This window comes from Lactuca saligna, chromosome 2, assembly GCF_052625555.1.
Source record: "Lactuca saligna cultivar CGN05327 chromosome 2, ASM5262555v1, whole genome shotgun sequence".
NCBI classification, from domain to species: Eukaryota; Viridiplantae; Streptophyta; class Magnoliopsida; order Asterales; family Asteraceae; genus Lactuca; species Lactuca saligna.
The window spans coordinates 90,998,866-91,070,954 of NC_136418.1; the positions used below are offsets into that span (position 1 = coordinate 90,998,866).

The following is a 72,089-nucleotide window of genomic DNA, read 5'->3' on the forward strand; positions in this document are numbered from 1 at the left end:
ATGATTCAGTGAGTCAGAAGGGAGTTAGAGGACTGGAGTTCAAGGCGGTACTCACCGAGTTGTTCTTGAGACACAACGAGTTGAGTCATGGTGGCCCCGCGATTCATGCCTAGTATGACTTGTCAAGCATAGGGAGGGACTCGGCGTGCCAATCGAGACAAAGTGTTAGAGAACATGTGTGAACTCGCCGAGTCACCAGGGTGCACTCGGCGAGTAGGGTCAAAGTGTGACCATTAACTTTTAGGGTTTGGTCAATGGAGTACTTGTGTCGAGAGGGGGGTAAAATAGCCTTTTACTCTCCAGAGGGTGCCAATGGCAGGACGATTCTAGTTTCGAGAGTTATATTTATAAGAGTATTTACTTTATGTGAATAGGCGGAGACTAGGCAATATTTCTAACGAGTCAGAGATTTACCGAGACGCCTGAGGTGAGTCTTATCACTATACTTTACCTAGTGTGGTAACAGAGTTATGTGATAGAGTATTTTAGAGTTATATGCCAGTGTAATTGCATGTTATTTATGTGCTATGATTTATTGTGATATTTGCTATGTATGATTCAGATTTAGGACCTTCGGGTCCACAAAGTTAGGACCTTCGGGTTCACAGAGTTAGGGCAAGAGGGCCCATAGAGAGTTAGGGCTGGAGGGCCCCACATAGACACATATACCTGAGGGTCAACAGAGTTACAGCCTCGAGTGGCTATTATGTGTTAGAGTGGTATTTTGGGGAACTCACTAAGCATTTATGCTTACAGTGTTATGTGTTATGTGTTTCAGGTACTAGTGATGATCGCGGGAGGGCACCGACATGATTCGTACACACGCACACAGGAGTTTATATATATATATATATATATTGATCTTGGGTTTTGTACTGATACGATGTTGATACAATGTTTTATTTATGATTACAAATGATATTTTATGGGTTAGAAAAGTAAAAAATTGTTCAAATTTTTACGGTGTTACACACCAACTCTCCCCCACTAGGGGTCCTAATCCGCACTGACTGTTGCGTGCAGTCGATCACTGTCCATTAGGGCTTAGCCAATCCATACCAATAATAACCTTGTTCCCCCGCAAAGGTATGAGAACCAAGTCCACCAGGTAACGTTCCTCGAACAGCCTCAAAACACAATCCCAGTAGACCTCTGATGCTCGTACCGACCGGCTGTCCGCAATCTCGACCTCTAGAGGGCAATCCAACATCCCCGAAGACTCCAGAAACTTCTTGATAAGCGCAAGAGAGACAGATGATCGAGTGACACCCAAATCAAACAACACCTAAACTGGGATACCGTTCACATGGAACGATCCCATCACTACATCGGGTGTAGCGTGTGCCTCCTCAGATGTCAGCTGAAATGCTCGGCTCCAAACCACTGGAGCCTCCAACTTGGCCTTCCGGCCATCCACAACCCGTGTTGTTGCTGGAGTCGGCGCCACTACCGGCGCCACTGCTGCTGTCAATCTAGGGCAATTGGCCTTTTTATGGCCCCTCATATTTAAATGAAAGGAAATTAGGTCTGATGTCTAAATCGCAGGAGTAGGGGCAGTACAATCTCTGCCAAAATGCCCAACCTTGCCACACTTATAACAGCCTGAACCCGCCCCAGTGCGACAAGCTCCCTCATGTGACCGACCACATTTCCCACAGTAGTCCTGTTCTGACTGGCCTTTCGGCCTACCATTGGATCCCTTGGGCTTCTTCCCCAAAGCCCCCGTTGTCAGCCCCTCCTCTGCCTTCCTCTTCCGGTTGTGCTCCAGATCAATCTCCCTCTCCCTATCCCTGGTAATCATGCAATCCAGGGTAGGGCAAGCTGAAAAACTGACATGCTTCCGGATGTCAGCTCGTAGCATGTCATGGTAGTGGGTCCTCTTCATGTCCTCATCACCCGCATACCGGGGCACCAACAATGTGCTCTCCCAGAAGTCTCCATAGTCTGTCTCATGTCCAAGAACTCCCTAGCCAGCTGGTGAAGCTCCACAGCTGGCGCAAACTCCGCCCTGAATCTGGTCACAAAGTCTGACCAGGTCATAGCCCCAACAGTCGAGGTTCCCAGAGAGTCACCAACCGACTCCCACCAATCTCTGGCCCTGTCTCTCAAACACCCTACAACGAAACAGACCTTTGAACATTCCGGGAAGAAGCTCGTCAGCTGCACAGACTCGATGTCTGCGATCCATCTCCTAGCAGCAATGGCATCTTTCACCCCATGGAAATCCGGTGCACCACTCCCTCTGAAGTCCTTAAAGGACAGTGTGCATGATCCTGACTGGCTGGTCGCCAAGTCACTCCTGAACGCGTTGAGGCGATCCTCCATCAGCTCAATGATCCCATCCATGATCGACCCGAAAATAACCGGCGTCGCATCAAGGATACCTCTTGTGATCTCGGACGTGATGAACTCGCGTAACCCATCATCCACATGCTCGGATCCTGCACCTGAGCCCGATCCTAACCTAGATCCTGAACCTCCTGCTCCATGTCGCGTGACCACCATTCTGAAAATAAACAAACAATTTTCAGGGTCACATATACTTTCTAGAGGTCTCACACACTTTCCAAGTTTCCAGGTTCCATCTAGGCCCTCCTTGATTTGAGTACGGATCCTCTGCTTTCAGTAGTACAGGCCCATACTACCTTCCACATCTACCCGTACTTTCCTCAAGGATTGCTTCGACTTCACCAAGTCCCTTTTACCGATACCCTTTCCACTGACCTCATCCTAGGCTTCCCTAGGGCACTCTCCGACCTACCCTCCGCTAGGGATGTCAACGGGACCAAACAGGATCGGAAATAGTTGCCCCCACCCCCGAAATCAGTTGGTTCCTCCTCTCCCGATCCCGCCCCCGACTCCCCCTCTTACATAGCCCCCAGTCCTGCCCCCGTTTAGCTCCATCACTCCCGGTCCCTCCCCCATTCCCCCAGTTCCCCCGATTTATAGGCTTAAAATTCAATTTTTTTTTTGCTAAACAACTACTTTGGTTTAGGTTAAAAAGACTATTTTTAACAACTTTAAAACCTTAAAACCTAATCTTTTAGAAACTAAAAAATTAAAAATCTAACATTACGAATCCAACATTACAAAATGACAATTCTAACAATCCTATAAATATAAAATACGACAAATCCAATATTACAAATATAAATTACTTACATGTCCAAAATGAGAAAATCTATTTTGTATATGTATATATTTTACATAAATGTACAACCGGGGCCCCTGCGGGAGTACGGGACAGAAATACCAACTCCCGACTCCGGTCCCGAAAATAAGCGGGGTTTAATTTTGTCCCCGCTCCCGCTCCCGGTTTTTTTACAATTTAGTCCCATACGAGATCAGGATCCCACGGGATCGGGGTCCCATGGGGGGTTTTTGACATCCCTACCCTCCGCCATCAGTTGCACTAGGAGTCCCCACCACCTCACCTAACTAGCTTGCGGATACTGTTACATATCCGTTCCTTAGCTAGTTGAAGTTGACCAGGACCCCCATAGCATATAGCAAGCATTATTCGTGCATTGAGTAACCAAACTAGGCATAACCTACACATGCCATCCTACTGCTGACTAAACAGTCCTGGCATACAGCTTATACAACATGCATATAAGGCATCCTCCCTAGACCCTTAGCCCTAACTAGCATGCATTTCTTAGAATCATATATCAGGCACACAAGGCATCCTCTTAGATCCTTAGTTCTATTCTAGCATGCAGTTCTCTAAATCAAAACCATATAACATAACATAGCAAGTATGGGTATCTTGGGGAAAACTTACTTGAGCTTGTTTGGTCGCATGCATCACACACCTTGTCATTCTTAAAATCCCTCCATTTAGATTTTAGAAAACTATTTTCCTTGTAAAAATCTTTTAGTCCCTCAGTTTGAGTCCACACACCCCCGAGTGTGCGTCCGAATCCCTCAAACCATGGCTCTAATACCAACTTATAACATCCCAAAATTCAAGCCCGAAAATTTCATTTTAAATTAAGTATAACATAAGTCATAACACCAGAACATTGCCAATAAATGAAATCGTAAAGTCATGTCTCAAAAATCCATATCATCAGTACAATAAAAATCATAGTACAATCCCAGAAAGTCCGATGCGGAATCATGTGTGTGTGTGTGTGATGCGATGCTACGCCGCCAGCTCCTTCCCCTTAGACGAAGAGGTACCTAAAACCAAAACTGAAACCTTAAGCACGAAGCTTAGTGAGTTCCCTCATCATACCACATACCATACAATATCGTCGGTATCTTTCAACCGATAACTTCCATCGGTATCTTTCAACCGGTAATCATCATCGGTATCTTTCAACCGGTAATCATCATCGGTATCTTTCAACCGGAAATCATCACCAGTAGCTTGCAACTGGTCATCATCATCAGTATCTTTCAACCGATAATCATCATCGGTATCGTTCAACCTATAATCATCATCAGTATCTTCCAACCGGTAACTGGGGACTATTCCACCTCTACCACTAGCATACAACAACAAGATATAAACATACAATCAGGCATATCCGGGTACTGACCTACCCTTCGGTCCTAAGGACCGCTGTCAGGGAAACTGATCCTTACTATACACATAACATATCATACAGATAAATCTCATGACCAAAACACATAACCAGACCAATATAATTATCACAAAGACAATCATCTTCTAAATACCCCTCTTTGGTGGGCTGACATTGTGGCCTTAGACCCACCCCTACTGGAAGGTAACTCACCTCAATGTCGTGCATTGTTTGAACTATCCTCGGCGTACAAGTTGACTCCCTTCGACTCCTTGATCCCTACACGACAACCTTCAAGTCAGCATACAGAACGTGCAACCCTAAACAGGGTTAGTTGAAGTCCAGTGAAAGTCAACTTCAAGTTGACCCGACTCGCTGAGTTGGGCCATCAATTCGTCGAGTCCCTAACCTTTTACCCGTCCTTATCCACGATTCGACTCGTCAAGCTTGGCAATGACTCGACGAGTTCCTCTTCTTTACGAACATCGAATGAACCTTCATCCGACTCGCCGAGTTGTATGAACAACTCGTCGAGTTCACCTTCATCTGATGAACAAGTCCTGACCCTGACTCGCCGAGTTGTATGAACAACTCATCAAGTTCATATTCAATCATAAGGAGATTGCCTTGGACTCACCGAGTTTGTTCTAGCACTCGTCGAGTCCCATGAACTCTAGGTTTAAAACTAAGTCCAATGCATTGGGTCACTCCTTTTGACATGCTACAACTCTTCTAACACCCAACTAAGTTCTTTTGACCCTCAACAGATATGGGACTTTATGATGTGGACTCGTCGAGCCCCAAGAGTGGACTCGCCGAGTCGATAACGTCCACACCCTAAATCCTCGATTTCTGATGTACAACACTTGTCCAAATGATAGATCCAAGCTCCTAAGCTTGATCTAGCACGTAAAGTTACGAACTTTACATGCATGCATGGGAATTTTGAGCCGAAAAGGCCCTAAAATGGTTCTTAAAATGCATGGGACCTTCTTTGAGTGCAAAAGCAACTCCAATCTGCCTTGTGACTCTTCCCAAGTGCTAGATCTAAAGTCTTGACCCCCAACCATGTTTGCAAATCATGGTTGGTCACGTCATATGGCTTAAAATCACTAAATCTTCCCCAAAAAGGGATCTAACGATTAAGCAAGCAAGGTATAGGCTTTATACCTTTCAAAGACTGCAAATGATGTCCCAAACACGAATCCTTCAGTCTCCTCTTGGTCCTTTTATGCTCTTCGTTCTTCCTTGTGAACAAAACCACCAAAATCACCACAAATGCATTTAGATCTTCACACACTCGGCTAGGATTTGCTATGGAGGGTCTTTAGGAGCAATAGGGATGAGTGGAGGCTGAAAGAGATGATTAAATAGGGTGCAAACCCTCAAATTAGGGTTTTTGTCTAGTCAGAGCCTACTCGTCGAGTCTGGCCGCCGACTCGACGAGTTCGCCACTTAAGTCCCGTGTCCAAACCCGATCCTACTCGATGAATTGGGCCTTCAACTCTTCGAGTCCCATGCCAAAAATGCAAAATACTTTAAATAAAATACATACCAGGAACTGGGTGCTACAGAATACCTTCAACATAACCAACACAATTCACTATAAACTCCTCCATTCGTTAAACTTCGAAAATCTCGTAAATTCTCCTTCATCCCAGTCATGTGACGAGAACAACCACTATCAATGTACCATTTTTTTATCATATTATTCGTCACATAGTACCTGCAATCAATGAAAAAATTTAGGTACCCAAGGCTTTTTGGGTCCTTGGAAATCAGATTTAAACTTCAAATGTAATGAAGAACTTTTAACCCAATCACCAACTTTGGTTTTGAGACTATCAATTAAGTCTACTTCATCATTTAAAGGGTTCAAAACATAAAATTTTGATGGTTTCGAATGTTCACTAACATTACCCTTCGTATTCCGAGTTTGTGATTGAACAACCTTTGTTTTCATGACTGGTTTCCATGCTTTGATTGATATGTTCGAAACCTTAGAAGTTGAACTTCCGTTTGATGAAGTATTCACATACTTCTCATAGGCTTCGTGAATTTGCTCCTTTGAGAATTTACTTGACTGTACATTTTTCCTCTTCCTTCTAGCCAATGATCAACATTCTTTCTTGAAGTCAAACCTTTTTCATGCGAAGTTTTCAAAATCTGTTTCTTCGTGTGATTAGGAATTTTTTTGGATTTTGAGGAACAAAATCAATATTTGGTTTTGTAAGAAAAGATTGAGCATACGTTGTAGTAGCAGTCGATTTGAAATGTTCACGTTGAGAAAACTTTTATGTTGAATTTAAAGAAAAGTTCTTTTCAGTGGGCTTATTTAAATATTTCCTTGGAAGTGTGGTTTTTGAAATTTTCGAAAACTTTGTTTGTTGATTCACTTCAGATTTCGAATAATTTGATTTCGAAAATGTATGATTATTTGTTAAAAAAGACGAATGTTTAGCCTTGAAAATATTTTTATGTGAATTTGATTCAGACAAAGATTTATTTGTTATTGTGAGATTTTTCTTCTTGTCTGAAAAAGTTGTTGAATTCTTTGACTTAACATGTTTATTCATTTCAGTTGTCTTCTTTTGAGACTCAACAGTTTGCCAAAAAAAAAATCTTTCTTGCTTGTCTTTTTGAAACTTTATTGTCTTTCGAAAATTTTTCAATTTGTTCTTTGAATTCTTTGGAGTCTAATTTGACAACATTTTCATTTTTCATTTCAACTGGCTTCAAAATTTCTTTCTCAACTTCTGATTTTTCAATCCATTTTCTTTGTGGTTTTTGTCGTTGAAAAACATACGAATTCTTTGTTAGATTGTTTTCAACTGTGCTTTGATTTGCAAAGAAACCTTCGTCTAATGTTTTCTTGTTATCTTCCTTTACTAACTTTTTAAATTCAGGTTTGACATTTTCAACATTCCCTGTAGTAACGAATACTTGATTTGGGAAAATAATATCATCCGAACACTTGAAATTCGGATAAACCACACTATTCGTTTCCAAAAAGTGAGCACCATGTTCATTCATCGCTTTTTCAAATTCTTGTGTATCACCATACACTTGATCAACCACAACTCGAGGAATTTCGTCTTCTTTTGCGGATTTCTTTTTCTTAGGAATTTTCTCTTCATTTTCAACATCACTATCATCAGTTTGACTATCTCTGATGTCCACGAAGTCCAAATCACAAACTTTTGCACATGAGGGTTTGTCAGTTTCAATCTTAACCATCAATTACTTAACTTTTTCTTTCCCTTTAGATGTTGATGCAACATTAACAATAGACAACTGAGATCAATCAAATTCCTTTAGATCACTAATTTCACTAATATTATCAGAATTATCTTCAATATCATCAAAATTAGATTGAGAATCAGATGCTGATTTTTCAGTCTTTTTCAAAATTTTAAATTGTTCAGATTTAGTCAAAGTATCATTCACAATGTTAACTAAATCATTCGTATCTAGACATTCATCAATTTTGACAAATCCATATTTATATATATCATCAGGAACTTTGTCAAATTCAACAATTATCTTTTCACAATCGTACGAAATGTTATCAACCTTCTCTCTTTCGAAAGTAAGAAAAGGAAACAATTTTCGATCTTGTTCTTTGCTAATGTCACACGAATGATGCAAATCAGTTAATTTTCCATACAATCTCTTAGCTAAATTACAATATATATTTCTTTGTGCTAACAAAAGTTTAACTTCACTTGACATATCATCCCTATCACACATAATGTTTGTAATTTGTAACTCTAAACACTCAACTTTACTTATTTTCAAATCTAAACACTTTTTGGTCTCTAACAACTCCATAGACAGTTTCTTAGCCTCATTGCTAGCAAATACAACAATTGTATCGAAATAAGTAGCAGTCTCATCAAAAGATATTAACTCAGAGTCATAAGCATTTACTGGAATATTAAAAGATTCAAGGATAGAACGTACCTTTGTCTTCATTGGAGATTTGTCAGTTGTCTTTGATACGAAGCACCTTCCTTCACTTCGAACTCGTCCTCATCCGAATCCTCTTCCATCTTTGCATACAATGCACCATGAGTTCGATTCCTCATCTCCTCATCATTTGATCCAGATGACCAGATTTGATACATTCCATATCCATCCTTTTCTCCTGTTGCAATCAATGAAAAATTATTTGCCTTAGCACGAAGTTCGTCTAGCTTCTTAGCATAATAAGCTTCATCCTTAATTTTATTATTCCTTGCATCATTCTTTCTCAGCATGCGGTCATTTGCAAGGTGATTAGCTCCATTGCAGTAGTGACAATCTACTCCAGAATCACCTTTCAGCTTCTTCTCAATCTTTCCCTCAGACACCTTCGTATCTTTCTTCTCAGCCTTCTTCTTCTCCTCATCAACAACTTTACTCACAACACTTCCTTTTACCTCAGTTTGCTTACCCTTCGAATTAAATGGCTTTTTGAAAAATTTATTGACACGATTATTCGAGTAAAATGCTATTGCCTCATCATCTGAATTCAATATGAATCCTTCTTCCTCCTCTGAATCACCTTTTTTGAATGTTTCTTTCTCAAACACCTTTGAAACTAAAGCTAACGGACCTCCCATACTTAGTTTCGATTCCTCAACCATTTCATTTACTTCAGTTTCATGTGTCTTCAACTAATTGTACAAATCATTGAGAGTTGATGTATTAAAACTTTGTTGATTCTTAACCATCATACTCACACTTCTCCATTCCTTTCGAAGACCCATTACAAAAATGAAATTGAATTCCATTGAAGTCCTAGTAATTCCATAGCGATGACGACGATTGATTAACTCGTTCAGATGATCATAATATGCTTCAATTGTTTCACCTTCCTTTTGTCTGAAGTATTTTAGCTCAACCAAGCACTGTTTGATTGAATTAATCTTTGTCTTGTCGCTTTCTTGAAACTTTTCTTTCAAATTGTTCCAGATCTCTTTAGCAGTTGTACAACTCCTTACGTAATTGTACACAACTAGAGGTAAAGCTCCTCGTAATTCTCTCATATACCTATTCTCTAGTTTCATCATACGATCAGATTGATTTTCAACAACAGGACTTGCAGTAGATGCTCCAATTGGTTGAACATTCGCCGGAGGATTGCCATTTTCAAAGATACATGACCACAATTCTTCATCTAGACCGTTCAAGTAATCATGCATTCGATCAGCCCACTGATCATAGTATTCAGGAATTAGCATTGGAATTTTGGTCGATGATCCTAACAAATGAGAAAACGAGGTCATCGAATTGAGATTGAAGCTCGCCATTGATGTACGGATGAAGTTTGTTTTTTAAAATTGAGAATTAGAAAACAAGCTAACTGAATTGCTCAGAAATGAAAAGAAGAACACTCAATTCAACAGTTCTGATGCAGAATCGAATCACAACCCAAAATCAAAGAGGATTTTTCACTTTCAAAAAGTGTGGAAACTTTTGAACCAAAAAATCAATTCAAAACTTTTTGAAACACGTGAAAATCAGATAAATGAATAATATTCCTGCTCTGATACCAATTGAAGAATCAAAGAATCGAGTATGTAACAAATCAGAGTAAGTAAGAAAGGAAGATTGAACACCAGATGTAAATATAATCTTGTTTCAGCTTTATTATGCTTTCATGTGTTTACAAAGTACAAAGACAAGTTCTGTAAAACTCTCTTTCTTCTAACTCAAGTAAATGTCCCTATTTATAGGAAACAGAAAGCGTACAAAAATTACTAAGGCATTAACACTAAGCTTCGAATAAAAGCACCTTAGTAAATATATTAAAAAACATACGAAGGGGAATATAATAGACTTCGACTAATTGCAACATACATTGACTCTTACATTTTCACATCTAGCTTTCTATACTCTGAATTTCTAAAATAATATGGATATTTAATGGGATTTTTGTACTTCCTATGGATGATGATATGAAATTAAAAGTTTAAAATTTTTCTAAAAATTAGACTGTTACATTGTGTGTAACTCAACAGGTTAGAGGCATACCAACCTGATGGTTGAATGGGCACGAGAATATTCTATCCCAATGATGACAGGACCCATTGTGTATTGGCTTTCCAACCCGATGGTTGATGGGCATGGGGTATTCCAACCCAATGATTGACTGAACCCATAGTATATTGGTGCTCCAACCCGATGGTTGATGGGCTAGGTTATTCCAACCCGATGGTTGATTGGACCTCACATTATGTTATTCTATTTGTTTTCTATTTATGTGTTGGTACTTTGGGGGATCTCACTAAGTATTGGCTTATAGTTTTGGGTTATGTTTCAGGTACTTTAGATGACTACGGAAAGGCGAAGGCGTAACCGGACACATCCTCATGTATTTGACTTATGATTTTAGGAGACTCTGATGTTGAAAATGTTTTGAAAATATTATTGTAAACAATTTGTGATTTTGGTTGGTTTTAAAAAGTTTAAATTTCTTGTGATTTTTATGTGTGTTACAACGTTTTCTACATTTGCATCCTATTACAGTAAGGGTACCTCTCAACAAGAATGCTACCACAACAACAACCCTGTTACCTACAACCTTTCAACATCTATGTTTCCTAGCTCTCAACAACAGACTTGCTATACATTCCCTACCTTTAGCCTCATTGATTATCCATCAACACCTATGTTGCCTGAATCTCGGCAACAATCTCACTGCGCATTCCCTATGTATAGCTTCACTGCTTATCCCTCAACATTGTTGTTGTCTGGCTCTCGACAACAGTCTTGTTGTATATCCCTTAGCCTCGTCTCTTATCCCTTAGCGTCTCTAGGGCCTGGAGTTTAGCAATAGCCTCGCTACGTAACCCCTACTAGCTGCTTAACCGCCCAGCTCCCAGAATCTCTTCCACTTATAGTATAGTCAACAACCTTACAGCTTATAGGTTTGACAACATCCATCTCAGACAAGAGTCTTGTTACCTTCGTTGTGTATTGTTACAACAACCCTTCCTTATACACCATAGTCTGATCTGGCTACCTACGCTACCCATATCAGACTGTGGGGAATCCAACTAGGTATAGCCCAAGCAGAAAACACCTTCAGGACGGTTATTAATGCTCATGCAAAGCAGACTATGTAGATGGTTATCGATGACATTCCATCTGCAGGAATAACATCTGCTTCGGATAATAGTCTCAGGGACTGAATGCCGAGCTTACGCTTTTTAGCTACCTTGTCATTGTTGTGTAGTAGCCCCGCTCTGCATAACATCATCAACAACCTTGTTCTACATAATGGCGGTAACTGCTACATTGCATCTCACTGATTGGATCGTACTCTAAACAAGGAACGATCATTTAGCCAGCCCATGCTTGGCTCATTGCGCATCACCATAGCTCTTGTAGGCGAGGTTTGGTCATTCTATTTATTATTTGATGCATTGGTTCTTTATCTAGTCCGATCTGATTGTCACCAATCCAATCACATTAGACTAAGGAAACTTGATGCCACACGGTTTATATGACTGACTCTAGTCCAATGTCATTAGTGACGTACCAATAACAACGAACTAGGGGGACTTGATGATATTAGGCCCATTAGCATGGTCCAGACAACTCTGACACACCAGATTTGCCTGGCGCTCTCTTGCCAGCCATGCCTAGTGCTCCGTTGCCAGCCTTTCTTGGTGCACACCCGCCAGGCTTGCCTGGTGTGTGGCCGAGCCTGGTGCGTGGCCGCTAGCCTCACCTGGTGCATGCCCGCCAGCCTCGCCTGACACTCCTAGGCGTCCTTGTCCACCTCCTTGCTAGTTGGGCTTGAATTGGGTTGGCCTAAGGCCTATCGTAATTACCCTTGACCTATTTGTCCCCTTTAAAGTTAATAATATTTCCTCCATGGAGGAGGATCCTCCCCTTTGGCTCAACTGTCACCCTCAACTCCAGCCGAGTGGCTCACTCGCCACCCTCCGCCTTCAACTAACATACATCACCCCCAACACCAAGATGGTCCTCTCCATCTGAGGAAAACCATCTCACCTCTACCAACCAATCTAACTTGATCGTCGGAGCCTGCTCCCGGGGCACCGTCCCTAGGGTGGTTCTAATGGTCTTGTCTGTTGTGCCCTTGCAGATTCCTTCCGGCGTAGGAGCACATCCTTAGAGCAGGTGGTCGGAGCCGATGTCACATTAACCTATGTTTTATACAAGTCAATTATACATAAGTAACTTGTGCGTTTCCATCTATACATAAACCTGTGAATATACAAGTCACTTATGCATGATTACAACGAATGTACAAGTCCCTAATACACACACAACTTATACATCAGGCCCTTCATATGCGCTTTTGTACCCTCCAGACGTGATTTCCTCTCGTTCAAACTATTTAGATCCAATTTCCTCTCCAAAAGTCAGAGTTTCGTTTTTTGAGAAGAAAAATCATACATAAACCTATCATGCATGTATAAAACCTAATAAAAGAGGATTAAAACATGAAATATGTAGAAAACATACCAAATTTTTGGAAGAATATTTATCTTCACCCATTAGAATTAGAAATAGTTAAGAGGATTTCTTGAAATTGAAAGTGTGAAAATGAAGATTATTTCCAAAATTTAGGGTTTATACTTTTGGCACATGAGCCTATTTTATTTCCCAACAAGGCAAAATCACAATTGGAGAGAACCGATTTTAATTTCATAGCTGACGGTAATCACTTATGAAATGAATGGCTATTTTTGGAAAAACGTTAACTTTTTGCTATTACTTCCTTCGTTCCAAAATTATAGTTTATCTTTCCTTTTTGGTTTGTCCCAAAATAATAGTTCACTTCTAAAAATAAATAATATTTTTACCAAAATACCCCCTTATTATTACTTAACCAATTAAGCTTTTAATGAACATTAAATGCAAAGTAAGGTCACAACTGTAATTTTATTATATAAAGTTAGTGGTAATTAATATTTTTTTCTTAATCTATGTGTTTTTTATCTATAGACAATAATAATGGAACGGAAGGAGTAGTTAAAAATTCATTAAGGTATTTGATAAAATTTTAATTTTCTCTAAATAAAAGAGAGCCTTGATAGGTCATTTACACATCGTCCAATAATCCACCACACTTACCGACCATCAACACGTAAGGAAGTAGGAAAGAAGTTTGTTTGGTTAGATGTTTAGCAACTCATGTTTCTTACATTTTATGGATTAATGATTGAAGATTACATATTTAATACTGTCTCCAACACTGAGGTAGTATTCTAATTACACTATGATTGATTGTTTGTTGATTTATTACGTTCTAATAAGATCCATGATCCATATTATTTACAAATTTTAAATTGTTATTGCTCTCTGTTGTTTGTAATAGTTCTAATAACAGCTACCCGGGAAATTTTAAATACACCCACAAAAAAAAAAAGTCAAAACCACCTCATTAAAACCATTAATAGTAAATTTAGTTAAAAAATATTAAAATGTAATGATAGTCCATTCAAATGACAGATTACCGGTGACGACTATTTAAATGTTTTTGTTTAGAGTAAAATAAATAAATAATCCTTTTGCTTTAGTTTGAATTTCTGTTTTGTTTCCTAATAATTTATTACTTTTAGTTCTTGTTTCCTATAAAAGCATTAACTTATTTTTTCTTCTTTTTTATGTTCTTTTAACAATTTATTATTATTATTATTATTATTATTATTATTATATAACAATTTTATTTGTTCTTTATTTTAATAGAGTTTGTTTCATATAAATTTTTTTATTTTTTCAAATTATATATATATATATATATATATATATATATATATATATATATATATATATATAATTTTCATTCGTTAACCTAAAAAAAAACTATTTTTACGTGTTTAGTTTTATATATTTGTTGGTATAATTTAAGGTGGTTACTATTTTCTTTTGTTATTTTTTTTTAAATTACATGGTTTTTTTATAAACTTTTCGGTTTAAATTCGAGTTTGTTTATATTTCGAACAATATAAAATAACAATCACAAACAATTAAACGAATAATAAAAAATATAATATGATATTTTTCACAACTATAACAAATAATATAACATCAATTACATGAATATCACAATTATTACGTGGTGCATTCAGTGAAATATATGCATTAAGTCGAGCATTATACAATATTTCTCATCAACATCATCATCTTCTAATTGGATGCATGGATCTAAATTGATTTTTTTTCCAAAAATTATGAATGGAATCAAGTGGTATTGAATTTTTATTTTTTAAATATACCGCTTGTTTGTGCGCACTTGGTAGCTCATGACTAGTACACAAGTGACATCCACAAATTTCAAGGAATTTGATTTGTTCAAATGCCTTGAAAATTATTTCAAGTGCATAAATTGAAACACTACCAACCAAATAACTGAAAATTGGATGGACGAAACGATGCCGGACAATAATCATGCTTTGCCCTAACCTTGCTTTGATAGCATAGTCTTGTGACTGAACACCATCATGAATTCTTGGTAATATCGTCGCTAAATATGATTGTGATGAGTCCAAGTATAATTTTACTTTGGCATGCTGACTCTCAACTCTATTGGTTGTGTAATTCCCAAAATGGAGAAATACATCGATCCAAACAGATACAAACTTTTCTTTATATTGTGTCAATCGTGTTTTCTTCAAATAAGTAATAACTTCTGAAACATAATACACTTACATATTGATGTTTTTTTATCGAGTGAAACATTTTGAACCTATTTGAAAAAATAAATTACAAAATTAATAGATAATTATAGATATATATTATAAATAAATAAATAATAAATGTGTATTCGGCTTTTTAGGACTATTCGGTTCTTATTTGATAAACCAAAACCAATCTGTAATCCAAAATAATAATTTGGTTTTGTGGAAAACCAATCCAAATATTCAAATATCCGAACCAAATAGTCATATCCAAATTGTCCAACTGAACAATTCAGTTTTATCCAAATAGCAAACAATCCTATCAATCAGTTAATCGCAACTAACTCAATAATCTTGAAAATTAGTAAAAATTATAATATTAGTCATCTTGACCGGAGATTTTAATTTACTGCCAAGTATTATTATAATATTATTTTAATCAATCTGATGGGAAATTATAGGTTAAATGGATAACTATCGAAACTAATAAACATGCCTTATATTGGTATTATAGCCCCCATAGGTTCCGCCAATGCGGGTAGCAGAGAGATCGAAAAAAGAAAGAAAGTCTAGGAGACGGGAAGAGGCTCAAAAATATAATTTTTTTTTTTTTAATTTTAAATTTTAAATTTTTTTAATTTATTTTTTAATTTTATTCTTTTATCATCAACAATGTCAATGTATATACAATACAATAACCTCATATATGGAAAGGAAATCGTTATATTCAAATACTATAAGATAAGTATAATGATCAAATCCTGAGAAATACTAATACCGGACACATTCAATAAGAACTTCACTGCACACAATTCGTCTTCCTCCCTCCATAACGAGAGACAATTAATGGCTGCAGACATCATCTGCGAAAACCTACCCAATCTTGTATCATCATTCGTGGATACCTTCGTTGACTTCTGCGTAACCGGAACCTTTTTACCCGATCCTCCATCTCCTCCCTTTACTCAAACCTTCTTCCCTTCTCCTAAGCGTCTAACAGCCATAGGCGATCTCCACGGCGACCTTCGTAAATCCAAACAAGCACTCCGCCTCGCTAGTCTCATCGACTCCGAGGACCAGTGGTCTGGTGGCAACACCACTCTTGTACAAGTCGGCGACGTCCTCGATCGTGGTGGACATGAACTCAAAATCCTTTACTTTCTCGAGAAACTAAAACGACAGGCTGCTAAAGTCGGCGGCAATGTCATCACCTTGAATGGCAATCACGAAATCATGAATATTAATGGTAATTTTCGGTATACTCATCGATCTTATGTTGATGAATTCCAAAACTGGGCAGATTGGTTTACTACAGGCAACAACATGAAGCGATTATGCGATGGATTAAAGAAACCTAAAGATTTATACGATGGGATTCCTTCAAGTTTTCCTGGCATTAAAGAAGAATATGTAAATGGGTTTAGAGCCAGGATTGCTGCATTGAGACGTCAGGGTCCTATAGCAAGTAGGTTTTTATCAAAAAACATGACTGTGCTTGTTGTAGGGGAATCCGTGTTTGTTCATGGAGGGATATTACCCCACCATGTATCTTATGGATTGGAACGGATTAACGAAGAGGTGAGGGATTGGATTACTGGTTTGAGAGAGACTGTATCATCGGATATAGTTAATACCGAGAATTCAGTTCTTTGGTTACGAAAATTTTCTAACAAAGTGGTTAATGATTGCGACAGGAGTATGCTGGAACATACACTTGCGACAATTCCAGGTGCAAGGAGGATGATCATGGGTCATACTATTCAAAAGGGTGGCATAAACGCAGCTTGCAATAACAAAGCGATAAGGATTGATGTTGGTATGTCTAATGGGTGCATTAACGGGCTGCCTGAGGTTCTGGATATTAGTGAGGATTCTGGTCTGCGAATCTTAACATCAAATCCAGTTAAGAAGAGGCGTGATTTGAAGGTCCCTGTGCAGCAAGAAACACGAGTACCGGGGAAATGCAAGTTGTGGCTTAAGCCTATTTCTATTTGATTACAATTGAATTTTTGGACTAAAGATGTACATAGTGGTAGTTGTTAACTAAATGGCTTCTAACCCAACAATATTAGATGTTGTCCTCTCTTCTTGAGGTTGAGGATTCAAGTCTTGTTGGAGATATATATATGAACTTAGGAGTAATATAATAGGAGTAGGTTAGATTTGCTTTTAAAAAAAAATAATAAAAAACTAGAAAAACCAAACCACTTGGATTGTGCTGACTTGGTAAGACATGAGGAAGATATGATGAATAACCTATTGACATATGTTCAAATCCTGACACTACTCAACCTCTATGGTCATCGAGGTTCGTCTGCAGTGACTCCAGGATATGAGACATAGTCTCATGTTTGCAGCGGGAGATTAGTCGGTGCGCGAAGGCTGGCCCGGAAACCCTCGTCAGGGTAGTTCCCTTTGAAAAAAAAAAACTAAGAAACCATTGAGATTAAAAGTATAGTTAACCACTTGGGTTGTGGTGACTTGGTAAGGCATGTGGAAGATATGGTGGATAACATATTGACTCATGTTCAAATCCTGGCATCACTCAGTCCTTGTGGCCATGGAGGTTCGCCTGCAGTGGCTCCAGGGCATGAGGCAAAGCTTTATGTTTGCAGCGGGGGATTAGTCGGTGCGCGAAAGCTGGCCCGGAAACCCTCGTTAGGGAAGTTCCCTTTAAAAAAAAAAGTATAGTTAAGAAAGTTCAGATTTTAATTTGATTTAAATTGAGTTTCTAATTTATTATCATGACACTATGGCTGATGACTTCAAGAACGATTGTTAGTTCATATTTACACATTGACACAGAATTAGAGTACACAAAGGAAAGTATTATAAGATTTACAAAAGGGGAATTTGATTGATCTAAAGTTACTTTGTGTTAATAAAATATTTTCCCATGAACTTAATGCATTATCACATAGATGGGCTATACAAGACATAGGGGCTTCTACATAAGATACAACAAATGCATATATATTCGCCTAACATTTCCCAGCAATCGTAATGGAAGATCTCGAACGAACTCTGAAGTCAAGAAATAGAGATGACGAAAGCCTTTTGGTGAAAATATTTGCGTAGAGATGAAGGAAGCGAGGAAGGAACATGAAGCACACAAATATGACCCATATCAACCTTGTCTCGGACGAAATTATGTCAATCTCGATGTGTTTAGTGTGACGTAGATCAAGATTTGTGGATAAGTAAACCACACTAATATTATCACAGTACACTAGAGTAGAGGAAATTGATGGATAGTAGAGCTCAAGAAGTAAATTGCAAAGCCAACATGTCTCTGTTACAATATTCACAACACCACAATACTCGGCTTTAACATTGGACCGGGGAAATTGTGCCTTGGCACTTAGAGGACCATGAAAGAAGGTTTTTACCCAAAAAGATACAATAATTGGAGTTTGATTTTTTAGTGGTTGGGCAACCTGCCCAGTCAAGTCAACGTCAGAGTATGCCATCAGACCATGAGAGGGAGTGACATATAATTGTAAACCATGATCAAGTGTACCACAGAATTATCATCAAATGCTCTTGAGAACCGTCAAGTGAGGCTCTCAGGGATCATGCATGAATAAACACACTTGCTGAACAACCTAAGTAATGTTTGGTCTGGTGAAAGTCATATAATGAAGAGAACATGCAAGACTTCGATAAAGAGTCGGATCAGAGATACGAGCTCCAGTGACATCAAACTTGCTTGACGTGTCAGCTGGCATGCAATTATATTTATAGTTAAGCATCTTAGCCCGCTCAAGAATCTATGTGGCATATTTTGCTGAGATGAAAATATGCCATAACAATCACTATTGACTGCAATATCAAGGAAATTGTTCAAAGAGCCGAGATCGGATACGGTAAAATATGAATGAAGAGTAGTAATAACCTACTGAAGGAGGCTCGTGGAACATCGAGTCAACACAATATCATTAACATAGAATAAAAAAAATAAGCAATCTAGTTACCTTGCCTATATATGAAGGGAGAGGAATCTGATTAGTTTTTGATGAAGCTATAACTAGTGATGAAGTTAGCAAATCTAAGGTACAATGCCTGAGTATCTTAATTGAGGCCAAAGAGAGACCATTGAAAAATGCATACATGATTTGGAAAGGTACGGTCACAAAATGCAGGAGGCTGATGCATGTAGACAGTCTCATGGAGATGGTCGTGAAGAAACACGTTCTTTACATCTAATTGATGAACGAGCTAATTGTAATATGTAGCCTGGCTGAGGACAATCTGAATGGTTATAAGTTTGACAACCAAACTAAAGGTCTCGTCACAATCAATACCAGGTTGTTGGCTATGTCGGAATGCAACAAGGTACACCTTCTACCGAGCTAAGGACCCATCTGCATTATATTTAATTTTAAACAACCAAATATTGTTAACAATTTTAACATAGAGGGCCGAGACATATATATATATATATATATATATATATATATATATATATATATATATATATATATATATATATATATATATTTATAAGTTCTGTTAGATATAAGTGCATTGTATTCTTCGGTCATAACATTAAACCAATTGAGATCTTGGAAGGCGTGGGAGTAGAATCGGGTCGAGTCAATGTGAATGTTTAGTTTTTGTACTGGTTTGGAGATGTCGTGTCTAGCACGGGTGACCATGGGGTGAGAATTTATAGGAAGGATCTTGGGAGATGGTTTTGTCAAGGTGGTGCTTTGGTTACCAAGGGGTTGATAGAGGTTGATGTAGGTGGTGATGGGGAGTGGAGATGGGGTCATCGATAGGAAGTTATCGCCATAATTAGGTTCGACGGATATGGGTGTGACATTAATAGGTTGAGATGAGCGGTTTGTTAAAGAATTTTTAGAATGGTGTATCATGTTGAAGATTGGTAGATGGAAACATATTTAATAAGTGCGGAGCCATATGAAGAGCTTCCACCCAATATGTGGGAGGAACATAGGCTTGAAACAAAAGGGTGCAAACAACATTATTAAATGTTTGAAGCATGCGTTCAGATTTTCCGTTTTGTTAGGATATGTATCTACAAAATACACATGTAAATAACAATACAAATGTGTTAATGTGAATAAAGAGAGAATAATTGTATGAAAAATTAGACGGTTTTCAGTGATATTTATATCGGTAAAAATTAAATAAAAAAATGAAAAATCAAAATTAGTTGTTACAATGGTCAACCATCAAGTCAAAGCAAAGAGTTTTCACTAGTTGTGGTCTCTCGTTGTCTACACCATATTGGACAACGATCACGAGCCAAAACGAAAGACCTCGATGGTGTTTTTAGCCGTGGTCCGTTGCCGCATAGACCGCTGCAAGACAGATTTAAGAAGGGAGTAAAGGGGTCTATGCCCACAATGGTTTAAATTTTTTTATATAGATATATGTATTTTCCCCATTTTTGTACATAGGTATATATATATTTTCCCCGTTTAAAATTGTTTCTTTGACATAGAGTGCCGTTTTGAAATTCTAGATCCGCCCTTGGAACACGGAAACCTCTATGATACCGAATGGTCTAATCACAATTTCTTGAATTTCATTATAATAATATATGGCTACTTTCGGAGAAAGTCACGCTACCTTCGGAGAAAGTTCGTGACTTTACAGTCAATATTGGAGATCGATAAACAAATGCCCGACACATACAAAAACAACTCCACTACACCCATTTCTTCTTCCTTTCTTCATAACAAGAGACAATGGATGCAGACAACACCTGCAAAAACCTGCCCAATCTCTATTCATCATTTGTCGACACTTTCATCGACTTTTCGGTCAGCGAGATCTTCCTACCCGACCCACCATCTCCTCCCATTTTTCAAACCTCCTACCCTCCCCCTAATCGTCTAATAGCCATAGGTGATCTTCATGGTGACCTTCACAAATCCAAACAAGCCCTCCGTCTTTCTGGTCTCATCGACTCCCAAGACCAGTGGTCCGGTGGCTCCTCCACTCTCGTACAAGTCGGAGATGTCCTCGATCGTGGTGGACAAGAACTCAAAATCCTCTACTTCCTCGAGAAACTAAAACGACAGGCTGCGAAGGTCGGCGGTAATGTCATCACCATGAACGGCAATCACGAAATCATGAATGTTTATGGTGATTTTTGGTGTACTCATCAATCTGGGCTTGATGAATTTCAAAATTGGGCTGATTGGTTTACTATAGGCAACAACATGAAGCGATTATGCGATGGACTAGAGAAACCTAAAGATATATACGATGGGATACCTACAAGTTTTCCTGGCGTTAAACAAGAATATGTAAACGGGTTTAGAGCAAGGATTGCTGCATTGAGACCTCAGGGTCCTATAGCAAGTAGGTTTTTGTCTAAAAACATGACTGTGCTTGTTGTTGGGGAGTCCGTGTTTGTTCATGGAGGGATTTTACCTCACCATATTGATTATGGAATGGATAGGATTAACGAAGAGGTGAGGGATTGGATTACTGGATTGAAAGAGACTGTATCTTCGGATTTAGTCATGTCCCGAAGCTCAGTTGTTTGGCTAAGAAAATTTTCTAACGAAGTGGCTGAAGATTGCGATTGTAGTATGCTGGAACATGTTCTTGCGACTATTCCGGGTGCAAGGAGGATGATCATGGGTCATACAATTCAAAAGGGTGGTATAAACGCAGCTTGCAATAACAAAGCGATAAGGATTGATGTTGGTATGTCTAAGGGGTGTATTGACGGGTTGCCTGAGGTTCTGGAGATCAGTGAGGATTCTGGTCTGCGAATCTTGACATCAAATCCGGTGTATGATCAGAATAGGGGGGATTTGATGATGCCTAAGCAGCATGAAACACGAGCAATGCAGGTTGAGGCTTAATCATAATATTCTCTTTTATTACAATTGAATTTAGCGCTCAAGATGTACACATTACTGAGTCTTGTTAATCAATTAGAGAAGTATTTAGATTGTAAGCATAGTTAAGAAAGTTCTGATTTTTATTTGATTTAAGTTGTGTTTGATGTTTGATATCATGACACCGGCACTTGAAGAACGATTGATGGTTTTATGATTTACAAACGAATTTCGTTACTCCAAAGTTGAAATCAAAGACATACATTCAATAATGTTTCATAGAGAGGTTCTAAATTGGAAAGTTAAAACTGGAGGAAAATTATAACTTGAGTTTTTGGTTTAATTATGTTAATCATTTTACTGTTACAATCTCTTGGCTGAAGGACTAAAATAGGTTTAAGTGATTATTATTGTTGACGTGCATCTAAACTAAAAATGAAGTTAACATGATGGTCCACTTTGGGAGGTCATAAGAGATTGTCTTTCATTCGTGAGGTGATAATGTTGGTATTTATAGGGGTAGTATGGAATTTCTGAAACCTCAAGGTTCATTCCTCAAGCTCAAAATCATAAAGGGTGATGGCAAATGAAGTACAAACTTTGTCATATTTATGGATCAATGCAAGTAAATCCAAAAGGGGAATCCTTAAGGTGGGACCCATCCTTGAATGCTATATATTCTATCTAGACTTTTCTAGTCTTATGTTTGTTTTCTGTTGGTTTTGTTTCTTCCCCTTTCTTTCTTTGTACTTTCTAGCCTCTTATGTTTGTGAGCTTGCCTTTCAAATAAAAAAAAGAATTTAACATGATGTGTTCTAGTCTCTTATGTTTGTCCACTTGCCCTTAAAAAAAAAAAAGTTAACATGATGAAGGCCACGTTGCATAAGATGTTGACTACCATCCAAGGTGTATAAACTTTTCAGATTATCTATAATGGTGCAATGATATTGCTTTTTTAATTGAGTCGATCAGCTTTTAGAATTAAAATTCAGACGAATATAATGTTAAGATTGTTTCAAAAGTGCACCTGCGACACATCAACAAATATATTATATTGTTGGCCTAATAATTTTAGTTATTTACAAATCAATTAAAAGAAGCGTTAGTGAATTTTTTGACACACCTGCAGGATGGAAGATCCACACTTAGATCGGCTGATATTTTGGTCTTTGGATGGATAGGAGGGAAGCATGGGTGCGTAGATCTTACCGGGGTCTCTCCTCTCGTTGGTTTGGGGAGCAAGGGTTTCACAGCTGGGCATGCCGCTTTGAAAGCTGCTACGTGCAAAGTGGTAAAACACGAAAATGCATGTATAGAAAATTAACATGTGTTTGTAACTTTTGCATTCGATACATTTGGTTTTCTCGCACCAAAAGCGGTGGAGCTCCTAAATAGAGTCCAACGAGTCATGCATTCTAATGTCATATCTCCTAGATCCACAAATGTTGTTTTCAAGAGAATTGGTTTTGCCATCCAGAAAGAGCTAGCGGTGCAGCTTGTTACCCGTTTGCCTTCAATCGATATGTATTGAAGTATATTAGTTTTTTTAGATAAATATTAAAATTAAAAGATATCAAAAGGTTTATCGAATACTTGGTAGAGATCAACCTACTTCAAATAATAACATATTGACAAGTTGTTAAGCGATGGTGAAATATGCTTTAAGATCATGTGTAATGGGAATTGGAGTTCTTGGCTTGGAAGTAGAGGGTGTGGTGTTTTGGATTGGTTGTGCGGTGTTGAAAGCGTTTTTTTCTTATCTTTGTGTTAGAGTGGGAGGGGCTACGTCCAAATTTGAATCTTGGTATAGGATTATTGATAAAGGTGGTTCTAGACTTTCTATGTGGAATATCAAAATGCTTTTGATTGGTGGGCATTTGACTGATCTCTTGGTTCTTGGATATATTGCCACTTATTTCATGTCCTTGTATAAGGCTCCAAATGGTGTTTTGTCTAAACTGGAGCCCTTGAAGAATAATTGTTTGTAGGGGTTGACATAGAAGAAAAAAAGACTACATGGGTAAGTTGGGAGAAAATGATTTCTCAAAAGAAGACTAGAGGTCTTGGAGTTAGTAGTCTTTTCATTCTAAATAAAGCTCTTTTGAAATGGATTTAACGATTTCATACACAATAGAAGGCTCTTTGGATTCTTATGGTAAAGTGATTCACGGTGACCATGCTTATTTGGATCGTGATATCTTGGGTAAGACGTCTAGATGGTTGGATATTATTCTTGGTCCCTAAGAAGTTGTGAATTAAAGGGGGTGGATCTCTTTTATCTTTGTAGAATGTAGTCGGGAGATTGATTTGTTTTATTTATGTACTAAATTTTAAATTTGTAAACCTAAATAATTTAACAAAAATAAACAATCTACCTAGTCAAGTAATAGAATAGTAAGTAGGGTGTCGAATTCAGACAACAAAAATTTTAATATGAAAATATTGCTATTAATTAAACTAAATAAAAAGACGGTAAATTGGGGGTTTTACTGATCTTCCAAGATCAGCAACTTGAATCAAGGAATTGGCACATAATAACTATGAATACTTTAAACTAAAGTAAGCAAACAGAAACGATTTTAAAATCAAGATTAAAAAGCACTTTCATTTAGTTGTGAAACACCTTACCTAATGGTTGATTTCTAATAAATGGATTAATTATGTTGGTTACCAATTCTTAATGTTACTAGTATTCTTGGTCTAATTTGCTAGTATTTACCAATTTATGAACTATTATTACATTGATCATGCAACGAATGGACACTACATTGATTTAAAGGTAAATTGGACTATGAATGATAAGATCTAGTGATTACTATTTGTGATCAAGACAAGCAATTCCAACATAAAATATGGATGGTTCATAATCTCTAACATAGTTGCAATTACTAACTATTATCACGTAATCTTTGGATATGTTCTATCTCTAAATCTAGTAATTCAATGATCACAAAAAACTAGATATCAAGTTCATGCAACTAAAATGATCTTCTAACTACACAAAACTTGCATATAAGTGATAAAAATTAGAACTTTAATAGCTAGGATATTGATCTATCAAACAAGTGAAAACCAACACATTAATCCATAAAAGTCAAAATCAACATGTAGTCTTAGGTTTCATCTACACTAAACAAAAGTTAGGATATTTAGCCCATCACTAAATCTGAAACACGCATAAACATCGAATAAACTAGAATAGACATGATGTAGAATAGCAAACTGAATAAATAATGAAATTCTTCACTCTAGATCTCTACAATACTGATGTATGTGAAGTTAGCGTAAGGGTGCCTTGCTTCTTTTCATTGGCATCCTATGGGTGGTTTTGAAAGTGAGCAATAGGTTGATATCGATATCTTGTTATCTAGAGTTACCTTATCTCATTTATATGATCATTGGTGTGCTCCTTATTTGGTTGAAGGGTTTTTATGGTCTCTTTTGCTCCTTATTTTATCGATGATTTGTTGCTTACTTCTGTTTCTATTAAGACTTAGTAGATTCATCTTATCCCTATTAAAGTCAATATGTTTCTTGGATAAAATTCTCTTTGGAAAGGATCAACTAAAGAAGGCTCTTTTTTATGACATTGTCATGAAGGCATTTTTTGGTGTAATGATAGGAGTAGGTGGGTTGTTTAACTTGGTGGGATGGCTTTAAAATCTCATTTCGACCATTTCATGATGTTTTCCTTTTTTGAGTTTTGGTTATATACTTCTTTCGTTAGTGAATTCCTAACTTTTTTCCTTAATATATGGTCGTCTAAAAATAATTACCAAATGAAAGTGAGAATTTGGCTTAGACAAACCACAAGATATCATAGAATGATGACCATGTGAAATCAAAGCAAAAATGAAAGAAAGTAAAAATATAGGAAATATAAAGTAATTGCTTATGTACAAAAGATGACAAAATGGAATAATTGTACGTTGAATACTATAAATGAAACAACTTATGTAATTCACTTATATCTTTCAAATACGTGTAGTAAGAATATTAGAAACTTAATGTTTCAAGGATATGGGAATATGTTGGTTATACGCAATAATTTTGAAAATGTAGAAAAATAAGAATAACCATGATAGATGGTACAAAACATGCTTAGTATGTAATCATATTGTATAAATTGTACTTATCATGTTGTGACGTAGAGCAAAATGAAAAGTATATAAAAAATAATTATGTATAAAAAATGCAAAAACTGTCAACTATATTGCTATTATGCAATAAAGTGGGATAAAGGTAGACTCGTTAATATATTAGCCTTTATTATAATTTATATGTTTAGAAAATATGAAAATTATGTTTATGCATGGCATAATTGGTATTTTGATGGTACTGGTACAAGAATACATGTTATGGTACAAATATTTTACAATAATCATAATACATTGATATTTATTTAACTTATGGGACAAAACTAGATGTGGTTGAAAAACACATGGACCAGAGGATGGTACTTAAACAATGATCTAAAGTATCATATAAGTATGGTTTAAAGTAGACAAAAGCTTATGGAAACCAAAGATATCAATCGTGGTTGGTATATACTTGTACAAGTTCAAATATACCCTACTATAACACACACAACCAACGAATGAGATAGGTGGTTGTACTCTTTCTCTAAATCAAAGGCTACTAACCAAATAAGATCCATACCAATAAATTCAGACGAAGTGTTCTCATGATATCTTACTTGGTGCATATATACCCCCAAGGAAAACACATAACTAACCCAAGATATACTACACTCCTCCTTCCTCATAACCTTACCCAAAGAGTGAGGTACTAATAGATCTAACCGAAATTACAAACCTCAACTGCTAACTGAAACATCCTCATGAATGGCCCAAACAAAGATCATACACATTGTTTGAAACTGAACAAATCCTACCAATACATCACTAACTCGATAAAGCTTCCCAAGTTATCCATAAATGCTATTAAAACCCTGGTTAGATCAATCCAAAATACCAACCTTGCCGACACAACATGCCAAAATTGCATCTGCACACTTGAAAAAAAAAAAACTAAACAACACCGCTTCAATATCCAATCTCCTAATAACCAGGGTCAGCTGCCAAACTCGAGCCTGACATGAACAATACTTCCATAACCAACAATTGAGGGTAGCTATACCCCAAAACTAAAATGTACTGTTTACAGATTTTAACGATATGTTATTGCATCCATTGAACTTCAACTAATAAAGCTAGAAACTATCGATGAACGTTAGCTATTAATGGTGAACGAAAAGACCAATGATTGAGAATGCGTTGAAAACTAATCCAATGATCCAATACACGAAGAAACCAGGCCCACGTGGAACTAAACATACCAAACTCTGAAACCGATTGACCAATCAACAGATGTCCATCCTATACTATGGATAACCATCTATACAACGAGTTGACAAATCCCTCAATAAGTGATACTCAACCTGAGCAACCCAATGCTTCTTGACCTATTCAATGTCATTCCAAAATGGAACCACTGTTTACAATGAGCTCCTTATCCAACATCTTCTTGCCATGAAGAGAACTCATGTATTCCTTGAGCACATACATCTGATGGAAACTTGTTCTTTACCCCTACTTGACCAATCTTGAACCAAAGTCTTGCATACTTGGATGGCCAATCCCTATGACCTATTCTTCTAAAACCATAAAATCTAATAGATCGATGATCCCCTAGAAGAATAACCATTTCTCCCCCACTTAGGGTTCGGATTACCACCAACTAACATTGCAAACAGACCAGAACTCAACTGGATCAACCAAATACATAGTATCCCTGACCCTTGAAATGTATAATACAATGCCAGATGGTCTTCCAGATAAAAACTAAGCAAAATCAAATGGATTTCGAATCACAAATGGAGATATCGTAAAATTCCCAATCATAACTCCCTGCACCCTCAAGAATCTAATGTAGATGCACAAGCAATAATTCTAATTGTCCATTCTTAGCACCGATACTCTATCTAGAAAAAATTGGACTACCTTGCACCTTGTCTACAAATCCCCAACCATCAGTTCATCGCGAGAACCATTCATAAATACAAGAGACATCATTATTATAGTTGGGATATACTAGAGACAACAAAAGTTGTCATTCCTAATTCACTTTGTAACGACCTGAATTTCATTCCTTTAACAATGTTAGTGTTCTGTTAGAAGATTTTTACGTGATGTGAAGTAATTTTGATTCAATGAAATTAAAATGAAGTAAATTAAATAAAAATGGTTTTAATTAACAACTAAAAGAGGTAATCAATAATGAAAAGGCGGATAATTTATTTAAATCGATGTTATGAAAAAATAAGGTAAATATATTTCATTGAAAGGTATAAACAAATTACAGGGGTAGAAATGGTGGTAAAAGAAACTCAAGTTGTGAAGAAACCTAGAGTTGGGGTAAAAGAGTAAAAAGTCAAAATATGAGGGACCAATTGGAGAAATTCACCTATGAAACTCCCCAGCCATGTCGATCAACATGATTGTTGGATTTCTATTCGTTTTTTTGGCGTTTGGGCTACTAGGTGCGACTTGAAGACCTCTTTTTCATTTCATGTTGGGCTGGTACATATATTGATGAGGGAGAGGGATACCGAGTGAGTGAAGGAAACCAAGGCAATCGAGCGTGAGGTAAGAGATGGAAGGGTTTGACAATTTTTTATGGTGGAATCAGGATATCCCCTACTATCGTTGATTGTGTATTAGTGAAAAAAGGAGACGAATGAGAGGGAGAGTTTGAGAATGTGTCAGGCTGGGTGGGGGAAAGAATTAGCAATAGAAAGGGAAGGAACCGAGCATGGAGATTGTTTGACCTCTAGTTATCAAATTTTCCTTATATCGTCTAAAACGTTTTGAGATGGGGTATCACATTCTAATTCATGTTTCTTCTTACGTGTCTTGCATAAAATTGAAATTCAAACTCTTTTTCCCATGGTTGAATGTCTTCATGTATATCTGGGGTCTTAATTGGGGAAAGGCAACCATGTTTGGCCTTTGAATCTATAAAATCTGCCTCAAGAATTAGGATGTTCTTGATTCTTTCTTTCTCATGCATTAGGGTTTAAATGTTATAGTTTTTTTCTTGTTGGTTGTTTGAATCCATGTTGTATCTTGGTGCATTTTGACATCCTACTTTCCATCTTCAACTCTTATGACTTCTTATAGGTTTAACTGTGGTTGGAAATTGATTAACCTATATTGGTTAGTCCGTTATTCTTCATTCTCATGTAGGGTTGTAAACAAACTGAACGAACACGAATGGGTGCTTGTTCAAGTTCATTCGTTTAAGTTAGTCGAACAAATGAATGAACATGAATAGATAAACAAATGAGTTTTTGTTTTCATGTTTGTTCGTTTAATATATTACATTGTTCATGTTTGTTCGTTTATGTTCTTGAACATGCTAAATGAACATAAACAAACAAAGATAAACAAAAATAATTGAACATATATTAACATAAATGAACATATAATACAGTAATATAAACAAATACAATTAAATATATATGAACATAAAAGGAATTCATATGAACGAACATAAACGAGCAACATAAACGGATGTTCATGAACATAATTGAATGAACGAGTACACTATTCATGTTCATTCATTTAACTAAACGAATAAGAATTTGTGTTCATGTTCATTAATTTATTAATTAACAAACATAAAAGAACATCATGTCGAATGGTTCATTAACAGTTCGTTGAACGTTCAGTTTGTTCACAACCCTATTCTCATGTGTTCATGTTGAAATTTCTAGTGTTGTGGTTAAAGTCATGATATCAAATTGCTTTTTTTTTTTTGGTGTGATAGGTCTTGCTTTCTTTCTCACCAGATCATGTGATTTCATGAGTGTAATTTTCTACACAAAAATCATGTTTTGAACTCTCTATAAGAGTCTCCAAATAGCGCCTAAAAGTCTTCCTATATGTTGAATTATGTGGGAATTTTTCTTGCAAGAAGATGTCATCTTTTAGCTTGAAAGTTCTTGCAATATTTAGTTGATTTGCTTTGTATTTTTCTACCCTAAAACCATATGATAGGGGCCAAAATAATAACCATGAAATTCATTCAAATCATGTCAAAAAGTCTATCCAAGTTCCATCCCTACATGTGTCTTGATATGGAACTTGAAGAAGCCTTTATTGGTGAATGTAGATTTTTGTGTTTGGTGTATAATGACATCTTACTTTCAATCATCTTCTAGTTAACTCTTTGGTCTTTTCATAAACCACTCAATTGATGTATTAATTCCTTCATTCAATCCTATTATGTGCAAAATTTGTTAGCTTTAATCCCTTGTCAAAAGTCTCAAAGCATATGGTGATTTTTGGTTTAAATTGGAAATCTACACAACAACTTTACCCCCATTTTGCGAGGGCTGTAGCTGCTAATCATGGAAGAATTGGCCGATGCCCCTATTTGATAAAATTGTAGGAAATCGAGTCTAGTTTTCAGAAAGTATGGCATCAGCTCAAGCGGAGTTACAATATCTTTTTTATGGTCTAAAATACTAAATAGTGGTCGGGCACTAAAACTTTAAAAAAATACATATAACCCATTAAAAATTTAAGTGTTTTATTGAAACTTGGACCCCATTTTGATAATTATTTGGTATGTGTGGATAATAGGTTAAATCATGACCCCTTCAAGAAGGTCCAAGACTTGAAGTAAAAGCATAATTTTCATCAAAACAAAAGGTGAGTCAATAATTTTCTTAACTATGGTGCATAACCGAAAACTACATCTCAAAAGTGGGTTATTGGTGTAAATTAGGATTATGCTAGTATTGCTAATTTTTTTTGGTAAATCCTTTTGTTTCCCATTGTCTATGATTATGCCTTGGTATTTGTTTATATGGTCCTATGATTGTTATCTGCTAATTGAATTTTCAGGCGGTGATTATGCCTAATAAGTTGATAGTAATATGTTATGCTTGTTTGATGGTATGTGATTTTTGTTACATGTTATATTGCTTGTATTTGTTGATTATAAAGGATGCTTATGTTGATATGATTAATTTTGCAAGCTATATGGGTAGTGTGGGTAGAACCTTGCAAGTCTAATCATGTGACAACCCGTAAATTTCGTTCCGTTATTTTAACCGATTCGTCAGTAAAATTTGTCGTATTTGAATTGTTTCCGCTTCGTTATTAAATTAAGTCATTAAAATTGAGTCAATTATTATGACTTAATGGGTACTCAAACACGTTAATAACTCAAGAAAATATTGCAAATTAACAATTAGAAAAATTTTAGTTTCGACCATATCGGGTAACAGCAACTTAATAAGGTACGACCAAAAGCCTCGGTAAACGTCAGTATCGGGTAGAATTCCACCGTGTCCCAAACTCGAACCATATATAAAGTTGATTAAGCTTCATTTTAAAGCTTTTTCACTCTGTCACTACTCTCTCTCTCTAACCTCTCTCCTCAAATCCAAGTTTTAGGTCCAAAATCATCAAATTAAGCCTCCAAATCATCAAGGTAACTACCCTAACTCATAGATTAGCATCCTTAGCCTTCAATTTCGAGTTCAAATCATAGAATAGGACCATAAACATGTGTTTACGGCTCTGGAATAGCCTTAGGCTGTGAACACATGAAAATGGGGTTTTTGAGCCTTAAAACCCTTCCAAACCATCATTAGAACTTAGATATGGCATAAGGACTTATTGGATTGGACTTAGAACACCTTAAAGTCAAATTTTGGGGAGTAAACATGAGTTTACTGCCCAAGAACATGCTTGGGCCGTAAACTCCATATCATGGGTAGTAAACTCAATGTAAAGTGTTAAAATGCCATTTAAACACACTAATAGCCTTGGATTAAAGTCTAAAAGCAACCACAATCAAATTAGAAGCCTTAATATTGATGAAAACAACTCCCTTAGGAGTTCACGACTGTAGACCCCCCAAGGATGGGTTCCTAGGCCATAAACTCTTAAAACATGGTCAAATGATGCCCTAAATTCCATCCAAGGCTTGTAAAATGAGTTTAAATCACATGTGATTGTCCTAATACCACCTAAAAACATAAGGAATGGGTATGAGGGAGCTTACGGCCATAAACTCCTTTAAGTGGTCCATGTGTTGGTTTAATTCCTTCCTATGCCTTAGATTAAATCCTAGCAACATTTCCCAAGTGATATTTGACCCTTAAGCACCTTAAAACCCATCATCCATGAGTTCACGGACGTGAACTCATGTGGACATGGTCTTAGGGCTGTAAACTCCCTTAGGAGTTTACTCTTGAAGGGTAAACTCCATATCCAAGGCATATACATCCGTAGGTGTCACCAAGCTCACTCCAAACACTTGATTTGAAGTGTTTTCGCGTCTTGGAGTGTATAATCATATCTAATTAGTGATTTAAAGTCTAATTAGATACGATTATGTTTCATTTCATATTACATAGGAACCACACGCGTTTTCAAGCCTTGAATTGACATTTAGCATCCAAACCGACACATTCCGCGATTAGTGAGTTCATACCCCTATGCCTTTTTCCGTGTTTTCAATGTTTTCAGGGGGGAATACAAGCAAAAACTACAAATGTTTTCAAAACCTAAAACTGATCTATTTCTATAAATATCTGGCTAACCTTTAGATAACTTTACCCCTTATGTATTATGTTGAGCATAAGGGATGTTTTCTCGACTATAACTATGCAGATTTCAGTAAAGGAAACAATCAAATCAATTAAATTATTATGGGAATAATTTGGGATCTTTAGTTCCTGTTTTACGAACATAGATTTACGTAAATTTAATAGATAAACTATGTCTGATTCAGTTTATCTCTATTTAATTTAGAATATATTGCCAGATATTTTCATTGTATTTAACTATTCTACTGTATTATGTTTCAATACGATTTGTATGTCTGATAACGTCTGAGAATCCCCGTGAATAACATGATACTATGTTGTGAGATTCGTCATTATTATCAGTAAATCCTCCCCGGAAGTGTAACCAGAGTCTCCTGGAGGGAGAGCGTGGAATTTGTGGATAGATCTATTCGGGACTGACAGTCCCACACCTAAACTGCTAGCTACAGTTAGGCGGGCACGCCTGGGGTGACAAATTCTCGAAATCGTCCGCGTCTGACAAACGTCAAAGAGGTCTTGGTGTCGCATTAGCATGGTTACCCAACTCACAATATGTATTAATATAGATTTATTCACGGATTGAATTTTATATATACTTTCTATCTATAGTTCTTATATCTAGTACGGGATGGTAATCCCATGGTTTTGTATCTTATATCTAGTACGGGATGGTAGTCCCATGGTTTTCAACTATATCTAGTACGGGATGGTAATCCCATGGTGTTTTATCTTATATCTAGTACGAGATGGTAGTCCCATGGTTTTCAACTATATCTAGTACGGGATGGTAGTCCCATGGTTTTGTATCTTATATCTAGTACGGGATGGTAGTCCCATGGTTTTCAACTATATCTAGTACGGGATGGTAGTCCCATGGTTTTCAACTATATCTAGTACGGGATGGTAATCCCATGGTTTTGTATCTTATATCTAGTACGGGATGATAATCCCATGGTTTTCAATCTATATCTAGTACGGGATGATAATCCCATGGTTTTCAATCTATATCTAGTATGGGATGATAATCCCATGGTTTTGAATCTATATCTAGTACAGGATGATAGTCCCATGGTTTCCAATCTATATCTATCTATAGTTTTCATGTATCAAGATTATCTTATATCTACTACGGGATAGTAATCCCATGATTTTCAGTAAATAGTTCTATGTACAAAACTATACAATGTGGTTCTTAACTAAAAGTTTACTTTTAGGAAAATATAGGATTTTCTTGGGATAACAATTATACATAACCAAAAATCGTGTAACAAAACAGTTAACTAAACATTACTTTTAAAGAAAATATGGGATTTTCTTGGGTTCATAACTTTTTCGGAAAACCAAAGGAAACTTATGCATTTTCAGAAAACCAACATCTTATGAACTCACCAGCTTTATGCTGATTTTTAAACTGCTTTTATTCTCAGGTCCGCATTAGGCAGGTACCCAGCGATCCTTTTGGCGAAGACGGAGTAAGTAGAAGACACGTCTTTACTTTTGTTCATATGATACATATGTATAACACTTGCAACACGTTACTTTTGAACAGATGTAAATTCTAATATGTAATGTAATGGTTGTTTACTTTGCTTACTATGTACATTGGTTGCGATACTTAACATAAAGTCACCTCCGCCCCGGAATGTTTCCGCCTTCGGTTTCGGTGTGTGACAGATTGGTATCAGAGCCCTTGTTTATAGTGAACTAAGTATACCAGACCGTACATGGTATAAGACTATAAACACTAAGGGGCCAAAGAGCTCTGAACTAAAAGTATACTTCAAAGTATAAGTATTTTCAAAAGTATACAAGTATACCTAACCATCAAGATCCGTAACTACAAGTAGAACAAAACATAAGTAAATGGGTGTTGTATGCTGCGGTTAAACTTGGGCAGTTATGTAGTCATGTCTAGGATCAATATAGTCGGGCCAACTATATTCATTCGAGACACGGCCAACATGTGCTTGGGAGTGAATGTGGTGTTCAGCCTGCCTAAAACTTACCCTAATACCCCAAACAACGAGCTGTCATCACAGCGAATAGTGAAATACTATGGGAGTATTTCTCGAACCAATTCTTTGTAGAAACCCTCAATCATGCGTTGTTCCTTGATCATTCCTTTAGCGATAATTTATCTGCTTTGATAACTCTTTCCCGCTTTATCGCTTGATAGAATCCTATATCTGTTATACTGAGATATCCCCTGTTCCATATCTCATGATTCAATTTAGAGGACTTATGATCCTCTCTTTCCTGATATTTTAGATCAAGATGCCTCCAAGAAAGAGACACAGCTCAAAGAACAACAACAATCCTCCTCCGCCACCACCTCCTCCTCAATTTGATCCTGTAACGTTATAAGCAGTTATTACTTCTGCAATCACAGCCGCCATGTCGCAAATAAATCCCGGTAGCTCAGGAGGTGGGCCCCAGCCCCAAAACCAGGAAGGTAGCTAGGGACACCGAAGGGAGTGTTCCTATAAAGATTTTATGAATGCGAAAGCCACATCCTTCGATGGCACTGGAGGTGTCATTTCCTTAACCCAATGGTTCGAGAAAATCGAATCTATCTTTGAAATCCATGTCTGTTCATAATCTGATAAAGTGAAGTTCGCCGCTTGTACCTTCACTGATAAAGCCTTGACTTGGTGGAACGGCCGAGTCAAATCCTTAACTTTACCTATAGCTAATGCTATGGGTTGGGAGGCCATGAAAGATCTTCTCCTTGCTGAGTACTTCCCTCGGGGCGAAATATAAAAACTTGAGCATGAACTCTGGAACCTGAAGATGAAAGGTTCTGATATCGCCGCTTACAATTCAAGGTTTGACGGCTTGGCACTACTCTGCCCGGGAATGGTTACCCCGAAGAGTAAGAAGATAGAGAGATTCATCTGGGGGCTGACCCAGCCAACAAAAGGAAATGTCTTAGATGTGAGACCGGATACATACGACAGCGCCAAAAGCTTAGCACAAGCCTTAACCGATCATAGTGATGGCCTTGAGGAAGCAGCTACCACTCCTGAGCCATCAGAGAGGAGTGGTGAGAAAAGAAAATTTTGGAATAAGAAGAAGAGTCAGCCTTCTCAAGAGTCCTTGAAGAAGCAGCAAACAGTGGTAATTCGTGCTTCTACTGTCCCTGCTGCTGTCTCTACCATTGGATCCACAGCTCAGACTCCTACCAGTGGATATATCGGTACTCTTCCTTGGTGCGACAAGTGCAACTACCATCATCGTATTCCTGAGCCATGTCGCGAAAGACTCTGCAACAACTGTGGCAAGAAGATCCACCTTGCTCGAAAAAGCAGAAAACCAGCCCAATCAACCAACCAATGATCCGGAGCTGGTGTCAGTCAGGCATGCTACGGTTGCGGCGAAGTAGGGAATTTCAATAGAAATTGCCCCAAAGCAGCAGCAACTAGAAACGCTGTAAGAGTCCTAACTATAGGACAAGGTGAGGCATCCGCTGATCCCACCGTTGCCACAGGTATATATAATCTCCCTCGACAACCCTTATACTTTCAAACTTTTTTCGATTATATTGTTGGAAAGGAATCTATTATTCATTCAATCAAACATCATCTTAACCTTAGTCCTCCATTTGTAACCGAAATGTCTACCGTCGAGATGTTTAACAACGAGAAAGAGGACGTTAGCGATAGATTCATAGGTTGTACCCTTACCTCGAACGATCATTCCTTTCCCATCAACCTAATGTTAGTTTCCATAGAGAGCTTTGATGTTATCATTGGCATTGATTGGTTGAGTTCCAATCATGCGGATATCCTTTATTACGAAAAAGCCATCCGTCTCAACCTTCCCTCTGGTCAGACTCTCACGATCTATGGTGATAAGTTTAGCTCAAATCTTCATATCATTTCCTGTATCAAAGCTCAAAAGGTTTCCCAAAAGGGAGTGCCATAAATTCCTAGCCTATGTGACCATTGGGAAACAGGAAGTTGCATCCCCGAAGTCTACAACTTTCCTGGTGTCTTTTCCCGAAGAGCTCCCAGGAATTCCTCCCTACTGTCGAGTCGAGTTTCGCATCGACCTAATTCCTGGAACTACCCTCGTAGCCAAACCCCCATGTCGATTGGCACCAGCAGTAATGCAGGAGTTATCTAGTCAGCTTGATGAGTTGACCATCAAAACCGATATCCCCTTTCCTCGAATAGATGACCTTTTCTATCCACTTCAGGGAACCAGCCACTTCTCAAAGATAAATTTTAGGTCAGAGTACCATCAAATACGAGTCCATGAGAGTGATGTTTCTTAGACAGTATGCAGGACGCAATATGGTCACCATAAGTTCGTAGTGATGCCCATCGGTCAAACCATTTTCCTTGGTCATGTAGTAGACAATGAAGACCTACGTGTAGAATCCTCCTAAGATCAAAGCAATAGAGAATTATTCGGCACCGAAGATACCCACAGAAACTCGTCAATTCTTGGGTCTCACTGGCTACTATTGCAGGTTCATCCAAAATTTTTCCTGAATCGCCAAAACCCTAACCATTTTGACACAGAAAGATGTACCTTCTTGTTGGAGGTCTTACTCTGGAGAGACATGGTACGCCTTGGAAACAGCGAAAAACTCAACCCGAGGTACATTGGAACCTTCGAGAACCTTGTTAGGATCGACCCTGTGATTTACAAACTCCAACTACCTTCAGAACTTAACAAGTATCCCCAATAGCGAAGGTTCGCTAGAACGCCACTCTAGGTACCGAATTCACTTGAGAGCGCGAAAATCTGACAAAGTAGAACTATCCGTATTTCTTTCCAAATGCATAAATTGTAGCTAAAGTTTGAATTTCGGGAAGAAATTTCCTCTAACGGGGGGATAATGTGACAACCCGTAAATTTCGTTCCATAATTTTAACCGATCCGTCAGTAAAATTTGTCGTATTTGAATTGTTTCCGCTTTGTTATTAAATTAAGTCATTAAAATTGAGTCATTTATTATGACTTAATGGGTACTCAAAAGCGTTAATAACTCAAGAAAATATTGCAAATTAACAATTAGAAAAAAATTTAATTTCGACCATATCGGGTAACGGCAACTTAATCGGGTACGACCAAAAGCCTCGGTAAACGTCAATATCGGGTAGAATTCCACCGTTTCCCAAACCCGAACCATATATAAAGTTGATTAAGCTTCATTTTTAAGCTTTTGCACTCTCTCACTACTCTCTCTTTAACCTCTCTCCTCAAATCCAAGCTTTAGGTCCAAAATCATCAAATTAAGGCTCCAAATCATCAAGGTAACTACCCTAACTCATAGATTTGCATCCTTAGCCTTCAATTTCGTGTTCAAATCATGGAATAGGACCATAAACATGTGTTTAGGGCCTTGGAATATCCTTAGGCCGTGAACACATGAAAATAGGGTTTTTGAGCCTTAAAACCCTTCCAAACCACCATTGGAACTTAGATATGGATTAAGAACTTATTGGATTGGACTTAGAACACCTTAAACTCAAATTTTGGGGAGTAAACATTAGTTTACTGCCCAAGAACATGCTTGGGCTGTAAACTCCATATCATGGGTAGTAAACTCAATGTAAAGTGTTAAAATGCCATTTAAACACACCAATAGCCTTGGATTAAGGTCTAAAAGCAACCACAATCGAATTAGAAGCCTTAATATTGATGAAAACAACTCCCTTAGGAGTTCACGGCTGTAAACCCCCCCAAGGATGGGTTCCTAGGCCATAAACTCTTAAAACATGGTCAAATGATGCCCTAAATTCCATCCAAGGCTTGTAAAATGAGTTTAAATCACATATGATTGTCCTAATACCACCTAAAAACATAAGGAATGGGTATGAGGGAGCTTACGGCCATAAACTCCTTTAAGTGGTCCATGTGTTGGTTTAATTCCTTCCTATGCCTTAGATTAAATCCTAGCAACATTTCCCAAGTGATATTTGACCCTTAAGCACCTTAAAACCCATCATCCATGAGTTCACGGACGTGAACTCATGTGGACATGGTCTTAGGGCCGTAAACTCCCTTAGGAGTTTACTCTTGAAGGGTAAACTCCATATCCAAGCCATATATGTCCGTAGGTGTCACCCGGGTCACTCCAAACACTTGATTTGAAGTGTTTTCGCGTCTTGGAGTGTATAATCATATCTAATTAGTGATTTAAAGTCTAATTAGATACAATTATGTATCATTTCACATTACATAGGAACCACACGTGTTTTCAAGCCTTGAAATGACATTTAGCATCCAAACCGACACATTCTGTGATTGGTGAGTTCATACCCCTACGCCTTTTTCCGTGTTTTTCAATGTTTTCAGGGGGGAATACAAGCAAAAACTACAACTGTTTTCAAAACCCAAAAATGATGTATTTCTATAAATATATGGCTAACCTTTAGATATCTTTACCCCTTGTGTATTATGTTGAGCATAAGGGATGTTTTCTCGACTATAACTATGCGGATTTCAGTAAAGGAAACAATCAAATCAATTAAATTATTATGGGAATAATTTGGGATCTTTAGTTCTTGTTTTACGAACGTAGATTTACATAAAGTTAATAGATAAACTATGTCTGATTCAGTTTATCTCTATTCAATTTAGAATATATTGCCAGATATTTTCATTGTATTTAACTATTCTACTGTATTATGTTTCAATACGATTTGTATGTCATGTAACGTCTGAGAATCCTCGTGAATAACATGATACTAGCTTGTGAGATTCGTCATTATTATCAGTAAATCCTCCCTGGAAGTGTAACCAGAGTCTCTTGGAGGGAGAGCGTGGAATTTGTGGATAGATCTATTTGGGACTGACAATCCCACACCTAAACTGCTAGCTACAGTTAGGCGGGCACGCCTGAGGTGAAACATTCCTAGAAATTGTCTGACATCTGACAAACGTCAAGGGGGTCTTGGTGTCGCATTAGCATGGTTACCCGACTCACAATATGTATTAATATAGATTTATTCACGTATTAAATTTTATATCTACTTTCTATCTATAGTTCTTATATCTAGTACGAGATGGTAATCCCATGGTTTTGTATCTTATATCTAGTATGGGATGGTAGTACCATGGTTTTTAGCTATATCTAGTACGGGATGGTAATCCCATGGTTTTGTATCTTGTATCTAGTACGGGATGGTAGTCCCATGGTTTTCAACTATATCTAGTATGGGATGGTAATCCCATGGTATTGTATCTTATATCTAGTACGGGATGGTAGTCCCATGGTTTTCAACTATATCTAATACGGGATGGTAGTCCCATGGTTTTCAACTATATCTAGTACGGGATGGTAATCCCATGGTTTTGTATCTTATATCTAGTATGAGATGATAATCCCATGGTTTTCAATCTATATCTAGTACGGGATGATAATCCCATGGTTTTCAATCTATATCTACTACGGGATGATAATCCCATGGTTTTGAATCTATATCTAGTACGGAATAATAGTCCCATGGTTTCCAATCTATATCTATATATAGTTTTCATGTATCAAGGTTATCTTATATCTAGTACGGGATAGTAATCCCATGATTTTCAGTAAAGAGTTCTATGTACAAAACTATACAATGTGCTTCTTAACTAAAACTTTACTTTTAGGAAAATATAGGATTTTCCTGGGATAACAATTGTACATAACCAAAAATCGTGTAACAAAACAGTTAACTAAACATTACTTTTAAAGAAATATGGGATTTTCTTGGGTTCGTAACTTTTTCGGAAAACCAAAGGAAACTTATACATTTTCAGAAAACCAACATCTTATGAACTCACCAGCTTTATGCTGATTTTTAAACCGCTTGTATTCTCAGGTCCGCATTAGACAGGTACCCGACGATCCTTTTGGCGAAGACGGAGTACGTAGAAGACACATCTTTACTTTTGTTCATAGGATACATATGTATAACACTTGTAACACGTTACTTTTGAACAGATGTAAATTCTAATATGTAATGTAATGGTTGTTTACTTTGCTTACTATGTACATTGGTTGTAATACTTAACATGAAGTCACGTCTGCCCCGAAACATTTCCGCCTTCGGTTTCGGGGTATGACAAATCAGTTGAAAGAGATTAAGCCATATTGGTTTCTAGTTACACAACCTTTCTAGATGGTTGTGTAACACGTGGTTCGTGCGCATCCCATTGTATGAGAACTGGAGTGGTGTTAGCATTATGGTGTGGCCAGATAAAACATCACGTGACAATCGGGAGGTGTATTGGTATAAATTACACCGTTTGTACCGATCGTGAAGTACTTGTACTGTGCTGGTCGGAGTAGCAAAAGTGGAGGTCTGGGGGTTGGTGAACTCGGGTGTAAGTCATGAGCCACTTAGATAACTAAACTGGCTAAGCACACAATTAGTGAATGGGGATAAATTGTTGGGTATGTTGTCAGAATGAAACCCTAAAACTAATAATCAGTTGAAAGGTGTTTATATATAATAATTGATTGAATTGAACTTGTATATGATAATCGATTGAAATGAATTACATATAATAAATGGTGAATGGAATTATATGCAATAATTAGTTAATTGATGTTGATAACTATAATTGGTGAAACTGAACTTATACATGATAACTGATTGAAAGGTATTAGATATAATAAACGGTGAATTGAATTATATGTAATAATCGATTGATTTATGTTGATAACTATAATTGGTTGAATTGAACTTATGTATAATAATCGGTTGAAAGGAATTTCATATAATAAATGGTGAATTGAATTAAATATAATAAATGGCTTAATCAGGTTGATAACTATAATTGGTGAAATTGAAATTAAGATGATATGGTAAAACGTTACATCTAAATGGTTGAAATGATTTTTGATATATATATAGTTGAATGTTGTTAGCTGTTTTGGTGTTATATTATCATAATTTGCGTGGTTGACCTATTAGGGGATTGTATGTTTTACCTTTGGTTGTACACAACTTGTCAGCTTATGGAGCATTTGTTGACACTTGTTTCTTGCTATGCGCCTTTATTATTGGTGCAGGTAGCTTAAGCGTATGGCTTGGTGACGTTGGGTCTCATAATGGGTAGTTAGCTTTTTATAGTGATACCATTTTGGACACGTTAGTTGTTTTATCAAATTAAACATTTACTTTGGTTATGTTTTGAATGGTTGAAATTATGAATGGATTTTAGGGTAACGTGGGGATTTGAAAATGTTTTAAAATAACCAAGTCTTCTGCTAACGTTTTCTATTAAACAGTGTTTTTAAAAAAATTGTGGTAAAAATCACAACATTACACACTTCCTTAATCATCTGAAACAAGAAAGTATCACCTGAACTGACTATATTCAAGGAAGTAGACCCTTGATCTCATCTCAAGGAAAACCTACCACCAGAATCCTCCTGTACAATACTACACTGCCATACTTTCTACCAAAAACCGCAACTATCCATCCATATGTTGGGCCTACAACACAACTCTAAAAAACACAAGTCTACTCTCTCTTTCCTCTAAAAATGGAAAGCTAGAAGAACATAACCCCGATCGTGCATAGTGACATCCCAATCCATATGCCAGTAACTCAGCCTACGACTGCAATCCTCAAGTCGATCATCACAGTCGCTTCCTTCTTGAGTCCCGCGAGTAAAATGGCACTACCTCGAGCAAGGCCCTCGGGACCTCTAGATCAACTAACTCACCTATATATGCACCATTCAAACCCGAACAAGCATATCCACTAGGGTCCCAAAAAATTACTATACGTATCATCAGCCTGAACAACCAGAACTAATAACCGATAAAGAAGGAAACACACTGCAATGAATCATGGTGCCAAACCATACTATCCACCCGACTAGCTCCTTAGAGTCCCCAAATTTTTCCTCAACTTGAGTATGGATCTTGTGATTTTAGTAGTACTGACCCAATACTACCTTCCACACCTATCTGTACTTTCCTCAAGAATCATTCTGGATACTCTAAGTAGCTACTCTTGTCGATACTCTCAAAACCTGATAAATAGCGCACCAATCGCACTAAATCACTTCCTAGGATACGCATGCATCCTATACTCACTTTCTCAAGAGTGGCCAATCATTCCTCATGCTGGCATACTATATACCATGCTCACTCAAGAAATGTCCACTAACCCTGCAGATGCTCGTGTATGCTAATCATACATAACACTAGATTAGATAAGCAGTTAAATACTTGATTTTACCCTAAGTCCACAACCAAACAAGGAACAAAAAATAAGGTTAAATTAAACATTCTTAGGCTATAAAATACTAGTTATGTACAACCGTGATGCATACACTAAGCAACCACAGTAATAATGTCAGGTCCATATAGCATACAAGAAATTTTCCTAGGCTATCAGGCATAAAAAATTAGGACATTCTATTATGCAATTCACGAGGGTCCCTAACCTAGAAACTAGCATACAATTCTATCATCATCACCATAAGCAAATAACATTCTAGGTATCTTGGCGAATACATTCTTTGTAACGCCCATAAGATAGGGCAAGATGATTAAAGAATAAATAAGCTAATTATTAGTCGCATCGATAACTAGATTTTATAAAAAAAAAAATATTTAAGGTAAATAATCTAAACGAAAGTCATAGTAGTCGTTAAAACAAAAGCGTATATATACAGAACGCCGCAATCTAACTTCGTAAGAGGAAGTTAGGATTTTTAGAAGTTTTAGCGTACCAGTATATGACTCAAAAACCAAAGTAGAAATCAGTTGATTGTTAGGAAAAGCAATCTAAACGAGGGTTGAAGATCTCATCCATAGGTTTCCGTCAATATAAAGACAGTCGAGAACGGATATCAAATGAGGAAGTTATGAATTTTTAACGAACTTGAACAATCTATGCCTGTTAAAAATATAGCTTTAAAAACAGAGTCAAAATTAGCCGACGGATTCTAAATGAGAGTTGTAGATCTCATCAAAAGCTTCCTGGTGATATAAAAAAATGTCAACAACACAGCTTGCATGAAGAAGATACGATTATATGAAGTTTTCTAAGAAACACCATACGCAGGTGGGTTGCACGACAATGCGCACACTAGGCATGGCATACAATTGTGCAATATATAGACTTTGGTTGCTCATGTGCTTCCTCACTCCCCATCCTCCTGTCTCTCAAAATTCTCTCGATTTTAACCCATTTCCCTTAGTTTTAGCCTTCGGTGAAGCCCTACGATCCTTAAAGAAGTAGTAGGTAGAGAGTAGAAGCTTTTCCAGTTCAGTTTCCTAACTTTTTTCAGGAAGAACCTCTGTAAGTTAAGCTACACTCTAGTCTTTTCAGTGCAATCAATAGTTATAGTCATAAGTCGTTATTATGAACCTATAAATAAGATTTATCAGTAATTCCATGTCATTATACTGATTGATCTACTTACAGGAATGGTGTCTAGAATGGTCATATTGGCTTGGTTGTTGGATTTTAGAAAAGCTATTATGCTGAAATGATCATGCGTCCTAACTATCCTTCGTGGCTGATCCTTACTTGATAGATCTTGATGTAAACATTAGGACTAGTGAGCATCTAAACTATTCTTAGTATCCAGTATCATTAGGCTAAACTCGGTAGTAATTATACATAGGTCACGTCAAGGAATATATGAGGTGTTAGACGAAGCTCTGCCCAGATCACCAGTCACCCATTTTATTAGGTGAGTACATAGTCCCTTTCATGAATATTATTTAATACAAGTATTAATTACTAAATATCTGATGGAAGTCATATGTGAATTGTGTGCTTATTGTCTGGATCATATGTTAGGATATATATTATGTTATGTGTAAACCAGATATGGATCTATTTGATGTTATTATGAAATATATAACATCATATAATAGTATTAAACGTAACTTTGTTGACAAGATAAAGGAATAATAATACCTAATGCCCTGTAGGGAGTATAAATACACTAGAGATAGGTTAATGTCACTGAAGAATAAAGTTGGTATTAAAAGGTGGTTATAGGCATTGTGATCTAGTATAGGGATTAACTTAGAATTATGGAAGATACTTAGCTTAATTAAGTTTGATATTAGGTAGTAGCATTAGGAGAATGTGTGTAACCTAGGAACGAAGAATAAAGTTTTGTTCAATGACAATATCAGGTGTTGATGTATGGTAGCTCCGTACGAGATAACCATAAATGGTTGGTCCTAATCAGATAACTGTTAGCAGTATATCCGGTCTTGTGAAATACGCTGCAAGTGTGAGCACATTACTCACAGACGTAGATGAATTAGAAAACTATATTAATCAAATACTCTAGTGGCCCATAAGCCTTTAGGACTTACAACGGCAAGGAAGCCCCTATCTATGTAGTCAAGGTTTCATCCAGTGAGATAAACTTCTCTATGATAATCATTATTCAAGATTCGTGAGGATCAATAGAACGGATAGTCTAGGATCAGTGAGGATCAATAGAAATGGATAGTCTAGGATCTGTGAGGATCAGTAGGAATTAATTTGTAGGAATGGTTATTTTATCTTAAAATTTGGTTTCCAAGTCTGATAATTATGGAATATTGTCATGTCAATATCATGGGATTGAAATCCTTATGTATATGACTAGGTTTCCCCAACCTGACCCACTCAGTTCATATGCACGATACGTATCATCACTTAAGCCAATGGAACTTGATTTGGATGATAAATGATTAAGAGACAGCCTGCAATAGTATTCAGGACGATAAATTCTTTACACTGTAACTTATTTATCTATATTGATTATGACATCCTTAGGGTTTGATGATTAAGATAGGACAAGATGACTAAAGAATAAATGAGATAATTATTAGTTGCAACAATAATTAGAAATTATAAAAAGGATTATTTAGGGTAAATAATTTAAGCGAAAGCCATAGTAGTCATAAAACCGAGAGTGGATATATAGAGAACGCCTCACTCTGACTTCGTAAGATGAAGATAGGATTTATTGAAGTTTCAGCGTAGCAATATACGGCTCGGAAACCAAAGTAGAAATCGGTTGATTGTTAGGAAAAGCAATCTAAACGAGGGTTGAAGATCTTGTCGATAGGGTTTCGTCGAGATAAAGACAGTCGAGAACGGATATCATATAAGGAAGTTATGAATTTTTAATGGACTTTAACAGTCTAAGCATGTTAAAAATATAGCTTTAAAAATAAATCAAAATTCTTCGACGAAGTCTAAATGAAATTTGTAGATCTCGTCGAGAGATTTCCAGGGACATAAAGATCATCGCAAATGGAGTTGGTGTCAAGAAGATACGATTTTTTGAAGTTTTATGAGAAGTGCCAAGCACAAGTGGGTTGCACGGTCTGCACCTTCTTGAAGGTGGGGCGTGTACCACCATATTTGCGACAAATGGAAGAAAATAGGAGGAGAGATGTCTCGGTTTTGCGCGGCGTGCATTTGTGCTATAAATATACTTCGGCTGCTCATTTGCTTCCTCACTCCCCATCCCCATCTCTCTCAAATTTATCTAGATTTTAGCCTATTTCCCTTAGTTTTAGCCTTCGGCAAAGCGCTGTGATCCCCGAAGAAGTAGTAGCTAGTATAAGCTTGGCCAGTTCAATTTCCTAACTTTTGTCAAGAAGAACCTCTGTAAGTTAAGATACATTCTAGTCTTTTCTGTGCAACTTATATTTACAATACTTAGTCGTTATTATTCACCTATAAATAATATTTATTAGTAATTCAATTTTGTTATATTGATTGATCTACTTACAGGAAAGATGTCTAGAATGGTCATGTGTGCTTGGTTGTTGGATTTCAAAAAAGCTATTATGCTGAAATAATCCTGCCTCCTAACTTTGCTGCCTAGCTAATCCTTACTTGATATATCTTGATGTAAACATTTGGACTAGTGAGGACCAAGCATATTCTAAGGTTCTAGTATCATTAGACTGAAGTTCGTAGTAATTATACTTAGGTCACATCAAAGAATAACTGAGGTGTTAGATGAAGTTCTGCCCAGATCACCAGTCACCCATTTTATCAGGTGAGTACATAGTGCCTTATGTGAACATTATTTAATACAAGTATTAATTATTAAATATTAGATGGAAGTTGTATGTGAATTATGTGATTAATGTGTGGATTATATGTTAGGTTATATATTCTGTTATGTCTAAACCATATATGGATTTATTTGATGTTAGGATTAAATATATAACATCATATAATAGTATTAAATGTAGCTTTATTGAGAAGATAAATGAATAATACCACCTAATGCCTTGTAGGGAGTATAAACTCACTAGAGATAGGTTAATCTCATCGAAGAATAAAGTTTGTATTAAAAGTTGGTTATAGGTACGGTGATCTAGTCTAGGGATAAACTTAGAGTTATGGAAGATACCTAACTCAATTAAGTTTGATATTAAGTAGTATCATTAGGAGGATGTGTGTAACCTAGGAAAAAAGAATAAATTTATGTTCCATGACACTATCTGGTGTTGATGTATGGTAGCTCGGTACGGGATGACCATAAATGGTGGGTCCTGATCACACAATTCTTAGCAGTATGTCTGGTCACCCTACAGAGTAGGTGATAATACTTAATCATTCTAGACAGTCTTGTGAATTATGTTGCTAGTGTGAGCACATTACTCACAAACATAGATGGATTGGAAAACCATTATCATCAAATACTTTGGCAGCCCATAAACCTTTATGACTTACAACGACAAGGAAGCCCCTATCTGTGTAGTCAACGATTCATCAGGAGAGATAAACTTCTCTATGATAATCACTATTCAGGATCTGTGAGGATCAATAGAACGGATAGTCTAGGATCTATGAGGATCGATAGAAATGGATAGTCTAGGATCGTTGAGGATCGATAGGAATGAATATGTAGGAATGGTTATTTTATGGTAGCATTTGGTTTGCAGGTCTGATAATTATTGAATATTATCATCTCAATATCAGGGGATTAAAATCCTTATGTATCTGACCAAGTTTCCACAACCTAACCCACTCACTTCATATGCATCATAGGTATCAAGACTTAAGCCAATGGAACTTCATTAGGATAATAAATTATTAAGAGACAGCCTACAATAGTATTCAAGACAATATAGTCTTTACATTGTAACTTATGTATCTATATTGATTATGAGATTTTTAGGGTTTGATGATTAAGATATGACAAGATGATTAAAGAATAAATGAGATAATTATTAGTTGCAACGATAATTAGATATTATAAGAAAGGATTATTTGGGGTAAATAATCTAAATGAAGGTCGTAGTAGTCATAAAATCGAGAGTGTATATATAGAGAACGCCCCAATCTGACTTCGTAAGAGGAAGATAGGATTTTTAGAAGTTTCAACGTAGCAGTATATGACTCAGAAACCAAAGTAGAAATCAATTGATTGTTAGGAAAAGCAATGTAAACGTGGGTTGAAGATCTCATCCATAGGGTTTCTTCGATATAAAGACAGTCAAGAACTGATATCATATACGGAAGTTATGAAATTTTAACAGACATTAACAATCTAAGTAAGTTAAAAATATAACTTTAAAATAAATTCAAAATTATCTGACAGAGTCTAAACGAAAGTTGTAGATCTATTTGAGAGCTTTCCAGGGATAAAAAAAACGTCGCAAATGGAGCTTGTGTGAAGAATATACAATTTACTTAAGTTTTCCGAGAAGCGTTAAGTGCAGGTGGGTTGTACAAACGCGCACCTTCGAGAAGGTGGGCGTGTACCACCATATTTGTGACACATGGCCGAAATGGGAGGAGCGACGTCTCAGGTATGTGCAGCGTGTAGTTGTGCTATAAATAGACTTCAGCTGCTCATTTGCTTCCTCACTTCCCATCCCCATATCTCTCAAAATTCTCTTGATTTTAGCTCTTTTCCCTTAGTTTTAGCCTTCTGCAAGACCCTGCGATCCCTAAAGAAGTAGTAGCTAGCGAGTAGAAGCTTTGTAAGTTCAATTTCCTAAATTTGGCCAGGAAGAACCTCTCTAAGTTAAGCTACACTCTTGTCTATTATGTGCAACTTATATTTATAGTCATAAGTCATTATTATGAACCTATAAATAACATTTATAAGTAATTCCATGTCGTTATATATCTTGATCCACTTATAGGAAAGGTATATAGAATGGTTATGTACGCTTGGTTAATGAATTTCAGAAACACTATTATGTTGAAATAATCACGCCAAGGAATATCTGAGGTGTTAGACAAAGATCTACCCAGATCACAAGTCACCCATTTTATCAGGTGACTACATAGTCCTTTTCTTGAACATTATTTAATAGAATTATTAACTATTAAATATCTGATGGAATTCGTATGCGAATTATGTGCTTATTCTCTGGATTATATGTTATGATATATATTGTGTTATGTACAAACCATATATGGATCTATTTCATGTTAGGATTAAATTTAAACCAGATATGGATCATTTAATAGTATTAAATGTAGCTTTGGTGAGAAGATAAAGGAATAATAATACCTAATGCCCGGTAGGGAGTATAAATACAATAGAGATAGGTTAATGTCACTGAAGAATAAAGTTGGTATTAACAGTTGGTTATAGGCTTTGTAATCTAGTCTAGGGATAAACTTAGACTTATGGAAAATACCTAGCTCAAGTAAGTTTGATATTAGGTAGTATCATTAGGAGAATGTGTGTGGCCTAGGAACGAAGAATAAATTTCTATTCCATGACACTATCAGGTGTTGATGTACGGTAGCTTCGTATGGGATGACCAAAAATGGTGGGTCTTGATCAGACAAATATTAGTAGTATGCCTAGTCACCCCACAGAGTAGGTGATAATGCTTGATCATTCTAGATGGTCTGGTGGCCCATAAGACTTTATGACTTACAATAGCAAGGAAGCCCCTAGTTATGTAGTCAACGATTCATCAGGCGAGATAAACTTCTCTTTGATGATCAATATTCAGGATCTGTGAGGATCAATAGAATGGATAGTCTAGGATCTATGAGGATCGATAGAAATGGATAGTCTAGGATCTTTGAGGATCAGTAGGAATGATGTAAGGTCCTGATAATAGATCTTACCAGTGATCAATAGCAAACACAATCACAGAAACGAGAATAAGAGTAGAAAAGAAAATAAATCAAGCTTGCACACGTTCTATTGCTGAAAACGACTGGTACAACTCGATATACGACCGTGAACTATTAGGCATCAACAACCAAACATGACTGTCTAACCCTCTTTAAATAGGGAACTATGACCGAAAAGAGTTTACGGTCGTAAGGTGTTTACGGCCATAAACTCATTACATACGCATAAACACACAATAAACCTATCCACAATACTCTATTAAAACGCAACCACTATTAAAACGCAAAGCCTAGACCAAACCACCAATTGGGCCTTTCAATCTCCCCCTTGGTTTGGTGCTAGCTTGAAGTTAACCCTTATTGACTACCATAACATCCGCTAGCCCCATCTCCCCATTCCACATACGCTTATTAAGAAACTCAGCAACCATGGTCGTATATACCTTCGCAGCATCCTCAAAAATATCCTCCACAACCAATATCTGGAAATTGCTTAGGTGATGAATGTCCCACTTTTGTAATTGTAACAAATCTCTTCGGTCATAGAGCTGGATGCATCCATTCTTGATCTTGATTACAGCAACTGATGTGATCTCATCGAAAACCCAACACTCCATTAAACCTGGAGATCCATCTTGATAGTTCCGAAGCATAGGGAACTGTTTAACCTGTTTGGTTGCCGGCCACATGACAACTTGTAGAGGTTTGTCAGTTGTAGGATCAATAATATCAGGATGCTCCAACATGATGGACTCAGCAGTTTTCATGGCAAGAAACCCCTTTTTAACCTGATCTTCAAAGAAGTGCTTGAACTGGGTCGCTTGTGGATTGTTTGTGAGATTTGAAAAAGGAGCTCTTGACAATTCTATCAGTTCTACCCTAGTCCATGAGTCGAAATCAAGACTATCTCTATAAAGATCAGAGTTGCCACTCTTTCTTAGCACGATCTACATCTTGATAGGATCATGAAATCCCCAAGAAACAATTCCCGATCTATCGTCGAATGTATATCTAAATCGAACAACCTCAAGATCAGTAACTTTAATTGTAGGTTCATCCCAAGAAGCATTATGGTTAGGGTTTCGTTTAAACAACAGTTGCCCCTTCTTAGCTGCCTCTTTTTGTGCATTACGAATTATTGATGAGACATGGGGGGCTTGGGAAGGCTCATCCTCAACACAATCAACAACCCCTGATGTCTGACCAGATGGCATGGTAACTGGAAAGGCTTGAGCATGTAGATTAACTTTGTATTCATCAACAGACGTTTGATATTTATCACCGAAGTCTTCCTCAAGTTTCTTCTTTAGCTCAAAATAACTTGAATTCAAATGATTAAAATGATCTTGAAGATCAGAAATCTGCTTTGACTTCAGAGCTTTGTCCTTAAGAAGATCAACTACTTGCATACCGAGCTTTGTCCTTATCAGATTGAAGTTCAGAGACTTGAACATTAAGCTTTGTATTTTCAACTTGAAGATCCGAAACACAGATGTCAAGCTCAATATTCTTCTGACTGAGCAGTGAGATCTCCTTCTGCAACCCAGAGATAGTAAGATTGTCTCCTCCAGAACAGCCGTCCCCAATAGAAATAACTTTACCATGAAGGGGAGGCATTAAAAATTGCTCTTCAGCCAAATGCAAGGCTAACCTTGCAGAAGCAGCATCGTGATCAGGTCGAGGAGGAGAAAACCCTTGTGGAAAAGAAGATCCACCAACTTCAACAGTGGGGTCTGGTCCTATAGTAAAGAGCTTGGTTGTAGTAAGATTAGGAGTATTGGTAGGTGGTACTGGAAGGCCACTAACAAGATTTGCAATTAGATCACTCTGCCTTGGATCCCTTCTTCTTCTTTTCAATGGGGGTTGACCGGTCTGTTTTGATGTAAGATCACTCACAAATGGTGCTATAGTAGGAGGAACAGAAACAGGAGGTGGAAATCCTATGACTATCTCCATTGGAGTGGAAGTATTTGACATTTGGTTTGTAGTAGGAGGTGTAGTTTCAAGAGCTTCATTGGGCTCCCTTGTCTCTGTTGTTGGAGGAACAACTTCATCAACGTTGTTGAAAATCGTGTCAAGGTTCACATTCATCACTAAATTAGAACTACTCGCAAGAGATGCAGCAATATCATCATTATCAAATCCACTAAGATCAAGATCATCAAAAGAATCATTTTTATCTCCCTCAACTTCCGTCTTAGTTTCCACATTCATTCCTTCATAATCACTTTGAGCATGAGTAGACACTAAACCATGTTCTTCCACCACATGAGCTTCAGGAGTAGGAGTCTCTTCCTTTTCGTTATTCTCATCATAAGATGCTGTAATAACATCGTCGTTTGGAGATGATTTCTCAGAAGATACAGGCTCAGAAGACGCCTTGTCAGAGGATCCATAAGATTCTCAGGACTCATTCAGTTTGGCAAACTTTCCAAACTTCTTTAGAGGATACTTTCCTTGAAAAATAACTTTCCTTTCCGATTCTGCTTGATGAGCCCTATAGTGTGACGACCCAAAGATTTCATATCAAGAGTATCGCCTTCCTTTATCATATCTGGAAATTGAGTATTGATGAACAATTGAATGAATCTGGGATACAATAAGAAAGTATCCCGGGTTGAGGCTCTGATGTTCACAACAAACTCATCTAAGATAAATCTTGAAAAGTTGAACTTTACTCCAGCAGCAAGGGACACAATCGCTCTAGTATTCCTCACAGAAATTTCATCAGCTCCTGATCTTCTTCCTGAAATGCAGCTGACAAACACATGCGCCAAAAATCTCCAATACGAAGGTAAGAGCTTCTTTAAATTTGGAGGTGAAGTGGCTTCATATCCCATCCTCCTTAGAATTTTCTGAGCATCCTCAATCCTAATCTCCATGGGAAAATTAGGTTGATCGTCAATCAGCAACGCATCTCTGATAAAGCTCTCAGTGATCACAATCTCGCGTCCTTTTAAAACAGCTTTAATAATAACGACACCAACATCATCCATTTCCATTTTAGCAGTCACCTAGAACTCTCTGATCAGATTCTGGTAAACAACAGAATTCACAGTGATAATTGATGCCAAACAGCACTCCCTGAGTCTGTGGATCATCGACTTGAGGTCGGAGTGAACAACTGGAGGATCCGCCAAAACAATAGCCAGATTATGCATGTACGCAAATTTAAGGTTCGCCATTGACCTGCACTAACCATGCCAAATAAGACAAGAAAAACCAAACAAACAACAAAAGTTTTTTTTTAAAAATGATTTAATTTTGATCCCAATAATAAAATAACAATTTTAAAATTAGGTCAAAATCAAATTTTTTTTTTCAGTCAACATTTGAGTTTGCGGTCAACAGAGATTTACGGTCAACACATGAATTTGCGGTCAACAGGGATTTACGGTCAACACGTTAATTTGCGGAGTTTACGTTAAACACATGAATTTGCGGAGTTTACGGTCAACACATGAATTTGCGGAGTTTACGGCCGCAAACATCTTACGGCCGTAAGCTTCGGCCATAAGCTTGGGCCGCAAGCTCTGACGACTTTCTTTTTTCGATTTCTGCCTCAAAAACGCGGTGAATCACGCAACAAGATACATATTCTTGGTCTAAAAATCATTACCCTCGAGACTATCGGATAGTTTCGCAAGATTTCAAGGAAATCTTTTTTGAAGAGAGAGAGAGAGAGAGAGAGAGAGAGAGAGAGAGTGGAAAGGTGTTTGCGACCGGAATCAGGAGACTGATGGAGATTCCGGTGGTAAACTCATCTTTATACCCATTTTATATTTACCTGATAGCCACACAGTATAAGGCAGGGTCCAACACAGTCTAAATTTTTTTTAAAAATTTAAAAACAATTCTTTTGAGGATTAATATTAAAACTAAAATCAAAAATAAAATAAAATAAAAATAACTTTGCAAAATTTAAAATAGCTTATAAATTCTTTAACAGTTAATAAAATAAAATAAAAATAAAAATAAAAGTAAAATTAAAATAAAATAATTTAACTCCAACTACAATGCACATCTTAAAAATTAATTACTGAGAATGTATTTGTGACGCTGAGATCAAAGTTGTTGGACAACCTTATTCCACTTGTCGGTACCCTTATCTTTACATTTTCGTCTAATCGATCGTCAGTATTGTGATCCACTTAAACACGAAAAATTTGTGACAATTTTAGGACAATTTACCAATGACATGACACATACTTATATAGATGATTATAATTCTTCATTATCATGATTGGCCCCAATTCTTAAATAAGATTTTCTTATGACCATTCAACTGACTACGACCAGGGATATTGTTGTCCACCTAAATTGAGCAGCGAGATCTACAAACAACCTGTATGTGTTCAATTTTAATTGTACTAGAACGCGTTTCCTGCTTCCTGGCATGCCCCAGCCATCAAGGACTTCCAAAATACTCCTTACACCGGGTGAGCAGACAATTATTAAGAGAGAAGATAGATTTAGAATGCATATGCTGTACATCCAGGTCGGATCTCTTCCAATCACACAAGCGATGAAATATATGGCTAACTGAAGTTTCAGAGGGATTGAGAAGAGAACGTTGCATATACTGTGTACCAGGTCGGATTTTGAGTCACGCAGAGGAAACAGTATATTGCTAACAGATGGAAAGAATTGCATAGATAGAAGATGCAGAGAGATAGAGTTACATATGCTACAGTCCAGGTGGGATCTTCCGATTATGTAAAGGAGGCAACATATGTCTAACAGATAGAAAGAAAGAAAATAACCTTCTACAGACCTAGTTTATCGGAATTCCCCAATCACCCCATCCAACCGGAATTAAGGATAGAATCTGCACATTGAGGAAAAGTGAATCCACAGTTCTAGATACGAGTTATTTAATGTGACCAGTAGATTCCCATGTATATCTCCTTGCTCAACCTATCCGGGCGTTGTGATGTTAGGCTAAACGGATCTAACTAGGTCAAAGTTTTTCAAGTCCTTAAATTCATTAGATTCAACTTTCCCTAGTCAAGTCCATTTAAAATCTTTCGTGCCTACCAACGCATCGAGCACAGAGCGTAGACGATTCAATTTAGGTACGTTACGCAGATTCAGGTTGCCTTTTATCACTTGCTAATTTCATTTCCCTTCAGAACACCTGCAAACAAAACTATCAGCCATATATTTTTAGTTTTCTGGATTTCTTTTAGTGTTTTTGGATTTTTTTTATTATTGCTCCCCATAAATTTGTGCATAGGTGAGAATAAAATAAAAAATAAAAATAAAACAAACTAAAATGCGCAAATTTAATCTATCCTACCAAAAAAAACTTAAAAATTTGAAGAATTAAGAAAAGGAATAAAATAAAAAACTTAATCCTCAAAACGAATCATTTTTAGAAAACCCACAAGCACATCAAAACGAGCTTTGTTAAATGGCCTCGTGAACAGATCCACCACATTATTAGAAGTAGGGACCTGTTCCATCCAGATTAGGGAACGCTCATAACAGTCTCTGATGAAGTGAATTTTAATGTCGATGTGCTTGGTTTTAGAGTGTTGGACTGGATTTTTGGCAATTTGAATGGCGGCCTCGTTATAACAGTAAATAGGAGTTTCTAAATAATTAAAACTGTAATCTAACAGCTGATGTTGCATCCAAATGACTTGAGAACAGCAGGCCGATGCAGCAACGTATTCCGCCTCCGCTGTGAAAGTTGAGACAATGTGTTGCTTCTTGCATTGCCCCGAAACTAGTCTGTTACCTAGGTATTGACACCCTCCTGAGGTTGATTTCCTGTCAAGCTCACAACTTCCATAATTACTGTCAGCAAACGCATATAGATCAAATTCGGAATTCTTCGGATACCAAAGACCCAATTTTGGGTTCCCTTTGATATACTGAGAAATTCTTTTGACAGCAATAAGATGTGAAAGTTTAGGATTAGCCTGATAACGTGCGCATTGACAAACTGCAAACATGATGTCAGGTCGGCTTGCAGTAAGATACATCAGCGATCCGATCATCGATCGATAGTAGGTATGATCTACGGATTCGCCGTCAGGATCTGGAGTCAGAAGAGGTCGTTCAGCCATTGGTGTTGAAGCAGATTTAGCGTTGTGAAACCCGAACTTCTCAAGAATATCCTCCACATACTTGGCTTGATGTAGCAGGATTCCGGTTGAATTCTGTTTAACCTGAAGCCCCAAAAACATTGTCATTTCTCCCAACGAACTCATTTCGAACCGCTTCTTCATTACACCTTTGAATTCTTTGCATAGTTGCGGACTAGTTGACCCAAAGATAATGTCATCAACATAAATTTGCACATGAATCTGATCATTGACGACATGCTTGATAAACAAAGTCTGATCGATAGTGCCACGAGAGTAGCCGCGCTTGAGCAAATGCTTTGTTAGAGTTGCATACCACGCTCGAGGAGCTTGATGTAACCCATACAATGCCTTGTCCAACTTGTAGACATGCTTAGGAAATTTTGACTCAACGAACCCAGGAGGTTGATCAACGTAGATTTCTTCCATCACCTTGCCATAAAAGAAGGCAATCTTGACGTCCATTTGATACACGGTAAAGTTCATGTAAGAAGCATATGCTAGGAAGATTCGAATGGCCTCCAGGCGAGCTACTAGAGCATCAACTTCAGTGTAATCAAGACCCTCGATTTGCCGAAACCCGTGAACCACCAATCGAGCTTTATTTTCGCACAATAACCCCTAAATCTTCCTCCTTATTGCGATAAACCCATCTTGTGTCAAGAGACTTCTTGCCCTTTGGTAACTCAACTAACTTCCAAACACCAAGTTTTTCAAATTGATGCAGTTCCTCATGCATTGCATCGACCCAGTTGGGCTCATTCAGAGCCATTTCAACATTCTTGGGCTCTATTTTAGAGATAAAGCAAGAGTAGAGATAAGTATTAACATCTCCACTCTAACTTCTTGTTTTAACACCATCGCCCAGCTGACCAATGATGTTATTGATCTGATGATCATGTTGAATCCTTGAAGGTATCTCTTGGCTGATATCATTGAGAGAGACAGGAAGAGTGTGAATGTTGATACCTCCTTCATTTGCTGATTGAGCCACTCCAGAAGGCTCTGCTACAAACTCATTTTAGATAAGTTTAGGAAAAAGTAGTTCTATAAAGGTTGAAGAGGTTGCGGAAGCGTCATTAGGTATGAACTCTCTTTCCATAGGAGTAGATGGCATAGCTTCAGCACCAGAAGTATAATTTTGGGCTGGAGATTTAGGACTATCATGTTGCATAGATGACTCCCCCTCTGATATATCAAAGGACTCGCCCTTAGGTATAGCAGAGGACTCCCCCTCAGGTATAATAGAGGACTCTCCCTCAGACAAAACCGGGGACTTCCCTTTGGATGATGAAGAGGATTCAGGCGGAGGTATGTAGACAACTTCGTCTTCATCTTCAGAAATCTTCCTCAAACCATAAACAGATCCAGATGAGCCACTCGAAGACACATTTATTGATTTGAACAGCGATGTGTAATCAAACAACCAATCCGGACCCACTCTAGTGTCCGTCTCATTTTCTTCCAACCAACACACATCATAAGATTCCATAATCTGTTTTGTCCTCTTATTATAGACTTTATAGGCAGTGCGAGTAGCATACCCTACGTAGTAACAATCATCGGCCTTGGCATTAAACTTCGGGTTGGTATCTACGTGAAGAAGGCTGCAAGGACAGCCAAAAACACAAAAATCAATGACTGATGGTTTGTGATTATATAAAATTTCATACGGGGTCTTCATCTGAGCTTTGTTGATCAACACACGATTCTGAACATAGCAGGCAGTGTTTATCGCCTCGGCATCGCCTTTTAACGTTCTGTTTCTCCTTTCATCAACACCATTTTGTTGGGGGTGTGTGAGAAGATTTGTATTGACGCATGATACCCTTTTCTGCACAAAAGTAATCGAGTATAGAATTCTTGAACTCTATTCTATTGTTGGTACTAAGCGCCTTCACCCGATTGTTAGTCTGGTTCTCAATTAATACTATGAATTTCTTAATCAAATCAGCAACTCCAGCTTTGTTGGATAGAAAAAAAACCCACGTAAATCGAGAGAAATCGTCAATCACAACCAGGCAATAAGAATTTATGTTGATGCTGAGAACATTTATTGGTCCAAACAAATCCATATGTAGCAATTGAAGCACCTGGCTAATTGAGTTGACTTGTTTTGGCAGGTGTGGTTTTCTATGATGCTTTCCTTGTGCACGTGACGCACACTTTTTGAATGTAATGAAGTATTTGACAGGCAATCCACGGACCATCTCATTTTTCGCAAGACGATTCAAGTTCTTGGGACCTAGTCTTTTATTCCACAGCATTGCAGTTTGTTTGGAGATCTTGGAGAAAAGGCACGTAACTTGTTCTGGAAGGTTGCTATTTATATCAATGATATACTCATTCCCATCCCTTTTAGATTTTACATGAATCCACTCTTCTAGGATGACAAAGCCTGGCTTGAGAATCATGCATTCCTTATCACTGAAATGCATAGAAAAGCCCTTGTCACATATCTAAGATACACTTAATAGACTATGCTTCAGTTTGGGAGCAAAACTAACATTTCGAAACTTAAAACCCCATTTGTGACAGTTCCTCTTTGAGCGATCTTGCCACCTTCTCCACCCGTAAAGGAGATGTATCCTCCATTAAATGATTGAATGTTGTGCAGTTGGGCGATATCTCCTACCATATGCCAGGAATAGCCGTTGTCGACGAACCAGGGTTTGACGACATTCCCCCACAAATGTCCCTGCAAAATGTGCGGGTTTAATTAGATTTCGGAACCCAGGTCATTATTTTCCTGGGTGCTCCCGATGCCTTTTCTGATTGATAATTTTCGGATTTTTCAGAGGACATGGAAGATGAATTGGAAGCCATTTCGGGCAGCCATTGATATTTGGGTTTTCTAGTAGTCCTGGGTGATTTTGAGATTGAATGTTTATCAGTTTGCTTGAAGCATGTGGGTTTTATACCAGAGTTGGTTGAAGACCCGCTGCTACTTCTTGACGAAACCGACCTTAGCTTGACCATGCTCGGTTTTGGCAAACTGCCTAGGACTTTGTGATGAAAAACCCTTTTTTGTTTTTGAAAAATGGTCCTTTTTCTACTCTGATCATCTTTCGAATCATCATTCCGGGAATGATTTCTAGAGGACTTTCTAGTTAAAGACCTTCCTCTTAATTCGTTTTCTCCTCTTGGAAATTCGAAATGAACAAACATACGATTTCGACAATTTCTAGCTATATGGCCACCAACTCCACAATTGAAACAAATTTGTTTGTTATTGTTATAACTTGTACTACATTGATCAGATTTGTTTTTATCCCAAAACCCTTGCTTCTCTCACAGGAACATGAATAAGAATTAGGTTGTGAGGCGAGTGAGGGTACATTAGATGGAGAAGATTGTGAAACTGGTGGTTTTTTAAACTTATTATCACACATCAGAATTGTCAACCAAATTGTTCAAAGTAGTCACTTTCAAACCATTCAAAACAGTATCAGAAAAAATAGAAACACCACCACAAAAAACAATGTCATTTGAAACATTAGAAAAAATATTGTCTTTATTCAAAACTAAAGCTTCAGGTTTAGACTCGGTTTTATTTTTAGAAACAGATCCTTCAACTTCGTGCTTTGACTGATTCAAGGATTGATCTGCAGGAGAAGTAGAAATGTTAGTACTTTCAACATTAACAAATCCACCCGAAACAAAACCAAATGGCTTTCCATAAACCATGAATAGTTCATTGGCAATCTCTTCTTTGGACAAGGGCTTATGTTGATATGAATGATTGAAAGAAGGGGGGCACTTGATTATAACCTAGACCCTTTGATTGATTTCGCTTAAATTGCATGCAGTGGTCTATCATATTTGCAACTACCTCACTCGAGACATCAAATTTCCTAAAATCAAAATCAGCGGTTTCAAATTTGCCCTTTAAAGATTCAATTTTAGCCACTAGTTCAGCGTTCTGTTTCATTACATAATCATAATTTTCACATTTATTATTGTAGTCTTCCTGAAGTCTCCTAAAGTCCTTAATTTTAGATTCCAATTGGGATTTGAATGGTTTTTGACCTTTTTTGAGTTGGTAACCTTCATATCTAAGGTCTTCTACATCCCTTGTTAGTGTGTCATTAAGTTCACGGAGAATCTTAAGGCTTTCTACTTCACTACCTAATGTCTCAATTTTTTCATGCAAAATTTTAACATAATCAATACAGGCTTTAGAGCATGATGGTAAACTTACCTCGGTTGTATTAGGTTCATGAGAAGAAGATACCATCAATGCAAACTGTAGCTCCATCATTTTATCTTCAGCTGCCACAATCTCTACTGGAGCATCATCACAGACCTGCGCCAGGTGGGCATTTTCAGGTCCAAATAAGTTCAAGGCCTACATCTAATCCTCCCAGTCGAATGACTGTGCAACCATATCCTTCTCATTGTTTATCTGAGCACCACCTCGATTGTTTCCAACTACAACTATTGTCCTATCATTATTTAATCTTCTGTCTAGTTGTGGAAAATCACGAGCTAAATGTTGTGACTCGTGGCAGTTGATGATATCATAGCTTTCCCTTGCTGAAACCAACTTTCTTGTCAGCACTCATCCCCTAGTTGTTCTTTCCAGTCTTTTTGGTAAACAGCTTCGCCCTAAAAACTGACATGGCAATTTTCCATGTAATATCCATCTCCTCAACGTCTTCAGGGTGAATTTCATCAAGATCGGCAAATGATAGTTGGGGTAGATGATCCCCGGCTACGAGTGCATTGTAGCAATTGACAAGCCCTGAAGCAAGTGCGATATTTTCATCACCCTCCTTTCCTCTTGAAGAAGAAGCCCCATATGAGGATGAGGCAGCTTGAGTAGCCACGAACGATTGATTCGGTGAGAGAGACATGGTTGGTGCAGAGGAAGCTGATGGAGTGGGGAAAGTATGAATCTGAGCTTGCGGAGTAGTAAATGATTGACCTGTAGAAGGGAGAGACAAAGAAAAAGATGAAAGAGCATTGTTAGTAGAGATGCCAAGATTTGCAGCTGAGTATGAGTTCACATGGTTGATCTCTCGCTACTTGTCATCAATATCACAGGCCTTGATGACAGCCATCAATTCAGCAAGAGAGAGACGGCTAAGATCCTTAGTCTTCTTGATAACAACTACATTCATGTTCCAAGATTTTGGGAGAGCATTCAGTACCTTCTTGTTTATTTCTGACTTTGTATAGAAAATCCCGGCTAAAGTCATTTCAGTATTAAGAGGTGTGAACCTCTGCAGTTGTGCTTCAAGAGTCTCTCCAGGAACATAGTTCAACATATTGAACCGTTGTTGCAACATATCTTGGCGACTCCTCCACATGTCTTTTTTCCCTTCATAGACCTCAATTAGGGCTTCCCACAAATCCTTAGCACAAGTATACTCCCTGAAACCTTGAGCAATATCTGGAGACAGGGGCATGGTCAAGGTGGCCAAAGCCTTCTCTTGCTCTTCAACTTTCTCGAAGTCTTCATCAGTGTAGTTTTCTATCTTCTAGTCAACCACTTGCCCTACAACTGTAGTGGTTATTCTGACTAGATCTTTGATTATGCATTTCCAGATTTTGAAGTCTTTCGTTTTTATGTATTTCTCATTTCTGTATTTCCATTCTGGGAAGCCTTCAGCGGATAAAAGTCTAGGAATTTGGGTGATTTTGCCCATAACTGAATCTAGCTCGTGATGACTTGTTTGACTTTGAGAATCCATTATTTTTTTTATTTAATTAGTATGAGACAGAAATTAAATTATTTATGATTAATTAAAATAATTTACTACCGTCAACGTTGTTTACGGTTAAGCGATAGATTACGACCGTAAACTCCGAGTTTATAGTCATAAGGAGTTCACGGTCTCAAGCCTACGGCCGAAGAATAAGCAGTTTTCGGTTGATGAATGTTCCTTCTTCATGGCTCAAGAATTCAATTTACTATCCAAGAATCTTAATGAGTTTGTGGCCGTAAACAGTGATTACGACCATAAGCTCAATCCGAAAGCTTGAATTTTACAGTTTTTTTGACTAAACCAAAAACCCTTTTTGCACCAATCACGAACTTGAATCTCAAACCATTGAAAACTTGCTCCAAGATCGATTGTAGAGTGCCTTTGATGCTGGTCTTGCTTTGATACCAATTGTAAGGTCCTAAGAATGGATCTTACCAGTGATCAATAGCAAACACAATCACAGAAACGAGAATAAGAGTAGAAAAGAAAAGAAATCAAGCTTGCAGACGTTCTATTGTTGAAAACGTCTGGTACAACTCAATATACGAACGTGAACTATTAGGCATCAAAAACCAAACATGATTGGCTAACCCTCTTTAAATAGGGAACTACAACCGAAAAGAGTTTACGACCGTAAGGTGTTTACGGCCGTAAACTCATTACATATGCGTAAACACACAATAAACCTATCCACAATAGTCTATCAAAACGCAACCACTATTAGAACACAAAGCTTAGACCAAACCACTAATTGGGCCTTTCAAATGAATATGTTGGAATGGTTATTTTATGGTAGCATTTGGTTTGCAGGTCTAATAAATATGGAATATTATCATCTCAATATCAAGGGATTGAAATCCTTATGTATCTAACCAGGTTTCTCCAACCCTGGTCAGCTCAGTTCATACGCATCATAGGTATCAAGACATAAGCTACTGGAACTTAATTAGGATGATGAATGATTAAGAGATAGCCTGTAAAAGTATTCAGGACCATTAGGTATTTATATTGTAACTTATATATTTATATTGATTATGGCATCCGTAGTGTTTGATGATTAAGATAGGGCAAGATGTTTAAATAATAAATGAGATAATTATTAGTAGCAACGATAATTAGATATTATTAAAAAGGATTATTTTGGGTAAATAATCAAAATGAAGGTCTTAGTAATTGTAATGCTAAGAGTGTATATATAGAGAATGCCCCAATCTGACCTCATAAGAGCAAGTTAGGATTTTTTTTTTTGAAGTTTCAGCATAGTAGTATACAACTCTGACACCAAAGTAGAAATCAGTTGATTGTTAGGAAAACCAATCTAACCAAGAGTTGAAGATCTCGTCCGTAGGTTTCTGTTGATGTAAAGACAGGCGAAAATGGATATCATATGAGGAAGTTATGAATTTTTAACGGACTTTAAGAGCCGAATCATGTTAAAAATATATTTTTAAAAATAAAGTCAAAATTATCCGACAAACTCTAAATAAAAGTAGTAGATCTCGTTGAGAGCTTTCCAGAGATATAAAAGTTGTCGCAAACGGACCTCGTATGAAGAAGATATGATTTTTTGAAGTTTCCAACAAACGCCAAGCGCAGGTGTGTTCCACGGAACACACCTTCTAGAACGTGGGGCGTGTACCATCATGTTTGTGACACATAATAGATAATGGGAGCGATGTCTTAGGTGTGCGCAGTTCTGCTATAAATAGACTTCGGCAGCTCATTTGCATTCTCACTCCCCATCTCGTCTCTCTCAAAATTCTCTGGATTTTAGCCCTTTTCCCTTAATTTTATCCTTCAGTGAAGCCCTGCAATCCCTGAAGAAGTAGTAGCTAGCGAGTAAAAGTTCTACCAGTTCAATTTGCTAACGTGTGTCAGGAATAACCTCTATAACTTAACCTACACTCTAGTCTTTTCTGTGTAACTTATATTTATGTTCATAAGTCGTTATTTTGGACCTATAAATAAAATTAATCAGTAATTCCATGTTGTTATACTATGTACTTACGATAAAGGTGTCTAGAATGGTCATGTTGGCTTGGTTGTTGGATTTCAAAAAACCCATTATGACAAAATGATCCTGCCTCCCAACTGTCGTGCCTGGCTTATCCTTGCTTGATATATCTTAATGTAGACATTGGGATTAGTAAGGATCTATAACATTCTTAGGCTCCAGGATCATTAGACTAAAACTCTTTACTAATTATACTTAGGTCACGTCAAGGAATATTTGAGGTGTTAGACGACTCTTTGCGCAGATCACCAGTCACCTATTTTATCAGGTGAGTGTATAGACCCTTCCATGAACATGATTGAATACAATTTTTAATTATTAAATATCTTATGGAAGTCGTATGTGGATTATATGAATTTTGCATGGATTATATGTTAGCATATATATATTGTGTTATGTGCAAACTAGATATGGTTCTATTTGATGTTAGGATTAATATATAACATCGTATAATAGTATTAAAGGTAGCTATGTTGAGAAGATAAAGGAATAATGATACCTAATGCTCTTTAGGGAATATAAATACACTGGAGCTAGTTTAATGTCACCTAACAATAAAGTTGGTTATAGGCATTGTGGTCTAGTCTAGGGATAAATTTAGACATATGGAAAATACCTAGCTCAATTATGATTGATATTAGGTAGTATCATTAGGATAATGTGCATAACCTAGGAAGGGAGAGTAAAGTTATGTTCCATGACACTATCAGGTGTTGATGTATGGTAGCTCCATATAGGATGACTAGAAATAGTGGGTCCCGATCAGGAAACTGTTAGCGGTGGGTCTGGTCACCCCATAGAGTTGGTGACAATACTTGATCATTGTAGATAGTCTTGTGAATTATATTGCTAGTGTGAGCTCATTACCCACAGAGGTAGATGAATTGGAAAACCATATTCATCAAATACTTTGACTGTCCATAAGCCTTTATGACTTACAACGACAATGAAGCCCCTAGCTTTGTATTTAACGATTCATCAGGCTAGATAAACTTCTCTTTGATAATCACTATTCAAGATATATGAGGATCGATAGAATAGATAGTCTAGGATCTGTGAGGATCGATATAAATGGATAGTCTAGGATCTGTGAGGATGAGTAGGAATGAATATGTAGGAATGGTTATTTTATGGTAATGGTTTGTTTACATGTATGATAATTATGGAATATTATGATCTCAGTATCATGGGATTAAAATCCCTATTTATCTCACAAGGTTTCACCAACCTGACCCACTCAGCTCATATATATCACAGGTATTAAGACTTAAGCCAATGGAACTTGATTAAGATGTTGAATGATTAAGATATAGCCTGTAATAGTATTCAGGACTATCATGTCTTTACATTATAACTTATGTATTTGTCTTAATTATGACATCCTTAGGGTCTTAACATTTTGGTAACAACCATTTCAAATCAAAATGAACTTTTGTACTGGGATTTTCCGCAAATATAAATAAACGATTTTTAAAGCGGAAAGAAAATTTTTAACTGGTTCTTAAAATTAGAGGATGTCACATTCTTGCTCCAGCTAATTGTAAACATCCTTCTTTGGTTAGTTTCTGAACATAAGGTGAAAATAATTTGAAAACTTTTGCAGATCATAGTTTGAGTCTGGATTCACACGAATGTTCATCCAATTCTCCCAAACTAGGGCTGTAATACCAACTTGTAACATCCTAAAATCATGATGAAAATTTTCATTTTTAAAATCATTCCAAAATCCACCATTTACACAAGTATAGTTTCAAAACCAAAAACATGAATCAAAGTATCCCAAAATCATAATTCATATAAAAATCTAGGATGATGTGCACGATCTTGCCTCCACCGTCCCTCAGAACTATGAAGTACCTGTAACCATAAAACCGAACTATAATCCAAAGCTTAGTAAGTTTCTCTAAAGTACCACACACAACCCAAAAATTAAACATATTACATGTTGGGTCCATAATCTTCCGAATGGATTACCCTGGCCTATAATCTCTCGATTGAACTGCCACTCTGACGCATAATCTCATGATTAGAATACCTAGATTTGTTGACTGACAACACAAAGCAGTACAACCTCAACCACCCATACTATATTGACATATGTAATCAACAAACATATAACGAGCATATCATTAACCTATAAACTAGGATACATAACCTAGTAGGTTGACATTGATGCCTTCGACCCACGAGTACTGTGAGGAGAAACTCACCTGAACCAGTCGACAAAAGCCCAACAGCTACCTCAACATCTTAATAGTCCATCCAAACTTCTTATAACCAAACCGAGACCAATCCTTAGTCAAATACTCAGTTCTACCCAAGTTTGACCAAAAGTCCAACTTGTCAAAAAGTCAACGGTCAAAGTCAATGTCACATAGTGACCATTCATTGGTTAGATCGTGAGAATGAAACGAAAAAACAATCACTATTCTCGGCACTGTCATGTCGTGACACATCCTATGTCACATCATCACTTCTAGTCAGAAGGCCAAAATGTTCATTAAGTGCTTAATATCTTTAGAACAAGGCCTATAACCTCAGATCTAGATCCTAAATAACTTCATAATGAATAAATTTTCCAGCTTTATCCATTAGGATGGATCAAACAACCAAGATCTAGTCTACAAGTCTCAAAGGAACCAAGAATGCATGTTGCTCAGCTAAATCCATTAAGTCCAAGACTCCAACCTTCAAATATGAATCAACATGATGTTCAGATGGATAAAGTTTCCAACGTTATCCATAATATTGTCTTAAGCTTTCAAGATCTAAACATTAATACACCAAAATGACCTAAATGAGCAAGATGACTTGCACGGTTGAAAGGGAACGCAAAATATCAAAACCTTCCTAGTCTATGAGATCCAAGAAAACAATCTAAACCAATCAAAAGGTGTTGGATTGAAGATCTGAAAGCTACAAAGGTCCTTAGGACCTAGAAAAGTAACAAAGTTGCAAATTTTATTTTCAACTCTCACTCAAAACTCATTAAAATGGACCAAAACACCAAATATACTTAGATACAAAGGTCTAGAAGGTAGATGAAAATTGAGATCTTGAAATGGCAAGCTTCAAGGATCAATCTTGCATGAAAAGATTGCTACAAAATCACCAGAAATGGATGAGACGCGAGGGGAGGCTTAAATCTTGAAAATGGAGGTTAGGGTTCTCCCACGGTGTTCTAGATATGACGGAGGCTAATAATATACCCTAAAACATGAATCCTTACCTTTAAATACCTTGAAAACTGTAATATTTCTTGGGCTTTGGGATGTATAGTTCTCATGTCCTGAGAATGTATTCTAACCTCGTGAAGACTCTCACATCGTGAGAATTACTTCTCACTTCGTGAGAATGGGTTTTCACCCAATTTTACACCATCTTCAAACAGGTATAATGTCTTCATTTCAACTCTTTTTTAGCGATATTTATATCCATGAAAAGGTATTGACGAGCTCCACATTTCTATACAGTTAATTTTGGCTTAAAACATGTCGAACTAAAAACCATAATTCGTGAAAAGAGTCTAAAACATCATTTTCCCACTTTATCCTTTGACTCCAAGATACAAAACAAGGCTTTAATCACTTATCCAACATTATCATCATCGAATAAGGTCTAAACTCCATTCCCTTGAAGCTGAAGACCTTTAATTAATCCATCTATTATCCATAATACCGAAATAAGAAACTTCTCAAAAGAGGATGTTATAATAACTAACGTTTGCATCCTCATCATCATGATGTCATCAAGTGAGTTTTGACAGGAAAACACATGCAAGAGTCATACCTGAAAATAGGTAGTTATCGGTGCCAAACCAAGTAGTTATTGGAACTATCACCGTAGGCTCTACACCTTGAACCCCACTGTTGAGGTCGGATGTTATTGTGAGGTGTTGAAGGTCGTCTATGTCTTTTGTAGTATAGAATGTTTTGCTTGTATGTTTATTATAAAGGCACATTGTATCGAAGGTTTTAAAAGTCTTAGGTAGTGTTTTTTTTTTGTCTACAGATTTGTGTCGCCTCTTCTGTCTGCGCCACGCAGACCACGCGCAGACACTAGCCTTCACACATTGTTTGTTTTTTTAAGACTGCAGACCTAAAAATGTTTGCGCGCCCTCTTCTTGGCGCAGATGTGGACTAGAGTCTTCTAACATCTTCAGACATCTTCTAGCCTAAAAAACATATATATCTTTACTTTTTAATTTTTTTAATTTATATTTTTTCCAACTTTATTAATGATAAATAATCTAAAAAAAATTACAAAACTTAAAAAAGAAACGTTCAACGATACAAACATGATATTTTTGACAAATTTATAAATAAAGATTCATTACAATAATATTCATTGAAGTTGTTTACATAAATATGGAAAAAAAAAATGATAATATATTGTTATCTTTTTTTGCTAAATTTTGTAAAACATTATTTAATACAGTATCCTCAATTTCTCGAGAAAATATTTATGGTACGTTTTTAATTGATTTAATGGAAAAAATCCAAGTTTATTTCCATCGATTTATGTATCAAATTATTTGATCACTAATTATAATGTTTAGTTATAACTTTGCAACAAAAGTTGTTGGTTTTTATCAAATATATATGTTAATTCATACCATTTTTAATTTTATTTTTTATACGATAATACATAAAGTTGATCTACATTCATTAATTATTTATAACAAAGTCATTATAATATTAAAAAATACTTTTAAATAAAAAAAATCAGTTTATTTAGATTTCAGTTTATTATAGTAGCCCGTAGGTGTCAAAAAAAAAAATCTTCTTTTTTCAGACTGCAGACGTTTGGTCCACCACTTCTACTGCACAGGTCTACAGATGTGGTCCGCAGACTGCATACGTTTTGCCTCGGAAAAAAAAACAACACCTTAGTCCCTTATATTTTTTGTATGCTTTCATGATCCTTATAAATATAAGATGAATGCTAGTGTTAGAAAGTAACTTTGTCATTTGTATTAATCTTTCTAAAACTTATCTGTATTCGAAAGCATAAATGAGCCAATCAGATTATATTTAGATCTTGTGTTCGTAATTCATACTTTTAAATCTGATCTTGTATTTCATACTTGATTCACCCAACACTACATTTGGTATCAGAGCAGGAATCATTATGTGCTGATCTGATTTTCTCAAGTTTCAAAAGTATTTTGAGTCTCATTCTGAATTCAAACGTTTCCGCTCTTTTGATTCTGAAAATCTTAATAGATCTTCATATTTGATTCGATTTTTCATTTAGGTTGTCTAATCGAGTATTCGGTTTTTGATTTCTGAAAGTTTCATCCATTAATTCTCAATTTTTGAAGCTTTTCTCAAAAATCTTCGGTACAACAATGGTGAACTTTAACTTGAACACCATCACTTCATGCTCTCATCTTCTTGGTTCTTCAACTAAGATTCCTATGTTGATTCCTGAGTTCTATGATCAATGGGATGATCGTATGGAGGACTATTTGAATGGAATAGGTGAGGATCTCTGGAAATGCATCACAAGTGATGTTCGTCCTCTTCCTACTATTCAAAGAGTTGGAACTTCTTCTAATAATCAAACTGTGACATAACAGGCTGAGAAATAGTTGAAGAATGAAAAGAAATGCATGTGAGAACTCTATGGTGCTCTTCCACCAATCGTGTACTATTATGTGCGAAGCTGTAAAACTTCAAAGGAAATTTAGGATACACTAAAGGAGAAGTATCAAGGAAGTGAAAAGAAAAAAAAATCAGGTCAATCAAACAATGTTTGTTTGAATTAAGAGAGTTTAAGAAGAAGGAAGGGAAAACAATTGATTCTGATTATGATCGTCTGAATAAGCTCATATTCAAGTGTAACAGATATGGTGTAGTAAGATCAACAATCAAGTTCAATCTGACTTTTATCATGTGACTTCGAAAAGAATATCGAAATGTCAGTCTCATGATAAGGACTCAGCAAAGTTTCAACTATTTCTCTTTGAATGATCTTTATAATGTGTTGAAAGCACATGAATCTGAAGTTAATGAAATTCCTGAGGAATCTAAGATCACTCTTGGTGGTCCACTTGCTTTGGTTTCAAAAGTAGTTGGAAGAGATGTTGAGAAAGAGATTGGTGAGAATGAGAATTTGGAAGATGAAGGTCTAATTGTCAACTCTGATGATGAAGCTGATGCTTTTCACTCATACAATCAAGTAAAGAAGTTTTTCAAAAAGCCATTCAATGCAAAGGCTCGAACAAGTGACGTGAAAGGAAGCTTTTCTGGGAATTCTATGAAGGGTTAATGAACTAGAAAGGTAATGAACTTTGTTCTTTGTTCACATTAAGGTAATCATGTTTTTTTTGTACACATTTGACCATTCAACTTGTTTGTCCTATTCATAATAAGGTAATATGAATGGTAATTAGCGGTAACATTACCCTATTATGAACAGGTCAAACATGTTTACTGGTCAGATGTGTACGAAAAAAATATGGTAACCTAAATATGGACAAAAACCAAAGTTCCTTACCCATTTTCGTAGTATTGGGTTCTTTATGTTAAGTCCAAGTAGTCATAAAATCCATTGATGTGACATGAAATTGGATTGTCCGGTGTATATGAGGAGATAGTTAAGTCTTGGTCCAACCCAATTTAGGCTCAGCTAGTTAGGGTTTAGGTTGTATATGCTTAAGGGGCTAGACTGTATGTGATTTAAAGACCTAGCAACACAACCTAGCCTATGATTAGTTGGGCCTGAATTGGGTTATACCCAGCCTAACCTAATTGTTCATTGAGTGTCAGATCCTGATTACAAGGCACAGTCCCTGAGACGGTTCTTGTCTAGTACTACCAAACGGGTAAGAAACTTTGTTTTTTATTCATATTTAGGTAACCATTTTTTGGTACACATTTGACCAATAAACTTGTTTGACATGTTGATAATAAGGTAATATTATCGTAATTACAAGTCATATTACCTTATTTTGAATAGGTTAAACAAGTTCAATGGTTAAACGTGAATGAAAAAAACATGGTTACCTAAATCTGAACAAAGACCAAAGTTGGTTACCTTTCTAGGTCATTAACCCTTCTGTGAATGATGAGGAGAAAGTGGAAAAGAAGGAAACTAAAGCTGATGATGTGAAGGTGGAGAAAAAGCTCAAAGGAGACTCTGGATTTGACTGCCATTATCGCAATGGAGCGAATCATATGTCAAGTGATTGTATGTTAAGGAAGAAAGATGACAAGAAGAATAGGGTTAAGGACAAAGCCTATTATGTGGAAATACTTGAGGAGGTCAGAGCAAAGACAAAGGAATTGTCACTTGTAACCAAGGGTATGGATGACGAAGAAGGAACCTACCAAATCTGGTCCTCAGGTTCTGATGACAAAGAAATGTGAAACCCTACACATGGAGCTATGTTCGCAGAGTATGAGGAAAAAGAGGAAGAGGAGGAAGAGAATGTGACTAGGAAGTGTTTTTTTTCGACATCCACTGATAAATCACCAATGACATCAAAGGGACCTTCTCTCTGACAATCCTTTAATATTCCTTCTAATGCATACAATTCGATTTTAACTGAGTTTAGCAAATACTTATGTTAATGATTTGCTTATCTCTAATAGTAATGATGCTAAAAAGTATAGTACTCAATTGCTAGAAACACAAAGGATTTTGGTTATCAAAGAAAGCAATGATATATCATTTAGACTTACAAAGTACAAACATTATTTGTGATAGGGATAGCTTAAGTGCTGATAATAAGATTTTGTTGAAACAAAGAAATATTTACTATAACTCAGCTAAACGATTATATTGTCAATTGACTTCTTTGCATCATTCATATGAAATTAGAAAAGAAAAACATAGGAAGCTTTTACCTTTCTTAACATTCGAAAGGGAGAAAATAGACTCAACTTCTTATGACTGTGAGATGACAATTTCTGAGTTTGATAAGGTTCATAATAATAGATATGCATATGGAATTGTGAAAGTCGATGAATGTTTAGATGCAAATGATCTTGTTAATATTTTTAATAAGACCTTGACTTAAGACGAACAAATCAAAATTTTGAAAAGAACTGAGAAGTCAACATCTAACTCTCAAAACGATTTTGCTGATATCGAAGATGATTCTGATGATATTAGTGAAATTGAAGCGGAAGAAGTTGTTGACTGTTCTTAGTTATCAGTCATTAATGTCACTTCAATGGCTAGAGGGAAAGAAATTTTTCATGATTTTTTGATTAAGATTGACACGGATATACCGTCAACTTCGAAATTTCATGAACCAGACCATGTAACTATCGAAGATAGTCAAACAGACCGTGATGAGGATAATGATGATACTTCGAAAAAATGACTATACCACGAGTAGTAGTTAATCATGTTTATGAGGAATCTGATAAGTTCGAGACAATATTGAAGGGAAAAGGTTCTCATTATCTTGAAACAAACTCGGTTGTATATCAAAATTTCGTTTGTACCGACAAAGTTATCTTTCCAAATCAGGTGTTTGTTACATCAGGGAATGGTGAAAAGGTCAAAGTTGAAATCAACAAAATTGTTGAAGAATATAACAATCAAGATTTGAAAGAAGAATTTTTCTCAAATCAGAGTACTTTCGA

The 72,089-nt window shown here is 36.8% G+C and overlaps 1 protein-coding gene and 2 pseudogenes across 1 annotated transcript; 2 read left to right on the forward strand and 1 right to left on the reverse strand.

The window, feature by feature from the left end:
• Positions 1–16,021: 16,021 nt before the first annotated feature.
• Positions 16,022–17,170, forward strand: LOC145029865 (shewanella-like protein phosphatase 2 pseudogene; annotated as a pseudogene).
• A 3,658-nt stretch (positions 17,171–20,828) lies between these two features.
• On the forward strand, positions 20,829–22,236 carry LOC145031175 (shewanella-like protein phosphatase 2 pseudogene; annotated as a pseudogene).
• A 30,450-nt stretch (positions 22,237–52,686) lies between these two features.
• LOC145029866 (uncharacterized) lies at positions 52,687–60,022 on the reverse strand. The gene is made up of 7 exons (XM_078978319.1): positions 59,966–60,022; positions 59,597–59,686; positions 58,272–58,462; positions 57,696–58,191; positions 57,438–57,598; positions 57,309–57,371; positions 52,687–52,861 (listed from the first exon to the last, which is right to left on the reverse strand). Exons 1-7 carry the CDS (start codon positions 60,020–60,022, stop codon positions 52,687–52,689), a joined length of 1,233 nt encoding a protein of 410 aa, XP_078834445.1.
• Positions 60,023–72,089: the final 12,067 nt, after the last annotated feature.

What these genes read in the sequence shown, in the direction of transcription:
- LOC145029866 (XM_078978319.1), bottom strand. Translation starts at nt 60,022, where the DNA reads ATGGAGCTACAGTTTGCATTGATGGTATCTTCTTCTCATGAACCTAAT. An exon ending in ATGAACCTAATACAACCGAG is followed by an intron (nt 59,687 to 59,965) that starts GTAAGTTTACCA and finishes GTAATGAAACAG; the next exon opens with AACGCTGAACTAGTGGCTAA. An exon ending in GATGATTGTTACTACGTAGG is followed by an intron (nt 52,862 to 57,308) that starts GTATGCTACTCG and finishes TGGTTAGTGCAG; the next exon opens with GTCAATGGCGAACCTTAAAT.